Here is a 60,948-nt window from a genome sequence, read left to right as displayed (position 1 = left end):
ACAGTAATAGTGGACGTATAGAAATTGTAATTCAACAAGATTATATCATGTAAATTCAAAGGTTTCTGACTGGCCATCGCCCGCTGCAGGACTCTGTGATAAAATTTATATTTTTTGAAAACAATTGGTGAACCATGCTTTGTTTTCTTAGTGTAAATATAAACTTGTCAGGTCAAAGGTTAAATAATGGCAATGTTATTGTACTCTGTGTCCCCTGATATCAAGATTTACTGTAGGATGAAACTCCATAGGTTACAGGCATAGGTGTGTAATAATTATAAATGTAAAAGTGATTAATCTCAGAGCCATTTTACTCATGCTCTTGTAGGTACATCTTATGCTTTGTTGTTTTCTGCTACAGCTTGTTCATAACGTAGCAGGCATGAGGACCATTTGTTACGACTTGATCTGGTACCACTTTCACCATTACTATGCAAATTTAACTAGAAAAGACATCAAACCAAAAGTCACTGCAAAGGTATTTAAAGTGAAATCACATTTATTTTTTTAACATTTAAAAAATCAGCAAAGAATTCACTTAAAATATTTTATAGCATTTAATAAAATAGTAACTTCATACTATAAAATAATTGTATAGATGACCAGCATTGCCTTAAAGTAGCTTCAAATATTAAAGGGACATTAGCTGTAACTTTTAACTATTTTTTCACTACTCTTTTTCAATGTATCAACTACAGAATTTTACTATAATCCGATCATCATGACCAATGCCCGGTGTCCTGCTTGCCAACACAGCCTGTATATGTGAAATGACCATTGTTATTGTTGATAAATGTATTCTAGTCCGGACCTGAATACAAAAGTTAAACAATAACAATGCAGATTATACTCATATAGGGTATATTTATGAGCTAAATATTAGGAATTTCTCCATGGTTCAGGGATTCAAACCAGAAATGTAGATGATTAAAAATGACTAAAGTTACAGCTAATGGATCTTTAGGTACTTTTGTCTGCTTTGGCAATATAAAAATTCTGAAAATAAATTACTTTATAAAATGAACAAGTTAAAGAGTATATCAAATATTGAAACAACATATTTTCCTCATTCAGTTATAGCATTACATGTGAAATATAATTTGTAAAGAATTTGGAGACAGATACAACCAGCTTTGAATAATGTAGTGTGTAAATAAACTTGATCAACATATTTTCATCTCCCTCAGTGACAAGAGATCTATTGTTGAATAGTGATACTCTACTAAACAGAAGTATTGCACTTTTATTCAAAGCAAAAAAAAGACCATTTCTGCTGTAAATTGTACTTTTAACATGTTTTACATGAAAACTAGACAATATTGAAACTGAGTAAGAACATTGTACAAATATTGACAGCCCATCTTGCCAGTCTGTTTCACATGGTAGTTTGGCAAAGGAAATGGGTTGTGTGTGGCAGCTCACAGGACCAAGGGAAACAATTACTTATGCTGTTCCCTGACGCCTTAAGCAAATTGTCATCAAAAAATCAAAAATGAAATTCTTCTGCTATCACTCTTCTCTGTGGTAGACAACACTACAATCTTCTTTTTCGTGTTTTAAAATATGTCAATGTAATATATGTAGATGGTGCTTTCAAACTTAACCACTCTACAGTTGTCTGTTAATCGGTAATTGGCTCTCAGCATGCAGCAGCGCCAAAATACCGTGTGCTGTAAATTGACAAATCACAAAGATTTTGGATGAGATGTGTTACAAAAAGATTGTTATGCTGCTTACACAATTAAGACATATATTTTCAAAAATACAAGAATTGAGGTTTTATCATCAATTCCTTCTAGTGTTCTTTTATTTATGGTTATCAGTCTCTCTGTCACTTATTTGACCGTGTTCTGTAAACCATAAATTGCTCAACTGTAATTTGGTATTTAACTAAAGCAGCATGGTTTCTCAATTTTGAAAGCCGGATGACATAACTTGAAACATTTCCTACAAATTCTTTTTAAAGCTTAAGATAATTTATTTGAAAAATTGTGATAAGTTTGTTTGATAATATGTAACATTATATGATTATGACTGACAATTATGGAATGTCACTAAATATCAGTACTGATTATCAAAAGTATTGCTTCTGCTACAAAACTTATTTGAGCAACTTCAAACTTAGTTATCTATAAAAACAATCTCTTTAAAACTCAATATGGTACAATTCAACAGAAACTAATAAAAGTGTAAGAGAGAGATATAATTTGTCATTATAAATCACAAATTAGTATGAACAGTCTTGTCAATAATGTTGTTCAACAGAGATGTTAAATTTATTACCCAGATCAAGGGGATCTGTGAAGAAAGTATTGAGTTATTGATTCCACAAAAACAATAGCGCTGATCGTAAATGTCATTTTGCCTTCATTAATATGCATAAATAAATATTTTGTTTGCATTTTCCGCATAAAGGTGATAATAAAGCTGCGAGTGTTACAATGGCTACTAAAAGTCACACTAATTTATGGCTCTGACAAGCTGCAACAACAGCCACACATGCAACAACAAAATTTGTCCAAATTTCAAGCACTAGTGGACAATGTCGTGTGTGTACAGGTATATCTAGTAACAAACCTGAAATTGCGATCAGCGCTATGGTATTTATACAATTTGTATAAATGATAAAGATGTCTACAATTTTGATATTGTGTTGATCACGGCTCTTAGCCCCACGCATTGGCTACTGCAATTAAACTGCCACTGATGTTTTTAAACATTGCTTATGTTCAGAAATTGCTTTTTAAACATTAGCATCTACTTTTATGGCTATGTTAATGAGCATCATTGATCACACACCTGCTTCTATTACCCACAGAGTTTTAATATCAGTGGATACAGAGTCAAATGACAGTGATGTAACATAGGTGCACTCTAAAACACATTCAGAATCTGTTTATTGTTGTAACACAACAATATCTCCCCATGATTAAGTCACACAGTATGGAAAGATCAATGAAAAAGGTGAATTTCCATGAAATAATACTGCTGAGGTATGGCGGGTTTCTTCACTGTGCAAGCTGACTCTCAATTCTGCATTCCTAAACATCAGCACGCAGTCAAATGTATATCCATATATATTTTTGACTCTACAGGTGTATATATATGATTGAACACTATCTACCTTGGGCAACTCAGCATATTACTTGGGCATGTATCCTCTGGTAGTTTGTGAATAACCTTTACATGTAGCAGAAAAATATTTGTAACAAAACTTAATAAGGCTAAAGCACAATGAAATTCACTCTGCACAAGGTTCCAGCCATGTGCTATAATGTCAATTATATTATTACCTCTCATTATCTTGTCATTATCTATGTATTTTCAACTGGTGTCATACTTCTGTTGCTGTCAACATTGTCCAAATTTGGCTGAGACCGGAGATTTGCTGAACTTCCATTCTGAGAAATTGTTCCGTCATCCTGCCCAGACTGTGCAGAAGATCCATCTGGTTGACTTTGGACATTACCACTGATCCTGATGATTGGTTCTGAGTTGCTCCCAAAGTTCCTGATGATTGGTTTGGATCATTACCAGCTGATCCCAAATTTCCTGCGTTATGTTCTTCTGGCGCACTAGTCGTACTATTTGCATCTACCGCTATACCTCCAGTTGTCAGATCGCTTGGTGATCGTTTCAATTCACTCTCTCCTAAAAATATAAGTGATGAAATTTTTTTGCTTTCTTCACTCAGATGTATCAGCACATTTATAACATTCTAATAACCATTGTTTGTACGATGAGTGCACGGCCACTGTTTGAATTTTAACTGTTTCACTAATATTGGAGCTGGTATAAAAATTCATATCTATCATACAAAACCTGTAAAAAATTCTAGTATGATCAGAGAAGTGCTATTGAATCGGCAAATGGAAAAGTGACCAAAATGGCTATATAGTCCTCTTCAGGACACCCATATCAAGTTTCTCATTTGTCATTGAAGATTGACAACGAGCAAACCTGGTATTAAAATTCAATGACTGGCTGCATTGTGCAAGTATTTCTTGAATTGTTGTCCAGTAGGCTTGCTATAATTTTACAACCAATGACAGGGCAGAAATGTATCAGTTTCTTAAATTGTTTAAACAATGAAAATATGAGTGGCTGTAATTTATAGCATGTGGATCAGTCCAATTACCACAGACATTACATGTACATTTGGAATCAGCCCCTTGCAGATGATGCATACATAAGGTCTGAAAAATGATTGAACAATTCCTATCTGAAAATATCACAAGATCCACCATCACTTCAGTCTGAAATAGCAGACTGGCTGATTTGTATCATTTTGCAAAAGAAATACATTTTGCACAAACAATTTCCTATGTCCAAAGCAAGCTTATGTCACTGAATATATGAAAACCTCTGTTCTGAACCTTTTCTAAACATTTATGCTACGTAGATGCCATAAAGAAACTATGCAGAAACGCCAGAAAGTTGTTTTAGTAATTGTTCATTGTGTCAAATTCTGATATTGTCTCTCTCCATGATGTGGTCAGTATATCACATGTGCTGTCAACTTTACATCAGAAATGCAAGAGAAAAATTATAAAGACTAAAGTACAAAACTTAATGATCAAGGTGAAGCCTTACCCTGAATCTCATCGGTATTGTCCTTTTTTTCAGTTAATGGAAACACGTGAGCCTGATTATTTGGGAATCCTCATCGTATATTTCTTTGGTTTCCAGAAACTTCAAACAAAGACAGGAACAATCAGTCAGACTCTGTAAATCTCAAATCTGTCACTTGCTAGATCATCAGATTGTACAGCAACGGACTTGAACAGATTGAAGAAGGCTTTGCCAAACTATCAGAACTAAATTTACATAAAAAAAAGCTTTTATAAATACAGTTGTGATGCTGCTAACTTCCAGTCACATCAGGTTCCAGCTAATCAGTTGTTTTAATATTGTTATTAAAACAGTACAAATAATAGTAATAATAATAATAGTACAAATACATCAATTATCTCATTTAAACTGAGCAGCTAATTTTAGGGTCTTAAAATTCTAATCACAGTAGTAATATTTCAATGTGGGGTGCCTCACCCCTTTGTTGAAACTTAATAAATTATATTGAACCCCCTGACAGGTTATGCTCTTGGTCAAACGAAGATCATTTAGGCGTAAGAGTGACTTCAATGTAAGAAATGAGCACACTGATTTTTTTGTGAAATCAACTTAAATACACTATATAAATAAATTAAGTGTTATATCCAACATTAGGCTTGTGGTATTGTCCACAAACTTTTTCAAATTTCAAAGAAGCTTTTCATAAAATGTTCACTACAGATTTGTGTCACCCAACTCCATATACGGCAAAATGACTCTGAATATTCTTTGAGTTTTGGAAATTTCAATAATTTACATTTGAACCAGACAGTAATGTACCATATTCAACAGGTCTGGGTGTGCCGAGAAAATGGATTTCTTACACGTACCACCCATTACAGGCAGGCATGTTTACATCTAAATTGATAATGACACTCCCTTAGTTAGATCAGATCTCTAGCCGATACACTAACTTGAAACCTGAAATTTTACATGATCATCCCAGATCATCCGGGCATTCTCCGGCATGCTTTGCTTATAGAAGAAGACAATATGGCTGCACACCTTTGGATAGAAAAGGCTCCATATTGCCTGATTTTTTTATATTTATTTTAGTGTATAACATACACTCTGTGCCAAAAGTAATGATAAACACTTTCTGGCATAATAATAAACCTGTTTATAACTGATGAAATTTTGGGGTGATGCATGATTCCTTTCAGTAACCTTTGTTGAGGTTCAACAAGCTCAGTGACAAATTTACAAATATAAAGCTAAAGGCCCGGATAGCTAATTAAGAACTACAAAGTTATGTAAAAGTGGTTTTTTTTGGTTTTTTTTTTTTTTCTCTTCTCTTGTTTAATATAACTCACTGAGCGCTTTTAAATATCTAAATATAAAATGTAAACTTTAGAGATGGGGCCGGACTCGATTAGCTGATAGCTATTTTTCTGGCTCCAAAAATTGTCATTTTGCTACTTGTTATGTCATCTGTAAATTGACTTTGTACGATTGTAAATGACAATAAACTAAAACTAGAAAAAATACTATTACCAGTCACTTCACATTGCATTGTGCTGACCTGAGTATATACAGTATGATGTTTAACAACATAATGACTGAAATTATTTGAGGTACATATAATGAACTGATAGTCTCCCAATAATGGACTTACCCAATTTTTTTCTATGCATATAGTAAAGACCGCCGGCGATACTGCCAGCAATAACAGCTAATGCAAGAAACAGCCCTATTAACCAGTAATAAGTTGTAGCTGTCGGGAAATGAAAATATGTTAGTTTGATTGACATATACATTTAGTTTATTTTTCAACACTACCAGTGATTATCCGATATGCAACTAGTTTATTTACTGACACCTTCCAAACCTCATGCAATTCACGTTTAACCTTGTATTTATGTATCGAAAGACCACCCGGCAATCACACCTGACCAAGACTTAAAGGCGCCCTTCTCAATCCCAGGTTCTCGCATTAGCAAATGTGTCAATAGCTCATTAACAGTTTGTCATTCTTTGTTTTCCATTGAATATTTATCAAGGAAATAATATTTATATTAGATAAATCTGATAATTGAGTGGGGGCTTTAAATAAGACATGAATTTTAATATATGTAAATGTGACTTACACAACACACATGTATATAAACCCTTAGATTTTGTGAATAAAGTAGGACTTCTTAGTTAGTGTTCAACAGCAACATCTCGTATCAGCTTGTCTGTACGTCCTCCCATCACAGCCGTAATTTCCCTTCGCCACATTTTATGGTGCCGAGACCAGGATCCAGAGTGATTTGACCAAACCAAGCGTCAACCAAGCATGGCAGGGAAGAACCAAGACCAACCCGTGATGGATGTCAAGCAAGCTACCAAGAGAAGATCGAGCAACCGAGGCCAGATGACAAAACAGTTGCAGAAAGCTGACGAAATTCTACAGAAAGGTGAGCCTCAACAGAGCGACCTAGACCTGTTAACAGCAACTATATCCAACATAGAAAAAAGAACGAAGATCTAGACGAATTAATCCTACAAGCGACGAAGACGAAGAAACCTATGAACAGTTATTCGAAGAAGCAGATGACTATCACATTCAAATCAACGAACACTTGATCCGATACAAGCTGTTCCTCGAAAGATCGACAACCGCAGCCGAGAGAGCCACACAACCAACCGCCTCAGCAGATACAGTATCCATAGCGTCAATCACCCCATCAACACAAAGACGACAGGTAAATCTACCAAAACTCCAATTGCCAACTTTCAACGGTGACTGTTTGAAGTGGACGACATTCATCGACACTTTTAAGGCAGCCGTTGATGACGACCCAACACTGGAAGACATACAGAAGTTCCAGTACCTGTCAGCACAGCTAGTCGGTGAAGCAGCTCGCACCATAGAAGGGCTCCAGCTGACGAATGCAAACTACACAGAAGCAATGCAGCTACTGAAAAAACAGGTATGGACAAACACATAAAATCATTTCATGTCATATGAAGGCGTTATGGAGTTTACCAATGCCAAGTACCAACACCGAAAGTATCCGTGTTTTTTATGACTCACTGGAAAAACACACCAGGGGTCTGAAAGCACTGGGTAAATCAGAAGATAGTTATGGCGAACTGCTTGTACCAATCGTGTTTGAAAAGTTACCACCAAGTGTAAAGACCCAAATCTCCCATGCTCACGGCGACGCCGCCTGGACGATTCAAGAACTGAAAGATGCCATACACAAAGAGATTCAAGCAAACCAAGCAGCTTCAGATATCGAAAACCTGAGGGAAACCAGTGACATCCCAATATCAACAGCGACATCATTTCATATCGGAACCAAACCAATGCCGAAGAAATCCTGTATTTTTTGTCATGGGCCACATCCGTCAGGCAGGTGCACTACAGTTACCGATCGTAATAAACGCATCGAAGTTCTATCAAGAAATAAATCGTGCTTCAACTGCTTCGGCCCAAGACACAGGAGCACCGACTGCTGGAGCAAATTCTCGTGTCGAAACTGCGGTAAGAAACACCACACATCCATTTGTGATCAAGCCAAACAGCATGAGAAGAGCCACAACAGAAATGGTGAGAAGAACGTGACACATGTCAAATTAACACCTACGCAAGGCCCTGTATTGCTTAAAACAACCAGAGGGACGGTGTCTTCAGAAATCCGATCAATTTCCGTGAATATCTTGCTTGATGAAGGGGCGCAACGTACATTCATAACTGAAGAAACAGCACGAGATGGAGACTGCCAGAACGAACATCTCAACGTGGGTTCATTCGGAAATGAAGAAACAGGTATACGAGCAATCAAAGCTACAGATATCAAACTGAAGACAAAGTCAGGCGACATTACCATGCGAACATTGATAGTACCGAAGATCAGTTCACCAGTACGAAACCATGTACATGCAGCTGTAAATAAACACCTATATTTACAGCAATTGCCACTCGCTCCACAAGTAAAGTCAGGTACGTTTGAAATTGAAATGCTGATCGGGGCAGATTACTACTGGTCCATCGTAGAAGATCACATTGTCAGAGGCGATGGCCCAACAGCAGTAGCATCAAAACTCGGCTATCTACTTTCGGGACCCACCAAACTAAACAACGTGTCCGTCATGAACACCACAATAATGAGAGTACTGGCCGACACCGAACACGAACAAGATCTAACGTCAAAGTACTGGGAACTAGAGACAATTGGGATATCGATTCCCGAAGAGAAAGATGCAAAGAAGATATTTTTTGAAGAGTACCGTGACAGCAAGATAAAACGCGATGGTAACAAGTACGTCGCAAGTCTGCCATGGAAAGAAGATCACGCTACACTTCCGACAAACTTCGCGCTCGCCAAAACCAGAACCAGAGCAATGGTAAGACGATTAACACCTGAATTACGCAACGTGTACGATTCTATCATCAGAGAACAATTGAACCGTGATTTTATCGAGAAAGTTGAGAACGATGACCCATCACACGGACATTACATCCCACACCATCCAGTTGAGAAAAAATCGTCTACAACACCAGTCAGAATCGTCTACAACTGCAGCGCGAAATATCGTGACCAACCAAGCCTGAATGACTGCCTAGAACCGGGACCACCAATCACCAATGATATGGTAGAAATTCTACTTCGTTTCCGTGTCAACCAGATCGCAATCTCCAGTGACATTGAAAAGGCGTTCCTGAATGTCAGCCTAGCCGATGAAGATAGAGAATACACCAAATTCTTCTGGTTGACAAATCCAGATGATCCCGAAAGCGACTTCGCAGTATACCGATTCAAAGTTGTCCTGTTCGGGTCCACCAGCTCACCATTCATGCTAAATGCAGTCATCAAAACCCACCTAGAAAACCAATCCTGTGACATTGCAGATGATATGAAGCAGAATATATACGTAGACAATATGCTCAGTGGAGAAAGAACAACGGCAGATGCTATACATTACTACAGAAAATCGTCGGAAACTATGCACGCCGCTGGATTCAACCTGAGATCATGGACGACGAATGATTCAACACTGCGTAACATTATGGAAGAAGATAATACTGCAGACAGTTCGAAGCAAGTGAACGTACTCGGGTTACGTTGGAACCCACGACAAGATACTATCCGCTAGGCAGATGATGAAGAGAAAAACACAATGACAATCGGGACGAACTGATTACAAAACGCGTAATCGTGCAATATACATCACGCCTGTTTGATCCACTGGGATATTTGTCACCAGTCCATGTCACAGCGAAAGCGTTCATCCAGAAACTGTGGAAATCAAACCTCTCTTGGGACATTCCCCTCCCCGAACAACTAGCAGACGAATGGCAGAAGATTCGTCACGAATTTGAACAAGTCAAGAAAAAAACACTCTAAACCGACAAGACTTCGGAACTTTGGTGGAAGGGTCCCCCGTGGCTTTCTACTGGAAATTGGCAAAATGCGAACTATTCGATGAAACAACCGATCAAACAACCAGCTCTTCTAGAAACAAAACATCAGAACCAGAAGCGGAGAAACGAAACCGAGTTTCCCCCGATGAAAGAAGATCTGCCGACATCGGAAACGTCATCGACATCAACAAATTCCAATCGCTACCTAAACTGTTACGGATAACGACATATGTTACCAGATTCGTATCCAATTTGAAGACTGACCGAAACGCGCGCAGAGTCGGCGACATCACAGCCAAGAACTTGCTCACGCCGAAATTCTATGGATACATCCGTACAACATTAAAGCGTATGGAAAAGAAAAAAGGCGAACTGAAGTCTCAAAACAACTTCGCATTAGCCAGACAACTGAAGCTCTTCGTAGATGACAAAGATGTCATACGCTGCGGCGGTCGAATACACAACGCACCGGTAGAATATGACGCAAAATTTCCGATTTTGCTACCACCGTACCACAAGTTCAGCGAACTCGTTATTGAACGTACGCATGCGCGGACACTTCACTCGGGCGTAGAATCATGCGTAACGTTAATTCGTCAGAAATATTGGATTCCGAAAATCCGACCGAGAGTGAAGTCTGTGCTGTTCCGATGTATCACGTGCAAGAAACTCCACGGGAAATCATACGAAGTACCTGTGACACCACCACTTCCAGCGTGTCGATAAACCAAGCCCCACCATTCTCTGTAACCGGACTTGACTATACAGGAGCGCTGTATATCAAACGGTATCATAACAGCAAGGCTAAAGCATACATTAGTCTTTTCACGTAGAAGATTCGTCACGAATTTGAAAACAAGTCAAGAAAACAACTCTAAACCGACAATACTTCGAAGATGACGATACAGAAGACCGAGCCTACGAGCTGCACGTCTTCGCCGATGCCAGTAAAACCACAGCATATGGAGCCGCAGTCTACTTGAAGAGAGGAAATCAGACCGCATTAGTTATGGCTAAAACCCGTGTTAACCCAATTCAAGAACTGTCACTACCAAGACTGGAACTCATGGCAGCAGTTATAGCTACCCGACTATCAAGATCAGTACAGAAAGCCCTAACAAACATAAACATCACCAAACGTGTACTCTGGTCCGACAGTCAAATAGCGATACACTGGATACGCAGTGTGAAGAAACTACCAGTGTTTGTCGACAACAGAGTTCGCGAAATTCGTGCCGAACAATTTCAAGAAATCAAGTACTGTCCCACAGCCGATAACCCTGCAGATCTCCTAACAAGAGGAATCAGAGCTAATGATCTCAAGACTTCGGAACTTTGGTGGAAGGGTCCCCCGTGGCTATCTACTGGAAATTGGCCGAAATGCGAACTTTTCGATGAAACAACCGATCAAACAACCGCTCTTCTAGAAACCAACACATCAGAACCAGAAGCGGAGAAACGAAACCGAGTTTCCCCCGATGAAAGAAGATCTGCCGACATCGGAAACGTCATCGACATCAACAAATTCCAATCGCTACCTAAACTGTTACGAATAACGACATATGTTACCAGATTCGTATCCAATTTGAAGACTGACCGAAACGCGCGCAGAGTCGGCGACATCACAGCCAAAGAACTTGCTGACGCCGAAATTCTATGGATACACTCCGCACAACATAAAGCGTATGGAAAAGAAAAAGGCGAACTGAAGTCTCAAAACAACTTCGCATTAGCCAGACAACTGAAGCTCTTCGTAGATGACAAAGATGTCATACGCTGCGGCGGTCGAATACACAACGCACCGGTAGAATATGACGCAAAATTTCCGATTTTGCTACCACCGTACCACAAGTTCAGCGAACTCGTTATTGAACGTACGCATGCGCGGACACTTCACTCGGGCGTAGAATCATGCGTAACGTTAATTCGTCAGAAATATTGGATTCCGAAAATCCGACCGAGAGTGAAGTCTGTGCTGTTCCGATGTATCACGTGCAAGAAACTCCACGGGAAATCATACGAAGTACCTGTGACACCACCACTTCCAGCGTGTCGAATAAACCAAGCCCCACCATTCTCTGTAACCGGACTTGACTATACAGGAGCGCTGTATATCAAACGGTATGATAACAGCAAGGCTAAAGCATATATTAGTCTTTTCACGTGCGCTGTAACCCGTGCAATACACCTAGAAGTGGTACCCGACCTAACTCCGACCACGTTCTTACGAGCATTTCGACGATTTGCAGCCAGGCGATCGTACCCTCGAAAAGTAATGTCGGACAATCAAAGCGCCTTTCTCGTTGCAAGTGATGAAATTCGAAAACTCTTCACTGACAGAAACGTAAAGACCTTCATGTCTGGAAAGGGAATCGAATGGGTTTTCAACCCAAAACGCGCTCCTAACTTCGGAGGCTTCTACGAAAGATTAATCGGTATGACAAAAAACTGTCTACGGAAAGTACTGGGTCGCACCTTCGTATCCATGGACGAACTGCAGACTATAGTCAACGAAATAGAGGCAGTGCTAAACGATCGGCCATTGACGTACGTTTCCTCCGATCTCACAGATCCGCAACCACTAACACCTGCGCATTTACTCCATGGACGCATGTTAACACCTCTTCCGCAGCCGACGATCGACACGGATGAAATAACCGATCCGGATTTTGCGCCAATCACACCTAGCGAAGTCAACAAACGCGCTGAGTACCTGGCCAGTCTACACCAAACATTCTGGAGAAGATGGTCATCAGAATACATTACAGCACTCAGAGAACGTCACCACAACAAGAAAAACAACACAACTGCTAATCGAATCAAAATTGGTGACGTAGTACTGGTACACAATGATAACCAGAAACGACTTTACTGGAACCTTGCTGTCGTCGAACAGCTACACATCGGTAATGACGGACTTGTCAGATCAGCCGATATTCGAATGAAATCCGGGAAAACTAGCCGTCCAATCTACAAGCTCTACCCGCTGGAACTGTCAACCGCGGAAGCTGAACAAGAACAGCACAACAACGCCGTTGAAGAAACTGCTACTGCAGCTGAACAGCAAACACAGACGCGCCCCCGGAGAACAGCCGCTGCAATCGCGAGATTGAAAATTCAGGACAGTACAGAGAACTAACTGCTATGAACAATGCATGATCAAAAACGAAAAATAGTACTTTTCAATTTCGTGGACATTTAAAATTAGAGAAAAATCGATACACAAAAGAGAATAATTTTATTGTAGTGTTGTATATCGCGACTCAGTAAAAGTGAACAAAAGGAACTCTCAACATGCAAAACGATCACGCCCGTCCTTATGACTTTTGCGCCGCCCGGAGAATGTCGGGAAATGAAAATATGTTAGTTTGATTGACATATACATTTAGTTTATTTTTCAACACTACCAGTGATTATCCGATATACAACTAGTTTATTTACCGACACCTTCCAAACCTCATGCAATTCACGTTTACACCTTGTAATTGTGTATAGAAAGACCACCCTGACATCACACCTGACCAAGACTTAAATAAGACTTATGAATTTTAATATATGTAAATGTGACTTACACAACACACATGTATATAAACCCTTAGATTTTGTGAATAAAGTAGGACTTCTTAGTTAGTGTTCAAATGCAACACCTCGTATCGGCTTGTCTGTACGTCCTCCCATCACAGCCGTAATTTCCCTTCGAAACACACAAGTTGATCTCTGTGTGTATTTATGTCTTGAGACAGATATATGAATGGAGATATAAATTTTGCAATGTTCATGAATTTTTACTAGTATTCTCCTCATTTTCACCTGCACAATTGTTTTCTGAAAAGCAGAAATGCTGAAAAAAATGGAAAAACATTCACCTAATATTAAGCAATATAACTATCCCTCTATAGGCGAGTGCATGCAAGATTTGGGTAAATTGCACAACATGTATGTAGCACAACCTCGAGGCAAGTGCTATGTGGAGCCATTTGTACCCAAAATGAGTGTATACTTGCCTGCAAAGGGGCAATTGCTGTTATACTAGTATTTTATCAAAATTTGTGTTTCTGATGTTGACATCGTTTTCTCTTGGTTTTAGCACTCAACAAAGAGTAAGAATATCTAAAAAACTGCCAATAAATGGCATTGTGCTTCCACTTGAACAATGTATGAAAATACAAATATTTATGGAGAAATTCTATAAATTTTCACTTTTTTGCAAAACTTAGAAAACTGGGTAATCAGAACATTCCGACAGTGATGGTAGTAAGGCCTTTAATTTATTCATGAGGTCAGTGTTTGACCATCTGTTTTACTCATTTACATATCAGTCATTCTAACTATGTTCAAACCATCTTGTAGATGACAGACATCTTCAGCAAATACTGAAGTCAAAGAGAAAGTACCATCTCGGAGTAGAATTTTGACTATTTTGACTCTTTCCATGATTTGCTTCTCTCACTTGCATATTACTAATCTGACAAATTTGATTGGAATTATCTTAACAGGACTATTTTAACAAAGTTTCAAATTCCTAGGGCCAGTTTCAGTTTGATTTCTAGACCATTTTTTAAATTTATTTTCCTCATTTGAACAATTCATCTCACTTACTTGATATGCACACACTTAAATTTACATCAAAATAGAAATATACCACTTTACATGTATAATGCTCATTTGCATATCAGTCATTCTACTAAAGTTGGTTTGAACAAAATTGTATTGAAATGCTGTTAGAAAAATTTTAAACATAAATTTAAGTCACAGAAAAATTAAAAGCTTAAAATTTTAAGTTTAGAATTTTTACCATTTATAGAATTATTTTTGTTAATTTGCATATTAGTCATATGATCAACTCAGTTTAAACGAGCTAACATCTGCCTCAGAATATAGAGTTTTTCACAAAGTTCATAGTCCCACACCAAGTAGTTTCTAACATCAGTTTTTTTTACTAATATTCACATTTGATTTTGCTTATTTGCACATTGGTCATGTGACTATCATGGCTCATGCAAACTTACATTGGCAATCCACAAGGACTTTTACAAAATTACAAAAGTCTTGGTTTTGAAGTTTTAAATCTTGAATATTTTTATCATTTCTGCATTTATTTAGCTCATTTGCATATGTTTTGAGCCATGAGATTAAGATCTTACAAAATTCCTCCCTTTCAGAGAAAACAATGGACAAACAGGTACATATTTTACAGGACAAATCAAAGACATCGAATCCCTGATTAATCTTGTAAAATAGTTTTGTGTATTGGATTTTTTTCTCTGAATTTTAGTTATTCTGTTATATACTAGCGACTCATACATGTAATATCTGTACCTTTGTACTGTTTGGCTGGTGGCCAGTAATACTGAATAAAGGAACTATCTTAAAATAGCAGCATTCACATGATATTTAAATAAAGGGGTTCACTATTTTACTTAATTGTTCTGCAAATAGAGAAAATTTAAAAACACATGACAGGATTCAGTATATTATTTATAAAAACAGGCCTAGGATATTTTTAATCCTGTAACACATTTAAATGGGCCATACTACCCATGCAAGATATTTTCCAACTCTTGGCACCTGTACGTACTATTATAAAAATGTCAGGGATAGCAACTGTAATGAGTACAGTACATCACTTCCCAAAGTGGTCTGCTCCTCATTGATTATTTCGCCAGTTTGCTCTTGTACGTAAATATGAAATGACAGAAACTTGAAGTACAAACGGCTGCTTATTGTTACTTACAACGAAACTACAAATTATTTTAAACAGTAAATACTGTTGTGAACCAGTGACATGTGTAGATAGAGTTCCGCACATTTCTAAATTGGTAACAAAGGGGGAAAATTGCATCTTTTCTGGATATGAAAGAAAATTATTTGATGCAGGATTGACAAAAGGGCACAAAAATTGCAATCGGTGACGAGAAAAAATTGCGCCATTCACTCTTCCTCTATCCCCCCAGGAATCAAATGGTTCTGCCCTAGGAAAGTATGACGCAATGGTTGAAAACATTTATTCATATTAATATAATGTAATATTTGAATAATAACACGACAGCATGGGCAAAATTCGGTTCTGGCATAATTCAATATTTCTGCCATGACCACCATCCCTTGGACAAGAAACCAATTCGTGATCTTACCCTTGCTATCATGTGTAGTATAATTATGACTAGCTGCAGTACTGTAGCTCGAGGGTTTGCCTGGGTATTTGGGTTGGATGGCATTTTTGTGCAAAACCCAGGCAAAACCTCGAGGTACATACAGCACTGCATATGACTAGCCCTGCATGGTGAGGGCTGCGTGTTTTACCGTTGAGGCGTAGCTGAAACAACACACAGCCCTGTCGAGAAGAGCAAAAGTATGACAAAATAAAGTATAAATCCTCAATTATGGGAAATTTCCTGCAACATTTGCATCCTGACAACGCTACTATTATTGTGATATTAACGTAAAATAAGATAACAGTAACGCTATCACCTGCCGTTCTGGCCCTGCAGTGTTCGGTTTAGGTCGGCCCTAAGGACCCCGGGACCTCTCTTGGGTTACGGTGTACGGGCCGTGTATCGTGTACCGTATTGGACAAGGATAGGTCCTAGACTAGGTTCCTGAGTGAGTAAACATCCTTGGCGATCATTGGCTTGTGAAGTTGAATATTTCACAACAGACAGGCAGTTTATGTAATATATGCACACAAACGAAGGTAATACCTATAATTTCCGGGTCTGGCGACGGGGGCGTCGGTGGTGCCGGTGGTAATGTCTGACATCCGCAACTTGTCAGCAGGTGACGGTCTGTCACGTTGTTGTCGATAGTAACGTAGCAAAACTTCATTTCACCTCTGAAAAGTCAAAACACCAAAACGGTAGGTCACCATCAATTCCACGGGATCGAGGTCAACATTCGACGGTGTACATCGTGCACCACCATATAGGCCTACCACGCGGAAATGTATCATAAATTTAAAGAGACTCTGTAGGCCTAACCACTCGGGATGCTCCATTTAGAATCAGATAAAAATCTGTAGAGGGACGATACAAGGGATTTATGTAATTGCTTTCACTCCGTTCTGCATCTGCAAAATAATTCATTCGAGTTACTGGAAAGTGAATAAAGCCCTGAAGGAGGCAGTCGGTATCGCGCTCTACTCATTCCAAAATTGGGGCACATTTCGTATATCATGTGCAGTGGATCGGAAGAAATGACTTCATCTGCATCTGATCATTTGCCCCCATGATCCAATGGTGCGTACCTATCAAAATAAAACTGATCAAACACATTATCTGATTATTAGTTAAATAATAACACTCCAGGACGGCCGACCTGGATCACAGGCGCTCAGGGGCTGGATAATCTGCTTGATTGATCGATCAGTCTCTCACTCGTTGATCTACCCTCCACCGCGGTGGAGGGCAGAGCAACGAGTACGCGATCGATCGAGCAGACTATCAATCGATCAAACAGACTACCCAGCCCACAGAGGCGCCCTTGCCCTGGGTAGTCTGCAAGATTGATCGGTTTTCTGCTCAATCTATCGACCCCGTACTTGATCTGCCCGCCACCGCTTAGGCCAGAGGTTTGAATAAGAAGCATTTTAATTCTGCTAATCATGTTTTTAATCACTATTTGAGTGCCATGCCATTTTAGAATGAGGATAGAAAAATGGTCGTTTTTTTTCTATTTATACTCTTTTATCAAGTGAAATATTACATAATATCAAAATAACATCAAATTTTTAACTTGAATTAATTTTTATCATTAATACCAAAATAGAGTTTTTTACCCCAAATATACACCACCTTCATCCCTCGAGTAAACTATTGCTACCATACTAAACTTTAGATTCTCTGCTTTTTGAAAATATATAGTATGATGGGGTTTTCCTGTCATCTTAGATGAGAAATATTCCTTTGAAAAAAAAACTGTGTTGGCAACGTGCAGCTCCACCTAATCAAGGAAATGTAGATATTAGGCCTAGGCCTACTCAAGTCAAAATGTCAATAGTCAATGAAATCACGCTAAGAGTGCAAAGGGCGTTCGAAAAGAGGACGGGACACCGACAATCGACTAGTGCTAGACGTTTGTTTTCCGCTTGAGTGCTACCACCTGTTGATCTAAGCGACGAACTGCCACAACCCGGATATAGGTCTGCAACGGCTCCAGTGGTGGTAGCAGGATCCGGCCGTGGCCTTCTGCTACCTCTTGGGGGTGATTGTTTTGGCCATTCAACTGTCATCTTTCAATTTTTTAATTAATTTTAATTAATTTAACTTCCGAAAGTCTGTCATCTGGCGGGAGCTATCAAACAGTCTACAGTGTTTGAGCAGCCACTCCGTGAAATTGTTATGTCAAAGGGACATAAGCTGTAACTAGTGGCAAGTTTTTTTTCAGTATTCTGCTTCTGTATATCAACTGTCATGTCTGACCCTAATCCGTTTGTCATGCTGAAATTTCGAGTATTCTTTTTGTCAACACAGCTTGTATGTGTGTAGTGATCATTGTTTATTCTTTACAAATGAATTCTAGTCCGGTATCACAATTGAGATTATTTTCATATAGGTTGTGTTGATAATATACTATAGCAAAATACTTGGCATTAAATTAGGGGTTCAATGCATAAAGTGTAGGGAAACCACAAAAAAAGTTCTGGAAAAAAGCCAAAAAAATACAGCTTATGGAGCTTTTAAGGGCTGACCCATTTGACATCAGGGGAGGGGCTAGAGCAAACGATTTCCCGGCCAAGGATTTCATTATGTCTTTAAAGGGGGAAATTTTTATCAGCTGTATCTCTGAACTGAGTAATTAAAAACAAGTTTTAAAGGAGAATAAAGGATTAAAATCACATAAACATAAACATAAGTGTCAACAAGCACTGATGCAAGAATCGGGACTTGATAATTTCCGGTTTACAGTAATTACAGGGGATGGGGAATCGGAGGGGATCATTTTTTTTATAAACCAGCCCTTTGGGGAGGGTCACCTTTAGCAAACTTATCCTTGGGAAGGATCACATTTTACATTTGCCAATTTTGTAATTAATACAAATTTCCAATGTGTTGTTCACAGAATTTACAAACTTTTCACAATAATCCTGTAAAGAGAATTGTAGTAGCTGTCCCACAGTACATTGATTACATCGCTTAGGTTTAATACATAAATGTGTTTACTAAAACAGCACAGATGATACTGGCATGGTGTGTGTAAATCTGTTTGTCTATCCATATGATTTATGACATACAGGATGATACGATATATATACTTGCACGCACATACGCTTGAGTTCGGCTCTATGCACACTTATGGTGTCAGCCAACATGCATACTTATTTTCAAATATCAATGCACTCGGCCCAACAAGAGAGGGATGCTTGAAAGTGCACGTGTGCTAGAAAGTTTTATCTAATTTCATCCAAAATGTCAATTTTCGCTGATACGAAACTATCTAAATGAGTGCTGTATACATCTTTGACGATGGATATGAATGTAATTGACTAGATTAGGGTGGTTCGATGTGCATACCCATACAACTACCATTATAATGGAATTTCCCCCAATATGTCAGTTCACGGGGAAGCTAATGAAAAATTCCAACACAAAACATTATATCTGTGCTTCTATGTATTGATGAGCATCGATATGAATGTACTTGACTAAATTAAGGTGTTAAGCAGAGCATATAAGTGCAACAACTTTGATATTGGAATTCCATTCAAAAATGACAGTTCACCACGCATGGTAGTGCAAAGGGCATACAATACACACATTTAAACAGGTGATATATGCTCCATACGGATTAATTATAAAGAGTAGTATCTTTTTTAGTAAGAGTGAGATCTAATTGTGAAATTCCAAAGAATAAGCAAACGATAGAGGCATAAACGAGGGGTGTGAATATTTGGCAAACACTGAAGTCTATGGGGTTAAGGCGGTTATGGTAAGGTCATACTCACATTTCAAGCTTCCAACTTTTGAAAGGAGGAATGGTCATATTTTACAAATTGGAAAAGGGTAGGGTCACACTTTAGACAGGGCTACAGGGGGTCATCCCTGAATTCCCCCTGCCCACCCCCTGTAATTACTGAAGGTTCCCTAAAATTTTGTCAGAGAGGAAGAAGCTCAGCTCAGCTCAGCTCTACTGTCAATGTAGGAGATCCTAGGGATGTGCTCGGGAAAGTGATTGCCTGTCAGTAGTAGTCCTTAGCACCACTTTGTCGCAAATGTTCCAATGCCTTCCTGGTTCAGTGTTGATACGATGAAGCGCATGCGCAAAACGTTGTTTTCACTGCATGGTCCGGCCTTACCTTCGAATTTTACATTAATTACACGACGCATTGTTTGATTTTCAGAGCTGTTTCAAAATTGTATCCAAAGCGTTCTAGCACTTGTAGTTGTGTCGGCTGTAAACGACAATTCTTTTCAGGAATTTTAAACGGTAAAATATCCCAATTAAGCAGAAAAAACAAAATCACGGTAATCTGAAAAATCGTTTAAAACAATACGAATTCACTTTTAAATTACTTTGGCCAATTTGTAACATTTTTGCAATATTTTTATGAAAAAAATAAGTTTCAGAAAAAATGTCGGTTTTAAAATCTACATTTAAAGTCTATGTACATACATACTGAAAATAATCGATGAATCAGATCACGCGATTTCAGTTTTGACGTGCACAAGTTTAACTTATCATCTGCCACTTTTCTGACGTCACCTGAGGACTTTGTAGAAACGCAAGAAGCTAGTGTTGAGAATAATGAATTAAAAATCTAGTGTTAAAATAATAAACTTCAATCGATAAATAAAAAAATGGGATTTTTCTGTGATTAAAGGGTACAAGTCCAATGTTACATCTTATAGCACAATAAGGGAATTCAGTACGTTATTGATAGCCTATTTCAATATTTATATAAATAAACTTTTGGTCACCTGTTTCAGCATATTTAAAAGTTCGTAAAATATTCCTTATATGAAGAGTATAATGATATTTAAAAAAAAACATTTTGTCTGAATCAATAGTGTACTTATGAGTAATAACTTATGCTACCCAAAGTGTGCAAACCACGGCATAAAATCGCACGTCTCGGAAGAACTTTTGGCAAAGTAACTGAGGAAATGCAGTATAAACACATCACGTGGTTTCATCCATCTCAGATGTCTTTATGACATGGCAGTATAATGCTTGAAAAGGTTTTACGCTTGGCAGATTACCACCTCTAGTCTATATCAGAGTTTTCAGACGGATTGCAACACCATTGTCATGTCATTGGAAAGAAGACATTTGAAGAGAAACACGAAACCTTCAATAGATTCAGTAATGCACTGGTATCACCCCTTGTAATTACACTTCTAACAAAGACATCCCTTTCATTTTAGATGCAGATACCTCTGATTTTGCAATTGCTGTAGAACTTATCTAAGTCCGGATGGAAGTTTTGCGATAATATTATACTACCCCTGTACGTAAAGAATTATTGGCTATATATTCTGACGCTGATGCAGTGTTAATAGTACCCGTTTATAATATGTTGAACCAGTAGGTCTGCCGAGTAGTGGAGGCGGAAAAAAATTGCAAACGCGATAACTAGAATCGGGAAAACTTCATCATCAAAGTATTTATGTTAGAAGTGCACGAGAGGGTGGGGGCTATGGCCTTTGGCGTGTCTCGTTGACAGTAGTGCAATCTTGTATTGGTGCAGTGATGGCGGAACTCCGATAGCGAGCGAGGAACCACAGAATTCCGCACACGCGCTGGAGCACGTTGAAATGAGAGAAGGAATGAAACGGTTCATATGAAGAAAAGGTGTACGAAAATGTCCAGTTCCGGGTCTTTATTGAAACGGAGAGATAAATGCCAAGTAAGCAGTGGTTAAGTTTAGAGGCATGGCCAATAACGAACATACCATAATATTCAGCTAGGGATGCTATAAGACAACCTGTTTCTTCTAATGAATTTATTCAACCGGGACAAAGTTCGAAAGGGCTCGCATGGTGCGGGAATGAAAGGACTTCATAATTAAGACTCAGACCATAGAAACCAAATTGTTCTTTATCGTTACTGCGGTACAAGGGCCGCTAAAACGACAACAAAAAACCGGAGAACAGCGCTTTGTATTTTTTTTCAGATTATCCAATGGAAAGGCCGCATGGATTACAATGAAAGAAAACCATAATCATGCAATAATAGACTGTCACTTCTTCATGGTGATGAAGTACCGTTCAAGCTTTACTGTCATTGACAACTGTTTGTGCTAGTGATCGCCAACCCTGAGTGTTTATGTGTATGTGTGGGCATGAGAAATGGAAGCAAAATCTGATTAGCGTTTCCAAGAAATAGTCATAGAACATTCTTCACTAATATGCATTAAAAGGCCATACATCTTAAAGTAATGGATAAGATTTGACAGATCGGAGCCAAACAGTGGGCCTTCAACATATTGTATTTGATGCATAACATAAAAGCCGCGGTTGATTATCATAACGAATACCAATAGGCGCTGTCTGTTCTCAGTAATACATAAGCTTAATACACAATAAATGGGGAACTAGACATTAAAACTCTTCCAGCTTCCCCTCCGAGTCTGATATCAGTGTTTCCTTACCTTACTAAGTAATCGATCACGTTTGTGAAATAACGTACAAACTCTGCACGTCCGAGGCTTCAGCTGACAGCCCGCCAACCAGTCCGACAAAACCGGACAGTGACCCCACACAGTTGCAGACTTGATGAAAAGCTATCTGCCTGAATATTGTAGAGGCTCGACAATTTCGATATAGCTTATCTTCCTGTTACAAGAAATTTCTGCGAATTCTTTAGGCGTACCGCGTATAGTCAAGTTCCCCTTCGTCATGCTCAGGTCGGTGTGATCTTTGTTGTGAAACAACACGTCATGCAGACAAAGGAGGGTTTTGAAAAGTGGTGGCAGCTGATATGATGATAGTTTTCGGAATTGTCGAATAAATCCCGCCTTTTTAAAGTTTACAAATCCTTCCTCTGAACACGAGTCGAAGTCAAAACCATGGCCGAATAGGATGGCATTAGTTTCATTTCGTTGCGCCCTTAAAACTGATCTCTTCAGCAATTATTTTCACCGTCGCCCATTTCTCGGTATCTCGCCATAATAGAAATTACTCGGCACAACATCTCATTTGCGTTCTCCGGCGGCAATAATCAAGCTTTACGCAAGTCTCGACACTACAGTTATTTTGAGTTTGTCGATACAAAATGTCTAAAGAAAAATGAATTATAAATGCGGATGGGTTTTTTGGGGTTTTTTTTGTATTTTATAGCAAGATGTACATGCTTTTTTCATCATTGGTTTCACAATATTATTACATTATTACTAGTAACAAAATTTGACGACGTCTATTTTCCGCAGTGTTGGTGAAAGAAATAGTCTATTGCATATTGTTCTTCTCAGAATCACATTCTAATGTAATTTTTGACACGCCGGCAGTAATACTTTCTAAAGCGATACTTTAGTCTATGCCTTTCCACTGAAATCATGGCGAAAGCGCAATTTAGGTATGTGAATATACAAGAAGTTCGTGTAGGAAACTTGCACGATCGCCATTCTACCAGTGTTAGTAAATCACATCTCATTCAACTTCTTGGCCAAGGGTTTATTCGGGGAGGGTTGGTGAGAGAGACTACACAACGCCGACCTAATCGAGTGAGACGGACGATGATCTTGATTTGAGGTGATCATGATGGGATTTTTTTTTAGCTGATATAAAAGTGCCAGTCCATCTAGCAATTACGGAGAGTGTGCCAGTACAAGATGACCTCCCACTTCCCGTTTTGCAAAAATTAGACCTCGACAGCCGCAAAGGGTGTTTCGGGTCGGGACCTTACAGGCGCACATCTCACTCCTTGTCTATCATGCTTTATATATCCCATTAGATGGTTGGATATATACAGCATGGGAGCCGAGGCGCAAGACATGCGGCTAGCGCCTGTGAGGGACCCCGTTACCATAGCGTGCGTGCTGGACGATGACCCCGAAGCGTCAAAGGCCTGTTTTGGTGCCAGATTGTCTCATCAGAAAATTTACCCACTAGTACAATTTCAATGGAAAACAAAAGGCTATCACACCTCCGTAATGTTCTTACAGATAAGAACAAAGGCGATCCCAGGGATCGCCAAAAGGGCCTTTTAACAGTGCAGTTTATTGCAGAAACTTCACTATAATTTTTAAGTACTTTTACTTCCTTTTCCTGTAATATAAGTTGTGTTCTTGTTTCCACGGTCCTTTGTTCGAAACATGCAAATTTCTCGTCTCCTTGAAACGGAGGATCCATCTTTTAGTGTGCATTTTGAAGAATTCCGTTTTGTCATTTTAGCGTGGTGATTGATTGCGTCATATGCATATATGGTTGTCATGGACGCGTTAGTCTTGTGTTTATTGTTTGACTGTTTCCTGGTCGGTTGTTATACTCCTTGATGAGAGGTTGAAAAGCAGCGTGGCCACAGGGGCGGAAGGCATTATCAGTCAAGCAAGAGTGTAAAAAATCAGTAAATTTATGATTATGAAAACATGATAAACATTAAATATTTCTTTCATTAATGTATACATATGAAACTTCCCAATGGCACTCGAATCCTCAACGATAATCCGTTTTCATTCTAAATTAGCGCAGTTGTAGTAGGGCCTACAGACCCTGTTATTACTAAATTTATGATTGTGAATATTCTTGAAAAAAGATTAATATTTCTGTCATTATTGTATACTTACAAAATTACTCTACAGCACTCGAAGATTATATAATGATCAGTATTTTTGCCAAATTCATGCAGCAGAGACTTTGAGAAACATTTACAGCAGCAACAGCATTGCGCAGTAACTTGATGCGCAGTCACAGTACTGCCTCGGCAGACTCTCTTACTGTCCAGGGAGTCTGCCAAGGCAGTACTGTGACCGCACATCAAGCTACTGCGCAATGCTGTTGCTGCTGTAAATGTTTCTCAGAGTCTGTGCTACAACTGTATGAATTTGACATAGATACTGATCTAAATTTAGGATTTGAGTGCTTTCGGTTCTGTTATAAGTAGAAATTAATGATAGTAATATTATTTTTATCAAGAATATTCATAATCATACATTATTAATAACAGGGTCTCTATGGCAACTGCGCGAATTTGGCATGAAAACTGGTCATCATTCAGGATTCGAGTGCTGTTGGCAAGTTTAGTAAGTATAAAATAATGACAGAAATATTTAATCTTCACAATATTTATTAATTTTTTACACTCTTGCTTGACTGATAATGCCTTGTGCCCCTGTGCATGGCGTTTAAGACCGACTGTTCACTAATAGTAAACCGTATAAGGAACGGCATTTGGCATGCGCATTTGACATGTTCACTGTATTAATAGTGATATCTTGTTTCTTTCCACGACCTATGCAATATCAGATGAGATACGCAGTGCACTTTGTGTACTTTACGGGCGAAGGCGTACCTGCTGACCATATTCCGACAATCGTAAATATTATTTGTATCACATGTCTGCTGTGACCATACGCCAGCCGACATCTTTGAATTCTGTTTGAATGTACGTCGTGTGTTTACAGCAGTACACAGGTTATGTTTCAGTGCATGTACTAATAATAATAACATTTACTGTTTTAATATTCATGAGTTCCGGGCTCCCTAGTGCAAATATAACGTGTTTGTGGCATCAAATTAATGATGAATTAATGATAACAAAGTCAGTCTAATATGAAAGCGTTTGCGACTCCTGTCTTTTCGTCGTGTAAAAGGGAACGCTCATTTTGTAATTATGTAGACACATAGCGGAACTTACCGTGAATAATATAGGATTAACTTCCCTTGTGCTTGTAGAAGGCCTACATCAAAAAAGACAGGATTCCAGTGGCCCTTTTATACCCAAGACTGCTTTCAAAGAATTTACAAGCCCCACCTCCCCAAGCAAATTTGACATCTATGTTGTTCTACATACATTTAGGCCTACACATTCTAAACTTTCGTTCACATGCTCTGAGGCAAGACTGTCTGTCTGAAATATATAAATATGACTCGATATGCTTTGGTGACTAATGTCGGAAATTTTGGAAACAGCAAAAAAAAGTTTAAAAAAGCAGCGGCGTTTTGTCCTAAACTGTCTTGCAAAGAGGCAATTAAAACTGCGTGTATGCATGTTCGTGGATTACAAGTGAAGTGTCACGTGATGTTGAAGGTCAGAATTGCTGTAGGGTTTAGGTGTCATGTTACACTCTGAATAATCTACCTCCTTTAACCCTTTCACCGCCATGGTTTGATCCAAACCGATTGTTATCGATGTCAAGTGTGGACCTGTTCACAGGGCATTGTAGGTGACCGTGTCAGATAACTCCATGAATAGCCTCAAAACCGATAGAAGTCATATGCACGTCATCAGGTTTTTTTCAAATTAATGCTAACAGCACAGGGAACTCTGACTGAATAACAGTAAACAAGTAAATAAAAAATAGAAAAATAAAAAAATAGAAAAAACTGTCAAAAAAGAAAAAAACAGAATAAACAAAAAAAACCATACAGAGCGAAGGACTATGCCCATAGCAAGGTGAATGTAGAGAGGACCATTCCATAGCAAAGTGAATCTAGTCTGTTTCATGGAAGTATTACAATTGATCCGCCAGTCTTTGTTTGTTTGCTTGTTTATTTGTTTTTGTTTACTGTTTGGTTTTTGGTTATTCTGTCTACTTTTACTTTTTGACCGTTTTTTTTTTTCGATTTTTTTTTTATTATTCCATTTTTTTATTTATTTGTTTACCATTATTCAGTCATGGTTCCGTGTACTAACATCTGCGACACGCCCATGCTATGTCGATGACGCATAGTCGTCGCCCCAGGCAAACCCTACATACAAAAGGAACAACATTGCCGATGCCAAAGAAAAAAAATTAATATTCATCCTGGCCATTATGATATCTATTGTTGTCTGCCTCTTTGGTGGCTAAACATGAATAGGGTACACATAAACCTTTGAGCTCGTTCTGTGGTTCGGGTGGACGGAGAGACGATGATTTGGGTCATAAAATACGTTTCAGAGTTCAGTGTTTCACAGATTACCCCACTGTGGTACATGGACTGCTATCGTTGCCATGGTTCGACAACGCCACGTCGCGTCGCGTTCAATCATAAACAGCCGTCCTCTACTGTCTATGGTTCGACGTTCTGTTGTGTGGCATGTCCTTGTTTATATTCGTCGTCTCTGCAGTGTAATTGTAAATTGTCAGTGTGCACGGGGAGAAACAGGTTTCAACACAATTTTCAGAATTTTAAAATGCAATAGCCCCGGCCAGTATTAAAGCGAAGGCTAAATATCCACGAAGACACCTTCTCACTATCCCGAGCGAGTTTGACTATAGAAAAATGATGAATATATTTCTAGGCCAGTAGATAGATAAATAATATGTTTACTGAAGGGAAATCAATAACCTGCATATCTGACGGTACCGGGTTCATACATGTAGTATGGCGCTGTTTGTTGCCTCTTTCCTTGTTGCGCACAGTTCGTTATAATCGTCTCAATTTGAATTGGTGTTATGAATTTTCCCAGACATTATTGATAACGGGTGGTTAAATATACCGTCCCACGGTATTGTTGGTTTGTAATTATTGTTGTCACAGTACTGTATGTTTGTCTACATTCCCCAGTTCATTGACGTATATGCAGCCTTGTATACCAAGCCGCTATGCTCTGATACAACGCGCGCCGCGGCGTATAAGCCCAGCGAGTGTAGTGTTTTTTGTTTATGCTATTCGTACTTCGGAAAAGACTGACCAGCGAGCTCCTGGTGACTAAAACATAGTGTTACAGAAGCAATAAAAGTGCTGTTTTTGAGCAGCGATGTATGTTTTAAGAGGCACGATGGCACTGAAGCCACTCAAACTGCAGATATCGGTATTTTCTTTTGGTTCTTTTCCGTGTCAGATAGCGTATCATGTTGAAATCAATTATTTGCCATACCTGTAATCACTGGTGTGTGTCGTTCCCTAAAAAGACCAGTCAATGCAGTGGCCAGGAACTTATCCCGTTTCAGGAGGTTTTTGATGTTCGGTCAGCGGTCCCAGTAACAGTAAGCGAGCCTTCATGCTGTTCATCGACCGAAACTCGCCATTTCCTGCTTCTCTTTTTTAAAGCGCAGTGGTCGTCGCGCTGCGCGTGCGCGATTTTTTTGTTGATAAACATGAATTTTTGTAAACATAAGTCTTCTCAACTTCAATCTGAGTGAGATGGGAGCGGTCCCCCACTTTGTTAACGCCTTTGTAAGACTCAACATCATACAATAGTAAAATATTAAGATCGGAAACGAACTTCAGTGGTGTATTTCTATTTATAAACTCATGTAAGGCTACGAACATTGAGACACTACACTCGGCACATTATGTCGCTGAGTTTACTGCACGCAGTCACAGTGAACAAATGGGTTTGATCGCGCGCGGTCACGCTGGTTGTACACAATGCTATGTACAGTACAGTAAAAATACATCACTAAAATGATCAACATTGTATATATATATATATATATGTAGACTAGCAACAAGCACAATGCCTAACACAAAAATTACACTCAAGAGCATGATCGGCAAGCCAGAGCAGGGCACGGGAGATGCTGTTGCTTCGATAAGGGAGACGGTCACCGCGTTGACGTACACGGATATAAGAGAATCCGGTCCCACAACCTACCGGCCCCGCGACGACTTGGCCCACGACCCACTGTTGATCACCATTTCTAACTTCTGCTTGTAATACGTGGCAAGAAATAGTCAAATGACAGGAAAAAATAGACAAAACGAGCGAGTTTTCGCGGCATTTGGCAGGAAAATTGCACGCCTACACATAGGGACATATCGAGAGATCCTGTGCACGGTCATGGCAGTGATTCAACGGCTAGCTAGTGTTGGCCTACCGGTGCTACGAAAACTTCGTTGTTGTACCTCCTGATTGCCGGGTAGATCTGAATCCCCTTTAAATGAGATACCTCCTCCTCCCCCCCCCCCCCACATAGCAAGAAGACCTATAAAAGGTCCTTCGCTTGACTTGATACCTGTGCTCGGAATTCTCGTTTGCATCCCCCAACGGGGTAAACCTCGTAGTGGAGTTGGATTCTCCACAGCCGAGTGTAGAGCGCCATATACCTGGTTCTCTTGACACGGACGTTCATGCAGACCACGGAACATATGCTTCTTGCTGCAGCGGGCATTGCTCTGCCAGCTGTAGATTTCTGTAGCTTGCGTTATTGTCAATTGTACTCCTGTTTGGCCTCTTGAAATGAAAGCTCTCGTTCTTGCTAGCGATGTCGTAGACTAGAGCCCGGTCATTGATAGTCTGTTGGCATATACACGCGTACAGGTAATTGTTTAGCTCCATGGCTCGAGCGATAACAGTAGCCGAGCCCCATGCAACTGATTTAAGAAAATCATGATCAAATGTGATCTCAATCCAGCGTGTAATTATTATATTTGGTAAGTTTGTATGCATGTGACAAATCAGCCGCCATTTTAGCAAGCGGCAATATCGCAAACATTATAATCAACCCGTAACGGTATAGTGCGGCATTCTTGGATATGTTGACAACAGGGGGGACCCCCTCAAGAGCGTGCGCAGCGCGACGACCACTGCGCTTTAATATGACAGTTTTTGTTTAATAGCAATGCAAACAAAAGTCGACCTTACACCTACAGCCTAGTCGTTGTGGGTTGTGATTAGGCAGCGTTCCGTTATTATAGCAGGGGGCTGGCCGGCAAATTATTCCAGTGCATCAGTCAAAATAAGTGAACCCCCCACCAATTGCATAAAAAAAATGATGACCCCCTTTTAAGATGACAAAAATTTCATGATATCCCCCTAGAAAAAAAATGCTTGAGTAAAGCTTAACACACAAATACCTCTGGAGGGGTACGATAGAACCAAAAAAAGATTCTAAGATTTTTTCAAATTACAGCTCTAACTAACTAACTCACAATGTGTTAACATTCAAATCTCCCCTTCTGGCTTGCTATATTTTTGAAATACCCCCTGAAAGGGATTGGACAGAAATTACAGGTGGTTCGCAATTTTTTTGCGCAAGCATTTTTCAAGGGTCATGAAATTTCGTGCAGGGCCACCATTTTTTGCGCAACTATTAGAAAGCAAAATGTGGCTGATGTACTTCTTCCTAAAATGTTAAACCACAACACATTTGAATGTATTGGACAAACTATTATAGTAAGATTTTCCCATAAAAAACGATCTATATCTGTACACTTACACATGTTTGATGATTCATGTAAATGTGCTTTGCTTGCAGTGGCAGGTAAAAGTGCATATATGTACAAAAATTTGATATTGAGATTTAATTGATAATGGTGATTCACTATACAAGATAGTCCATAAGAAACCTATATAATACTTTTTCAATACAAAACTAGCAATATTTGTACATGTATAGACGTAATTGACATAAATGCATTTGATTGTAATAGGGCGGTTACAACTCGTATCTGTATACAAAAAAATTGATTTTAGAATTTCACTGAAAATGTACATCCACTATACATGACAGTCTTTGATAAAACTGAATATTTTTTCCAATAAAACTAGCTAAATCTGTGAATTTATAGATATTTAATAATTCATGATCATTTTAAAGTACTTAATTAGACTAGGGTAGTTGCAAGTGGATGTGTGTGCAAGAAATTTGATTTTGGAATTTCACCGAAATGTTGATTCACTATACATGGTAGTCTACGAGGAAACTATGAAGTATTTTTTTTTTCCTATACAAAAACTAGGTAAAGCTGTGAATCCATTTGAGTCTATGAGAAAACTATGAATGTCTTTTTTTACAATGCTAAACTAACTTAATCTGTACTTTTATAGTTCTTTGACAATTGATATAAAAGTACTTGCTTCATATAGGGTGTTTGAGAGTTCCGATGTGGACCAAATTATGATATTGCATTTCACTTATACAGGTAACTGTTAAATATTTTCGCTACATCTCTAATATGCAAGTAAAAGGAATTGTTCATTGCCCTCAGTAAGCTCGTTTTACAAGAGGACAAGCCTCAAGACAAGCTGTTCATGTAACAGATAATTATATTTTTATTCAGATTTACAGTTAAGTGACGTCAGAGAATGAAATCATGCAGCAAATCATTTTTATTTCCCAGCCAGAATATTTTTGAACGCGGAAACTACATTTTGACAGGATGGATATTTATGAAAATTAAGTGACCCATCCCCCTCTGTGATGTTTGAAAATTACATGACTCCCCGCCCCCCTTTGCAGTTTTCAATATTTTAGGTGACTCCCCCTTGGATTTTGCCGGCACGACCCTGGCTGCAATAGCTGAACGCTCCCTAAGTAAACGCAGTCATGTCATGTAGCGAAATTTTACATAGCGGAAATTTCATGCGGCAACGTCTACAGCTGTAATCATTATTCAGTATAACTCGTATCTCGCACAGTCATGGTTAAAATTTAAGTGAGAACATTTGTCTCTCTATATATAGTATATGGCTGGTAAAGTCTTGTGTCGATGCTCTGCTGCGCCCTCAACGGCCAAAAAATACGACGAATAAACCATTACAACTTGAGCGCAACTTTAACATCCTGCTTTCCGCTCTTCAACCGGATGCCATCAAAGTCTGTTGTAACATGCACTGTGTAACAATAGATTTTCCGGTTTCCGTGAGGTTTCTTCAAAATCAGTGGCAATGTCAGTTGCTCAGTAATATGAGAGACAAACATTTACTGAGGAAGTGTCCATATTTTGTTTCCGGGGCGGAGGATTTTCAACCCTTCTGGGAATTTTTATGGTTTAAAAGGAAATTATGGCAAAACTTTATGTCTCTCCCCTAGAATTCTTGCCCCCACCCCCCCCCCCCCCGGTTGCAAACACGTGTACATTATTCGTATACATATAATCTGATAATTTCATCACACTTTGGAGGAACAAGAAATTATAGTTTTTATTGTAATAAAGATACAACAAACATCTGTCACATGCATTGTTCACATCTATCACTGGACTTTTCAACTCTTTCATCTATTTGTCTAATAAATCGGTCAATAAACTGAGGTGGGGAAGAGGCATTGAAGAAAACTATGTAACCAAAGCCCAAAATGGTAATTGCTTACATAATCAATGAACCAAGTTGCGGAGAATTCAGATGTATGTAGTGGAATAACAATTTCCATCGTTGTTCTGTGTGCAGATAAAGATGGCAACTGTCATTTCCCAGCGTAATAGCCGATATCCAAAAACCTGATCCGCCGATATCCAAAAACCTGATCCAGTCCTAAGCATTGTCCAAAACTACATTGGACATTTGCGAAATTTAGAGTGCGAAGAACAAGTCAAGACAGATAGAAGGAGCAGGAAACAAGAAATCAAGAAATATGGGAATTACGACTGATTGAAGTTGCTCATAAGTGGAAATTATGACAAGCTTAAGGTACAACTGAAAACTATAAGGACATCTTAATAAACGCCAACTGTAAGTTAAAGCACTGAGATAAAATCAAAAGAAAAAACTCCAAATTGACAAAAACTGTTAGCTGCACATATTCAAATAATACCAGACTTTCATTCCAGAAAAATAACCTCTCAAGAACTTGTCACAGGTCAGAAACGGACAGTAGTGTCTCCGATGTGAGTGTTTACTGGAATTCCTGGGAACAACGAAAGCAGCCGTGAAACTGACAACTCAGAAAGCAATTTCGATAAGAGTGATATGATAGTGACACTGACACGATTCCTGCACTTTCTCGAGTCGGAGACAGGTTACATTGAGAAGTGACAGGAATACAAATCGTTTTGTGCAGAATAAATAATCTGGGTATTGTATTAAAGTGTTAGGATTAGGCGACAGGATCACACTGACAGTCTCCGGGTCATTACACTGACACCATTTGGACATTAAGCAAATTACATTCCGACCAGTGGTGGCGCTGTGGTTGACACCACAACTTTCCAAATATGGTGACTCACAAAATATTAAAGGGACATTAGCTGTAACTTTTGACTATTTTTTCACTACTCTATTTCAATTTACAACCGCGGCAAAGCCAGTGCATAGGTAACTGATTGTAATACAAACACTAATAGTAATTAATATGTAGTCTAACTGCGCCTTGTTTATCTATACTTTGTCGCTGTCAGTAAGAAATCTCAGCAGGGTGGCGTTAAATGGTACTGTCTTCAGGAAGTCCATGCCAAGTTGATTTCTTATATTTATGTTTGGCAAGGAGACATCTCATATCTAAACCAAGCACCCCGTGGTTTATTAGCTCTTTATCAGTAAAATAAAGGTGCCGCTTCTATACGTTAAGGTTTTCCAGTACTTGTTGCTATTGTAGTTTCTGTTTGTATTACAATCAGTTATCTATGCACTGGCTTTGCCGCGGTTGTATCAACTACAGAATTTTACTATAATCCGATCATCATGACCAATGTCCGGTGTCTTGCTTGCCAACACGGCCTGTATATGTGAAATGACCATTGTTATTGTTGATAAATGTATTCTAGTCCGGACCTGAATACAAAATTTAAACAATAACAATACAGATTATACTCATACAGTGTATATTTGAGCTAAATATCAGGAATTTCTCCATGGTTCGGGGATTCAAACCAGAAACTGCAGATGATACACCGAACAAACACAATTTTAAAAATGACCAAAGTTACAGCTAATGGATCTTTAATATTAAGAAAGTGATGAACAGAGACACCGGTCGATAATTAAGGTGCAGGATAACATACTTGTCCCTGAAATCAAATAAGGATGCAGGATAATGTCGCTGTTTTTCAGCTTGATGTAGCTCATAGGTGAAAAATTGAGGACTAATTTACTAACTGCAGACATAGTTCTGTGACATACATGTAAAGTGGAAATATTCATGCACCTTGTTACAGAGACGTAAGTCATGCACTGAGTGCGGCACCTCTGCCGAGATTGTGTCAACAACTAGCGTAAACAGCGCTAAACCTCAGGTTGACTTTTATATGTTTCAAGATGCCCAAGCACAATTTAGACCAGTCTGCGTACTTCAAAATGAGGTCTGCACAGTTTCGAAAGATCATCTAGATATTCCAAAATTTCAATACTGAACCTCTGTCGGATAGTTGAGTTTGGACAAATAGACGTTTGTGTTCAGTGTCATATTCACCAGACCTCCCCCACCCTGTACTCAGTACGATTACAGTAAAAGAGTGGAAAAAAAACACTTTTACAAACATCTCGTTTCTATCACGCCAAGCTATACGTGTTATGCGGGTGACCATAAAACCAAAACGTTTGGTCAGTTGCCACATTGCCTTCCGCTGTCTAAAAATTTGCCACTATAAACAGCAGAAGGCAATGTTGCTACCCACATTAGCTTTTATTATGCATATACTCAGGAAACATCACAAGGTCCCCAGAGATTTGGTTGTTGTTGTTGTTTGTATTGTTGTTTATGTTTATATTAGTCGTGTTGTTGACCAATAAAATTCAACGAACATAACTGTTGTGCTGTTGTTGTTTCAAACGTAATGTAGATGCCTTAAGAAACGTTATACCAGGACACTATCATTATTTGACCCGAAGCAACTCTCTGCTGATGTATACTCTCTCCGTACGTGAACAGAGAGTTACATCGGGTCAAACTTTAACGTCTTATCTCCAAATGTTTAGAACGTGTTGGTTTAGAATTGCTTATGCCATATATACAGAACCATTTCGATCCTTTGCAATTTGCGTACATATTTGGCCGCTCGACTGACGATGCAATCTGCACACTAGTCCATCGTGCAATTAAGCATTTAGATGCTAAATCGTCAAATACAGTTAGAGTCTTGTTCATTGACTATTCGTCAGCATTCAATACGATTCAACCCCACCTAATGCTAAACAAATTGAATGTTTTCAATGTTCCTAACCGTTTACAACTTTGGATTTTAGATTATCTGACTGGTAGGTCTCAGTATGTTCGCACCAGCTTTGAAACATCAAGTACAATTCCAATTAATACAGGAGCACCTCAGGGCTGTGTGATCTAGCTCGGGACACTGATGGGGCAATGATTGAGAAGTATGCAGATGACACAGGGGTTTTGGGGTTTCGAGCGACGACGATCAGGAATATTTTGTGTGTATCGATTTTGTTAACACCTGGTGTAATGACAACTATTTAGATCTTAATGTGTCAAAGACGAAAGAGCTTGTTCTGGACTTTAGAAGAAAACAAAATGAAATATAGTCAGTTGTGATAAATAATAAGGTAGAAAGAGTGTCAGCATATCCATACTTAGGCTGTATGATCGACTGTAAACTGTCATTCTCACAACATGTAGAAAATCAACTGAGAAAGGTAAACAAACGAATGTATTATGTAAGATCGATGAGAAAGTTAAATGTAAGTTCAAGTGTAATTGCTCTTTTTTTCAACTCAACAATATCATCTATTATTAACTATGCTAGCACCGCTTTCTACGATCTGCTATCAAATCATCTCAAAGAAGACCTCAATCGACCTACAAAAATATGTAAAAAGCTGCTTGATGACAACCGGGATGAGCTTGCGCAGAACTCAGAGGTATAAAAAGATAAAGTTATTAAGATGGCAAAGAAAATATTGAAAGATCCGAACCATCCACTCCATACAGAATACGAATACCTTCCAAGTGGTCGTCGCCTTAGGGTTCCACGTTCTCGTACAAATAGATTTAAGCATAGCTTTGTACCAAGGTCAATCAGTGTATTGAATCAGTTGTAACCTGATGCGTGTCTGTGTACATGTATGTATAGGTATTATTATAAGTACATTTAGTCTTTATGCATTATATTTTTTTTCTTTTTGTCTTCTGCCAATGTACACAAAATTTCGTGTAACTATTACATGACAAATAAAGAATGAATGAATGAATGAATGAATGAATGAATGAATGAATGAATGAATGAATGAATGAATGAATGAATAATGACATGTCCTTGTAGCGTGTCTTAAGTAAGGCATCTACGTTACGTTTGAAACAACAACAACACAACAGTTATGTTCGTTGAATTTTATTGGTCAACAACAACAACAACAATAACAACAACACGACTTATAAACACAAACAACAATACAAACAACAACTACAGCACAAGTTATATTCGTTCAATTTTATTGGTCACCAACACGACTTATATAAACATAAACAACAATACAAACAACAACAACCAGATCTCTGGGGACCCTGTGGTAACATTACGCTTTTACGATAATGAAACGTATCTCAACGGCATTGAACGTGGCAGTCCCTTCGTCCGAGATAGTATACCCCACGAATTGTCCTCACAAAGTGATTAACGAAGAACTGTAAAAGATCTTAAAATCTGTCCCGTGACGCATCCGACCTTAAAATGGCCTCTTTCGACAAGAATAATGATTCGAAAGTCGAGTTTGAAAATCGTAGATAAACTTACTGTGTTCAGCGTACATGAAAAGCGCCACGAAAATTTTTATTTCGTTTTGTAAATATGTAAAATACTTGAAATATCTCTCATCTGCATGCAAAAAAGTCATGATGTACTAATTTTTATCATATTTTTCATTGTATTTGTTCAAAACAATGAGTCCATTTTACGAATTCTTCTCCTAGACCGGAGTTGAAAGAAAAAATATCAACCTTGAAAACGCAATGCATTATGGACTACATGCAGTGTCATTAAATGATTTCTAGTCCGGATTTAAATTGCCAACTATAACACCGGACATTACACGCATACAGGCTGTGTTGACAAGATAAAAAACAGGCCATTTTTCATGATTTTCGTATACGAAAACTAGAGGTAATATTCTACAAACAAGCAAAATTGTGGAAAATACCTCAAACTTACAGTTTAGGGAGCTTTGAACTTGTTTGTCAAAACATGACTTAGAAATAGATTTGGCAAGCATAGCAGTCTAAAATGTGAATGGGGAAAGAGAGAGACGGACTGATTTACAAAATGTACATCATGACGAATGGGCGGCAGGCCTTTTTACAGTCCAAGAACCTGTAGGTATAGTTGACTCAAACCATCTGTGTTCCGAACACTTTAGGCCTACATCATATTACTTCAGGAATGTAGGAAATCATCCGTTAGCTATCTTAGCGTATTGAATGTCTTCAGAAAAAGATCCTTCCAAAAGACTATATAACATTGAAATGTTGTCTAATTCTGGAAAGACTTGAGATGCAATAGAAACGGTCACATTTCTTTTCATCACGATACCAAAGATCAGGGAAGGAAACATTTGGAAAATAATTTTACCGACATCGTAACATGATGGTAAGTTTGTTGCAAAAGCTCATTGACAGAAATGTTTTACTGGTATTATTCATCGTGATATTATTCTGATCGTCTTATTTTATTCGTTTGTATTTTATCTGTGCAAGCCATAGTGAATCAAGTGAAGTTGTCGATAATGCTAGAAATCTTCGAAAAATTAACATAAATACCAAAATTGGCAATTCTGAACTTCTTTAGAATTGCAACTATCGATTATTACCGCGGGGATTATTATCACGAAATCTCATACCGTTTACGCATGAGGACATGCAAGAAAATGTGTGTTTAGCGCCCACGCCTGTAAGCATGTAGACGTGTGAACTGCATGAAGCCCTCAGAAGAAGTTGGCCGGGAATTGTGCAATGCAACACACCCCTCAAAACAGAATGGTGTGTTCCAGTATACGTGCGTGTGTGAGAATATGATTTTCAGCGGTGCGGATTGTCTGCTAAGCTCCGAGTACAGGGTCACAGACGGTCACGGTCATTCATAAATCATCATTTTCGGAAGGATCGCCTCGCGGATGGACCGTTCACTCGGCTAGTTTCCTGATATTTGTATATAATTTTAGAAAATGGACGGTGAAAACCCAGAAAAGCAAAGGCACCCAAGTCGGTTGAAGGCAGTCTTGTCGTTCAAGAAAACGGCCATTTTCATCATCACACCGATATTGCTAGCTCCTTTGCCGTTCCACATACCTGAACAAGTAAGTGTGTGTGTTTCTGTAGGTGCAATTTAAGCTTTTAATTGAAATGCTCAAATACCCGCGAGCTACAATTAATTAATGAGTAATTAATTAGTGAGTAGAAACTCAAAAATAATTATTCTCGCAATAATTGTCTAACAATTATGACAACACGTTTAACTATAAATAACTCTACCACACATGCTTTTGAATCGATATATAATTTCAATACAATGCTATAGTTGGTATATTCAGTTTGGTGTTGCTGATGTAATAGTTATTTCTAAGGGCTTATGCTAACATGACCGCGCCGTCACCTCACATGTGGCAAGGCGGTTCCATATTACCAAATACAAAAGTTATGTGGAGTATTAGCTGTTAAGTCATTTGTACTTTGTATTATATGGTGTACCATAAAACGTTTTGTCAAATGTTCTTTGCGCAATTGTTTACAGCTGTTACGGAATGGTTTTAATTTATTGCGTTCTCCCACCGTTCCTGTCACGTAGATGTCCTACTCATTTTGAACATACCTCTCTGAACGAATCACTCCGCTGGTCAGGTTAATCTATGCCTCTGAAAGATTGTTGTGTTGTGAAACCTCTTAACTTTGTGATTTATCGCTGAACAGTTTAAATTAATTTTGACTCGGTCAGAGATCGAACCAAGCCCTTTGAATCGAAGTCTATATTCTGGCCTGACACGTACGCTGATTGGGGAGTGGAGTTTGAATGTTATAGGATAGGTGTGAATATCACTTCCAATTGTGCCTCGCAATTCTAGTCCATTGTCCAAGTTTGCCCTAGACGGCATGCTTAACAAGCTATCTATGAAAGAGAAACACAGGGCGATTGTGGCACGATACTCACTTCCGCCCACGCCTACATTGTGTATTACACACTGCACTTATAACTTTGACGTATCTTGCTCCAGAATGACAGGTATAAGTTTATGTAAGACTTGGTGGAGAATCCGATTACCTCCTGAGGCAACCATTATGTGTCATCATAAAATATTATTGTGACAAACTGCTTTAAGTTTGTAGACAGTTTTGCTTTCATTGTAAGCTTGAGTAGCACCGCCATTTGAAATAGAAATTTACTAACAAGTCCCATTACTAAATTGATTTATCAAGATAGCAAATGCAGTGGTGCAGTAAAGAGGGGTAACAGGGCATGTCTCTTGATACTTGAAGCATAAACATAATCTCACATTGATTACAAAATCATGTTGCAGAGAACGTGCATTATGTCGGTTGCCTAAAGAGGCATATTATTTCTAAAAGCACAAGGGACTTCGGGAATTCGAAGAAATTAGTGTGTACGATGTACTGCGCGGAGGATTATGCAATTATGGTCCGTTTTAGCCGCATGTACTCAACTCGTACTAAAAAGTCTTTATCGTATGCTCAATTCTTGAGGGCCCTGAGAGAGGCATTAGCTTAAACTAAAGCAGTTTTAAATGGGCAATATAGAAAATTGTCGATAATATCTGATGAGAATAGTGAGCGAAAGAATGGATTCAGAATATATGTTATTGTCAAAATTAGGATGCAGGAACTAGAGACTTCCTTGAATCGTGTTCGCATAGCAACGAAACATCCTCAGCCGGTAACTCAACACTTTGACCTTGAAATCTCAAGGTCAAAACGGTGAAACATTACTGCGTTTTGCAATGCAGGCTATTTTTGGCGAAATTTCACCAGGATATCTATTTTTCTGCAATAAGAATTACATTATGAATTATATTCATAACTTTTTTTATCTAATCCCTTTAATTATTGATTTAAAATACTTATTGACAAAACTCTGCAGTATTTCAGTCAAAAGAAACAATTGCCTATATTAAGATTGATACCTGAGTATTCAGTGCAATGGCAGATACCGTCTCATATTATTCTATAAACTTTAACATCTCAAATATCGACAGGAGGCATTCAGATTTTCAATGCATCACACAGAGGTATGAAGCGTATAAGGATTTTGATATTTACTAGTATTTCGTATGTTAAGCCGCGCGGAATCATAATTTAATTGATATTCAAATAACGCTATTAGGTATAGACCTATTTTAGTGCATTGTTTGGAATTACTTGACTTGTCGCTACCTGATTCAAGTTTTGCATAATTGGTAGTGATTTGGCTTGAAAACTATCATTGACTTGCTCTTTCGATATCTACAGATCCTGCAGTGATACGTTAAATGATAAACATCTTCCCCTTTTATTCCTCGACGATCTACGAGTTTCAAATATTTCGGTTTCTGACAAAAATGTCGAAGTCCTAAAGTAGGAACCTAATATTGAATCATAAGCCATTGCAGGAAGCAGCACTAACGCCTGCCTAGGCCAGTAGCAAATAAAAGCTTGCGTCAGACACGACATCACCTATAAATTAGCAGTCGACTGCTGGGTTGTGTTCTTGACAGATTAACCTTTTAACTGACCGGCACGTCTATGTGCTCTCAACATTACAACTTTCTATAATCATGTGATATCTGAAGAATGGCCTTATGCTAAATACTATACTTGTTTGGCCCTGCAATACCACCCATAATTGTCAAACCGAATTAGGAGAGGATAGAGAAGGACCAAAGTCCACATGAAAGTGTTCAGAATGTTACTGCTAACTACTACTTTGAAAGTGGGTGACTCAAAGGCCAATAAAGTGACAAAGAAACCTTGATACTTATTAATGGTAATAATAGGCTGACTAAGTTTTGAAGGGAAACGTACGTGGTACAGTTCTGGTCATTTCGAAAGCCGATATACAGGAAAGTGTTGTCATTATTATAATACATCATTTCTCCCAAATAAAGAATATTATCTTAACTTTTGTTTGGTCTTTTCTGTACATTATACTATTATCCTTCAATTAAGGTATGAGGCCGTACGCAAAATGAATGTTCATGAAAGTGATGACTGTCGCTGCTACCTAAATATAACAATATGTGCTTATCCTCAGAGAGGTTTAAAATATCCTTCGTTTGGATGGAAGGGGCAAAGGGGCAAAGCAGGGAGTCCACTGGACTGTGATGTTATTTCTCTATGTATATGTCGATCGTAAATTTATACGAAGTCTGCACTTTAAACCATGTAAACAGACAGGGGAACGGAGCACGTATATTATTACTGTAGTCAGACATATCTACGTCATTTTAAAGGCGACTCCGGGTCAGTAAATTGTATGTTGTCATGGAAACGTCGAGATTGACTATATCATGTCAATTAATCGGTGGTGCCCTTCTGAGGTATTTAAAAAACCCGTTTTTGCTGGATTCTCATCGCGATGGTGCATTATTTAAAGGATGGAAAATTCCGTCTTCTCCACGTGAGCCGCATCCGGTGAAATCGATTACCATTGGGCATGGAACATTTGTATGCAAATGTCCAGGATTTCAAATGTCAGTTCAGTATATATTTGCCAGTCTGTCCAGCGGCAAAGCTAACAAATGTCAGTTAAACGTTATTGTCTGCGACGAGGGCTAGCAGTCTTCCTTTCAAGAGCGACATGTGCATACACTCAAATTAAGTTCAGAAAGCACGTATCACGGATATTTTACAAACGACTTGTACCGGCAGTATTCTTCTCCCACGCACACCGACGCAGCTTGACACAAAAGAGGTTAATTTTTCTTTCTACGCAAAATACTGACAACTTCTTCGGGGTAGTATCCATGCATAGTCACGAGATGATATAGCAATGTCGGCATTATTTTTTCTCTCTGTAACAAACTATCGTGGTTCATCTCCCATGATGATAGATCATGTCAGACTGAGCGATGTACTATGGGTGCATTGTCACTCGGGGACAAAATTACAGAACCTTCACTTCTGCAATTTACTTCCAAGCGCAATCAAAAACATGCCAATGTGCTATTTTCGTCCACGGGTATGGAAAACAATCACTAGTAATGTAATAATGTGGTGATTTAAAACATGCATTGCTCGCCGGCCGTATCAAACGATAACTTGCACCCGGGGTCACACGCTATAAATACTAATCATAACAATAAACCGCAAACATCCGCAAACACAAGTACCATTACACCGATATTTCTAAGGTGTGTAACATTTTATGCAAGGGGTGATGCATAAATAAGTGTATTTGATTTTACAGGAGGCGCTTGCTGCGTATGTAGCTCTCATATTGGCCGTCTACTGGATCTTTGAGGTCGTCCCCTTGGCCGTGACCGCTCTGCTTCCCATCATCCTCTTCCCCTTGCTAGGAATTCTCGACTCCAAGACAACCTGCAGCAACTATTTCAAAGACACCAATGTCTTGTTCGTCGGCGGCTTGATCGTGGCTGTTGCAGTGGAGAGATGGAACTTGCACAAACGAATCGCTCTGCGAGTGTTGCTATTGGTTGGATCGAAACCGAAATGGTAATTCTTTAACGTTTATCAGTTAAGGTGGTATGCACCTCGAAAGTGAAAGACTAAAAGGGACAAAGTCAGCCGTATTTCATGAATTTTGTTTGATACGAGATACCATTTATATTGTTTGATATGTTGAAAGATACTGAATGAATGGGTGACCATGCATATATTCTACCCCGATTTTAGACAAATTAAATGAAACCATCGCGAGAATGAATTAATGGTCATGACCATTAGTTCATTCTCGCGTTGGTTTCATGTATCGTGTCTAAAACTGGGGTTGAATATATGCATGGTCACCCATTCATTCAGTATCTTTCAACATATCAAACAATATAAATGGTATCTCGTATCAAACAAAATTTATGAAATATGGCCGACTTTGTCCCTTTAAACTTTTGCTGAAGCTTTCCTCTATGAATATTTTAATCATTCTCATTCAAAATCATGATTAAAAAGCAGGGGTCATCATGCAAATTTTGGCACAAAAGAAACAAATTACCTTGAATTTGCCAATATTTGAATGAAAATCAAAATGACTGCCATCCCTGACTTAACTCTGTGGAAAAAATATATCTTTGATTTTCACAAAAACAAGGCGGTGAAAATTGTATTTTCTCCAAAGCTTCAAAATGAGCCTCAGGATTGGTAGATGAGAAAATTACTCTAAAGGTTGAAGAGCTCGAATGTATGTCTCCGAGGCGCATTCTACCTTTAGTGTGTTATTAGGTCAATACGATAGTGTATCTCAGGGAACGAAGAGTATATACACATAGTGCAGGATTGGCGTAGAGAATAAATGAGGCCTGTATGACAAATTGTGTACCCATGGCACTTTGACGAAGGGGATAATGTATTTTGCATTCAAAGCATATATGCACAGGCAATATCATGCAACACAAATAGGAAAATAGTTCCGCACCAAACCCTCTCCGGTTTTATCCACTCAAGATGGTCTTTGAATCTGTAGAACGCACAATTCTTTTCTGATATACCACTTGTGGGGATTCATTTTATAGCTCTTGTTGTCAGAAAACTTTTCACCGTCTTAGGTCTTAGTTTTTCTAAAATCGAGATATTTTTTCTCCACAGAGTTAACACAGGGATAGCAGCCATTTTGTATTTCTAATATCGGTAAATATTGGGTGATCTGTTTCTCTGGTACCATAATTTGCACGGTGACCCCTTATTTTTATTTTTGACTTTGAAAGAGATTGGTGGAAATATTCCTTTGGGAAAGTTTGAGCAAAAGTTTAAGTCTTTCACTTTCAAGGAGCATACTACCTTAGAGTCGATCTTTCTTGACAACAAGGGAATCCGAAAAGTTTTGCTAATGCAATTGAGGGCTGTGAAAAAATAATGTATTTCCCCCCCCCCCCCCTCCCGACGTTGCTTTTACTCCAATCTTTGAAAAGGCAATGCATTGCCCACTAACCTTACTGGTAGACCAATTACATCATTGCAGATATGTACTGACTCTCCTCACCCCGCGAATCAAACTCTGATAAACTTCATGCCAAATTACAGCTGTCTATAATCCCCAGGTTACAGAGGTTACCTGCTTTATACCAATGTCCATATACTTAAAGTTATCACAAGCAACGCTGCATGCTCAACGATCAAAGGTTAAAATTGTTAAAATGTATTGATGCGACCTGTACTTGCATGGGATAAAGGACATGGCTATATATACAGGTCTGATAATTTTTGTTTATCTGATCTTTTATTACAGGATCATGTTTGGCTTCATGGTAACGACAGCATTTTTATCGATGTGGATCAGCAACACTGCAACGACCGCCATGATGGTACCCGTTGCTAAGGCTGTGGTGACACAACTGTGCGACCACGATGATAAGGTGGGTTGCGCACGCGCACAAATCAGGGTTGTCTAGGACAGGTATTTTAAGTCAGCCCTGTCAGAGGCTCTGTCAGTACATAAAACTTCAATCATAAGAGGACAATGGTATAGCCCAGCCTGTCCTATTCTGAGAATAATGTGTACATGTAGCTACAACCCACAGGCGTTATGTGGACCGGGTAGTTTGTAAAATGTAGTTTACGCACAGTCACCTGTAGTCTATTCCGCTCTGCGTCTATAAATGCGCCCCATAGACGTGTGTACATATGCCTGAGAACGTCTATGGGGCGCATATATAGACGCAGAGTGGAATAGACTACAGGTGACTGTGGTTTACGCTACGTCCCGACGTTCTGATACGTAGCCTTACCACGAGGCTACGTATCAGAACGTCGGAACGTAGCATATTAAACTCACTGCATAAACTACACTGCTACAAACTACCCGGTCCACATAACGCCTGTGCAACAATCATAGCGCGTAGAGAACGATACAATGCACGATTCATCTTGTTCCGCGCGGAATCCTTTCGATTTTGTACCTAGGATTTTGCAACATGCCGTGAACTTTTTGTTCAGAAATATATAACAAGCACATCAAACTCGCTCAACAAATGGTAAATGGAGACATCTCATCGTTTAGGATGCTTAGTTCGCAAAATGTTCGAGAAGATTGCGGTGAAAATGTTCACATAGGTTTGTCATAAATACGATTTCTTTACTTTTTCTGCACTGACTATAAACCCTTTTGCGTTTTCTTGATAGGTTGTATATTAGATAAAAAAGCCCCGTGAATGTAGTGTCGGGTAGGAAAAAATGTCCACTAATTCTTAACCATTTTTTTCATATTCATAACACATTCGCGTTTGCATCCGCCACTCAGACTAATAAATCTGCAAAAGCAACGGCAACTAGGAAGGCATCTTCGGACCCCAAGGCAAGATGGCCGCAAGAAGTGTCAGCTGGTAATATGGAGGAGAGAAACCCTATGATTCAAAATGGTGACGTCGAAATGGAGACAAAGTTCGACGAAGTTGAAATGAATGAAATTCAAGTTATGCCGCCGTAAGTCTGAAACTTGTTGCGTGCATGGATATATTTTCAAAACAAAGTATCGTTATAAGGTGATGACGTCAATATAAGACTGCATTCACAAATACTGGGGGGATTCAAGGGGAATTTGAAAGTTATTAGGGTAATAGACAGTGGAAGGTTTTGCCTTGAGTGTAGACCTGGGGTCTGAAAATAGTATGGTTCTCTCCTTTTTTACATTTTTCAGATTCCACAGTTTGGTAGACCATTCAATAAAAAAATGAATGATGAATAATAATGTTATGCCACCCAATGGCTCTAACGTTAATAATACAATTAAAAGCAAACTCTAGAATCCTTTTATTTCATTTAATGACTGTTATTTTGAAGAAAATCTAAATTAGTATGAATACCCTAGAATTTCATAAGAAAAACTACAATTAGACCTTGTGAGAGGAAACAGAAGCTGCAGCTGTTGATAAAAATTTTTTTTCAATATTTCTATTTATGTATCAATTACAGTTTATTGCTATCTCACTGCAGCATGCTTAAACATTCAACTTGTCAACAAAACTGAAATTCATTCGTAAACTATACAAATGCACAGTACTCATTCACAGACTGTGTTTGCAAGCTGAATACTAAAATATTTCAACATGATACTGTCAATACTACAAATTCCACTGCACAAAAATCGTACTAAAACTTGCCATTTGAAATAATCTGTTAAGACAGTCATCAGAAAGTTTAAAAATTACTTTAAAACTCACAAAAACTTACCGCTGCTAATCCATAACTTAGTTTCAGAAAGTGCACGGAAGATCTCAAAATAGCCTCTAGAACCCATAAAATCTCAAGGGTGGAGATCTCCAGGGCCTCCCTTAGAGCACTTTCGGGGCCACATCACCCATGTCGAGCCCCCCTCCCCGATGACCCGCAGCGACCTTTGGTCTCTGCAACGGCAACCAGTTCTCGTTTCCTTTGATAGCATTTTAATAGAAGCACTGTGATAGGTTGTCTCGATTACCCAGACTGCTCTGCGGGGCTCTCTTCACAAAGTTAGAGCAAAAATACAAAATAAAGATATCAAAATTAGCCATATGATAATAGGGGGAATTAAACAGTTTTGATCATATAGAGGGGGATTGTAAATGTTTTTGAAGGTATTGAGGAGGGTCTAAAAGAAACTAAGATTTCAATAGTGATTCCTCCATCGCCCCTCCCCAAGTATTTGTGAATGCAGCCTAAGCACAGTGACAACGACAGCTATGTGACTTAAACAATAGATCATAACGTTTCGTTAAATTTCCGTGCACGCTTTACTAGAGACAATTGTAAATCGTGAATCTTGTCAAATATCAATTTTCCATTCTCCTATCTGCAAATTTTCAACCTTTGCATTTTCCATTCTCCTATCTGCAAATTTTCAACCTTTGCGTTTGGTGATAAGACTCGAACTTGAAAAAACGTGAAATCCAAAATGGGTAGAAATTTAATTAATATATTCAATTTCACCAAAACTGAGACTTTGACTATCAATACTTTTTTCTGTCGTTTTAGTTACAAGGTTCACAAAGGTAACTACATAAACACATTTATATTATTCATGATCTCGTATTAAATTCACTTAAAACAAAAGTTTACCGAGTCAAGGTTTTTATTCATTTTCTTCTGCGTCAGTCCGGGTGGCGAGGCAGGTGGTCTCGCTGAAGTCACAGAAAACTACACGGGAGAGGACGATGCAAACGATCTTCATAAACAGGAAACGAAGAAACGAGACGAAAATTTACAAAAAGGGATATTTCTGTGCGTGGCATACGCTGCTAACATCGGCGGTACCGGCACACTCACCGGGACAAATCCGAATCTTGTCCTCGCTGGTCAAGTTGAAAGGTATACTTGAATATATGATCAGCAAACACTTGAATATATGTTACAGCGATACTTTAGTTAAACAAAGGAACGGTACAGCGTTGAAGTTTAAACGACAACAAACGTTTTTGTCTCACACATATAGTTCATGAAATGTTGTCATAAAAAATTACAATCATAAACACACATACACATGGCTCTTAAAAATTTGTTGGAGAGAGTTACTCCAGCCTTTTACCATCGCTTGATTAAATATTTCACATCTAACAAAGATTCATGTTTCCTTTGTGAAATTTGATGCTTAACTCCATATGCTCCACTCTGCTCATCGGAAAACATTTTGTGAGTGGTGTATTTCACATTGAACCCAATCAAACAAAATTGTACCATCATCAATGTTATATCAACGTAATTAAAGTGTCTCAAGGTAGAACGCGCCTCGGGGACAGATATTCTGACTCAGTCGAAAACTTTTACAATTCTTTTCTGATGTACCACATGTGGGGGTTCATTTTAAAGCTCTTTGTAAAAGAGAACTTTTTACAGGCTTAGTTTTTCGAAAATCGAAAATTTTATTTTTTCTACATACAGTGAACACAGGGATGGCGGCCATTTTGATTTTCAAATATCAGTTAAATTTTGGGTAATTTTTGTCTCTCTAGTACCAAAGTTCGCACGGTGACCCAAGATTTTTATTCTCGATTTCGAAAGAGATTTATCGAAAGATATCTAAAGGAAAGTTTGGGCAAAAGTCTAAAAATCTTTCACTTTCGAAACGCGACTAACTTAAATACGTGCTCAGTCCGTATGTAACGCGACTGCATTGTCTGTTGTCTTGTTCAAGTTTGTACGGTCGTGAAGCTGGCGTGAATTTCGGAACTTGGTTCGGTTATGCATTCCCCGGCATGGTTATCACCTTGTTCACGTGCTGGTTTCTCCTTGACTTCATGTACTTGGACTTGAAGTAAGTTCTAAGTTCACCAGTTCATCACACAGTTTATTTCTTTTTAGATACAAATAGTCCGGTAGCGTTTAAAAGTCCATCACGAAAAAAAATCGTCAAAAATCAACTAGAGGCCTAGACAAACACATCTATCAAAGAGCTGGCAGGCACCACAGCTGTGAATATGATTTACAAGAAGTGGCAAAAGGACTGAAACGTGATCTAATTGAGTCCCTTTACTAATACTTGCAGCACGACATTGTGTTAAAGACTTCTCATTTTCGCTGCTAGTCGACGATAGAAAAGTTCATGATACAACGATCAATCTGTAAAATATAATGTCAAAACTTTTCATGTTTTTGTTTCGAAGGAATGACATTACTAGTTGCTTCAAAGGTATCTGTGGATCCCGAGAGAGATTAGAAAAAGATGACTGCAAAGATAAGTCGGAGTCTGTGAAACGAATTTTCCGAGAACAGTATGACGAACTTGGACCAACATCGTAAGTTTTGGTGTTTCCGGGAAATCCCAGACTTACAGTAAATGTTTCCATTGCTGAGGCGACTATTTAACGAATTTAGCGATTATCTTATGTTATAGAATCCGAAGGGATAAGTGAAAGCTACAAACCAACGTGTATGTTTGAAGTTGTGAAAAGACATGTATACAGATTTATGTACCTACGTAAGTCATTGACCTGTACGACATCGAACTCCCAGAGGCTGAATGCACCCAGACGGTGTAAATTAAACATGTGAGATACGAAAGACAGCCAGCCTCAGGCTGATAAAATATGTCTCTCCCCTATCTTTTTTCGATTAAATCCATCATCCAACGGGCACGCCTAATTACAGGATATGGTACCCATTATCCAAGGAAGCAATGGGAAGTAAAGTACATTGCTCAAGGGTACTACAGACTCGAACTCACCATCCAGTGAGACCAGTACCTTAACCACCTCTCTCTCTCTCTCTCTCTCTCTCTCTCTCTCATACCTTTCTTCTAGATGGGCGGAAATTGCTGTTTCGTGTCACTTTGGGATTTTAGCTCTACTGTGGCTCACCAGAGATCCCGGATTTGTTCCCGGTTGGGGGCAGTATTTTGAAGAAGGGTGAGTCCGTATTCCGTTTACTCTATGTTAATTGAGAGGTCGCCATTCAGCCATGTTTTCCGTCTAACATGATATGACGGAGGAGAGTGAATCAAAAGTAAACTACATGAAAAGAAATGGTAAAGATGAATTATGCAAATTTTTTATCGATTTTCAAACACATATTGATCAAAATTTTTGTGTGAAAGTGTGTCGCACAATTTTTTCGCGGAAAGAGACTAAAAGTTCACGTCGCTTCAGAGTCCGTGTCTCGTAGCCATGGAGGACACAAAGCCCCTTGTAGTGTCGCTACTCTAGTAAGCGACTACACTTACGATTGCACTCTCAGTGTTTGCAGTGTGTGCCACAAGATAATATGCTTGATATAAGACCACATACGGTAATATACCTGAACGTACATTAAGTATTTTGTCTTGTGGTACACGTTCAAGTTTATTTACGTATATTGACGTATATGGAACACCACATTATTGGTATAAGCTTACGTATATCTATGTGTATGGAACATATCAATATGTTGATGGACGTATGTCTATGCGGACCAAGAGTATACGCAACGCAGATCTTTGCGGACCGAGTGTGTACTGTACTTGAATGTATCTTTTATTTTGTATACATACGTGTACCCTTAACGTATTTGAGAAATGTACAGAATCAGTATAATATGTGTGTATATTGTCGTATATCAAGCATTTTGCCTAGTGTATACATTGTTTCAATAGACAACCTGATGATTTCTTTAGTTCTTCATTGACCTTATGAACTTAATAGAAAACAATTGAGAGTGTGTTGGCATATGCAAATTTTTGCATCATCAACAGCATCAACGAGTACTGGTACTTTCGCTTATGTCAATTTATATTTACAGCACAGAAAGAAGAAAGACTTCCCTTTCATAAAAATTTCGATAAGTTTACCATTTGAAAAACTTGTCTTTACTTCTATTAATACAGGTATGTGACAGACGCTACCGCTGCGATGATGGTGGCTGTATCTTTGTTCGTGTTTCCCAGTAGGAAGCCAAACATTTTCTGTTGTAGAGGTAATATCAATTTTATGAATTAATTTTGATTCCTGTGTTCCTGAGAGTTTTTATTCATCAACAAGGCACGAAGCTTCGAACAGATGACGATTTTTGCGTATGTTAATCTGTTTAATCTTTATGAATTGCTGACATGCTTTGTTAAAGTTGACACATTCAAACTATACGGAACGTCACTTTTTTCAGATGGCGCAGGCTCAGTACCGGCCATTCTCGACTGGAAGTCTGTCAACGATACTCTACCGTGGAGCGTTGTCATATTACTTGGTGGCAGTTTTGCCCTAGCTGATGGAATCAAGGTGATGACGCATAAATCGTATGTCGACCATTTGACCACTGGCACAAACCTTTGGTAGTGTACATGCTTGTTAAATAACTGGCTCCCGCTTCGAGCTTTTTCAAGCTCAAGACTACGACCAGACTCCTAGTTTTTGAATTTTGAACAAGAGATACCAGACAAGATATTGAAATTGGATCTCTGTAAAGGAAAATTGGTATGCTAATACAGTTCAATGATTGTTGGTTTCCATAAACAATTTTGAAAACAAACAAAAATATCGATGTTTATTGCTCTTCGAAACCGATTAACATAAACGTTTGAGCCACCCCGCCCCTGTGTGCACGGTAGACTTCATATCTGCATATCGTGTTTCCTGGCATGATACATCTGTTCGTCACGAGAACGTCAATACGAAGATACACGAATGGAACTGAAATGTCGTCAGACAGTCATGTGGTGTTTCTTGTTATATATGACACAGTTGGATTGAAAAATGGAAAATAAAAATTTCTCGACAAGAAACAAGAAGTGCTATAAAAGAAGCAACACTACAGAAAATTCTGAAGATCGACTTTCTAATGATTCATATTTTTACTTCTTCTTCCTAAGACATCTGGTTTGACTGATTGGATAGGTGAGCAGATGACCAGCCTGGCCTCTATACCGCCGATAGCCGTTGCTATGGCTGGTGTACTGGTGGTGGCAATATTTACAGAAATTACCAGCAATACAGCCACGGCGACTATATTCCTGCCGGTTCTTGGAAAACTAGTAAGAATCCGAAATATTTCCATCGCATCGGGCATTTACAAACCGACATATACATTTCTGGGGAAGTTATCATCGACAATTCTATCGGCAGCAGTCGGTGGGAATAACGCAGGGGCTTTAGTAACCCCTATTAGAAAAGCCGTGGTAATATTCATTCTATGTGAGCGTTTTTTGTGGTGTACCTTACATGACTGAGATCAAACGTAAAACATCGTCTCTCACAACTTCTTCATTGTCCCACTTAGGTTAAATTAGGTTAAATAATTGATTACAATCAAAGGTTCGGCGATGTGCTGAAATTTGGTCGAATTTCAATATTATGGCATGTGCATTTTATTATGTAGGCAGGAATAATTGTGATCGCACATACATCTACTGACAAAGGATACTCAGTCATACAAAATATTCAAACAGCCTAATTATCTTTGTTGCTGGCTAATGTATTCTTGAACAGAATAATAAATCTCTAAATTAATGGACTTAAATTACTTTTAACGTCCGTGTTCACATACGGTAATTCCTTCGTTTATTTTAGTTTTTTTCTTTCTGTTTCAGGGCGAAGCCGTTCGCGTAAATCCACTGTATCTTATGCTTCCGGCGTGCCTAACTTGCTCTTTCGCTTTCATGTTACCAATAGCAACGCCGCCGAATGCTATCGCATTTTCGTATGGCGTCCTGTCTGTGATGGATATGGTAAGATTTGCTTCTACATCAAAGGAGTTGGTATCTTGCCTACTTTCGGTTTCATAAATACTTCTGGACGCGTCTGTTTTTAAAATATTAACTGCTTTTACAGATTTTTCAAAGAAACGCATGACCGGCGTAAAATCGAAAGTAATTGAACTTCGTTGTCATTTCAGGTGAAAGCCGGCACACCGATGACAATTATCGCCATCTTTTTGGCTCTGCTGAACACCAATATCATGGGTGTTGCATTATTCGATGTCACCACTTATCCAGACTGGGCGGACTCGTCTGTTGCTGCAACTGCGCCCTCTAACGTCACTGGTGTACCATGTGTGACCAATATGCTGCCGACAGTACTGGTTTCAAACGTGTAGGAACTGGCTACACGTAGGGTGCATACTGCAGCTGTGCGCGTCAAATTTATGGCTACGTAATACCTTCACTTCCAAGGCCGCCTCGCAACTGAGTCAATCCAATACGACAAAGACAACTCTTGGTTGGGCGAGTCAGGGACAGCTAAACCAGCCGACTTGATGAAATTGTAACCAGGGGTGTTTTTCTATTGAAATATGCTGCATTTTATCCTGGCGCAAAAAAATGAGTTTCGAAGGCCAAAGTGACAGCTGTTTGCAACAGCCCTCCCGATACGATTAATTTACAAAATATTCCTTTGCACCAGAACGTTTTCCCCTCTTCTGACTCTAGGGGAAAGACCCTCCGCTCTCCCTCTTTCCTTACAGTCTCAAAACTGTCTTCTTCCAATCCAATGAGACGAACGAACATTTGTCGTATTGCTCAGTGAGCACAAAGATGAAATTTCCCCGTCACCTGAAGACAAAAAACGCTCACCTACATTTTTGTCCGTCCGCTTACTCGAGAATAAAATGTCCGTTCGCCAAAGAACCGCTTGCGAAACATAATTTTTGCGAACAGCTTTTGATGTCTACCCCTGGAGGAGGGAAAGATGATGGCTTGCATATCGCAGATCTGTAATTGTGACATATGCTTCAATTGGATCATCCCAAAAGACGTGTGTAAATATTCTAGAAGGGATGTTACGGAAAGTTATGTGTTCTTTTTTATTTGTTTTTTAAAGAATACTTGTGGTTATTTTATTGAAGTACTTTTGAAAACGCTTTAGTAACTTTGTCAATTTTCGAATGAGTCGATTGAGTATGAAAATTTACAAATTTTGCCAATATTTCATCGAAAACAGGTATTCTAGTTGCTCAATCGTACTTTAAGTAATAACGGCACACTGAACGGTGAATACAATTTTTAGTGTATTATTAATATATTATCCTTTTATAATTTTACGGAAATACCATTGAAGACGGTGTGGTTTAATTTCTGTATTTTATCTCCAAGATTTCCTATCGAAGAGAATTTGAAAATGAGCTGCAGAGTTCTTGCCAAAACAATGAAATGCCAAATGAAAATCAGTATTGTGATGATCTTTAAGATTTCGTATATTCGCTAGTGGAGTCCAGTTCAAAGTTTGCTGACAGACACAGTAATACATTTACAAATATTGCAATAGTTTACGTCAATTACTACAACGGTGCTTTCATAGTAACGCATGAGGAAATTGTAAACTCCCATCCCTTTGGATCTCACATTGTAAAAGGATAATTTCGAAAACTTCTAAGAGATACCTAAACACGTCAGTGACACAGCTAAAAACATACGTGGAAACGATTCGGAAAAAGCTTTCGAAGGTTCTTAATGTTCAGTGTTTTAGATATTCAAAGATGTTGGACTTTCGCTGAAATCGAGATTATAATCTCTGCGAATTTGTATCGTTTTTAAAGATCCAATGGGACAAGCGAACGCATCAAACGGTAATTCACATTACAGATAAATTTATCAGAAGACCAATGGAATAGTCTTCTCTTAGAGTGGAATAGGTGAGGGTGCAAAGCCTAAGAACGCTAGTCCTCTCAAAGATAAATGATCTATTTTATCATAGACAGTAGAAGCGAGATCTACTATCTGTGATTTTATGTATGAGAAGACATAACGAGTGTCATTTGAAGTGCACAAGGCTAGTGTGTGGATCCTGAGAAAGCTAGCGCCCCCAAGTGGCATGCCCTATATCATGATGTTGTGCGGAGTTCATTTCGAGATATTAACAGTAAGAGAGTGCATGATCAATGTTAATGTGTATTGCTGAGAGTTGACGTGAAAACAAATGCACTTGCGTCAATATTGTTTGGTTAATACATATGAGCTTGAAAGATTTCATGCGTGTCAAACATAGAGTGGAAGAGGCTGATGTTAAATATTAGGACATTCATTGGTTACCACGAACCCAAAATATTGCACTACTAACGTTTTGCTTTTAAAGTTTCAGCAGGTTGCCAACTCTATTTATTCCCCATTTTCGTGAACATTGTCAAAATACATGAGAAATTTGACATGTAATTATTCATAGATGTCTATCAATCAATAATAACAATGGAGTCAAATCAGTCTTTAACGTGAGAATATCTTGTATCTTATATCTTATTTTGGTACAAAATGCCAATTGTTGAAAAGCTTTGTATTTACTGAATGTTAGACTACAGATGACCGTTTTGTGTGATTTTTGACAGTTTGTAAGACATTGTGGGAAAATAATTTTGACTGAAGGGTACTGAGAATTTATATTGGGAAAAGCCATGATATCTCAACCATATTGAGCGACTGTCTCAAGCCTAGTTGAAATTTAGGAATATGTATAGCAATATTCCGTCATATCGTTGTAAAAATCTGTATAATCATAACTTTTGGTGGCGAGTTATGTCTGTTTCCCACATCACGTGGGAACACAACCAAAAAGAAGTGTCTCGTCGAAACATCTTCTGAAATGTAATCTACTGTATTTGTATTGTGTTTGCAAAGTGTTCATCTGTCACATGTACAAACTTAAACGACACGTATTTGTGAGTAAAACTCTCTCTGTTTGAGCAATTTTAAGGGAGGGCGCAAGCCGACATCATGAAGGCCATTCAATTGGCCTATTTATTTTACAGCACAAAACATGGCAGTGTATTATTGGCAAATGGCAAGAGATATCAAAATTCAAAGCAATACTGTCAAATTTGACAGGGTTTCGAATAGGGCTAAGATAATCGTTGAAGGTCAGCGTAACATGAGGAGCGAGTCATTTGGATGACGTCACTTTTCCGGAAAGTTTACATTGTCATACTGTATTTTTAGTGAACATCATATTAGTTCATAGGAAATATGACATTTACGGTGTTTATTTTACATAGCTTTCCATTATCAGTAAATTGATTTACTTGAGCGAATGAAATAAATATTTGACTGTTGCAGAGCTTAATTGGTAATAACTCGTGCGCTTGCGTAAATCGATCGCTTTCGCGGCATTTAATTTCCAATCTGCAAATTTGTCCTTGGTCAATCATTGAGTGACCGGACGTAATTCATAAACGGACAAGAAGAAAGCCGCAATTATATATTCGCTTAAGAATTGAATAACGGAATCGGGTATTGATTCGATAACACGCATAAATTATTCACTGGGATATCGCTGACGGGTAAAATCCCAGTGAAAAAATACACAACAATAGAGATTATATTGTTTTACAGATGAATCAGTGAATTTATGTCTAAAACACCAAAATGTAATATAACGTTAAGTTCCACATCATAAACTAAGTATTCATCTCGGTTTTCGGGTACCATAAATCTTTTACCGCCTTTTTTGGAAAGTGGTGAAATTTGAAAAAATGAAATGACACTTTCGTTGTATGATGATAAAAACCCGGGCGACCTAACTTTTTCAGGAGACATGCTCTCCGACCACAAAATATTTTAACAGGTCCTGTAATTTTAATTTATTTATCTTTCCCTTTTAACTGATTATCAACCACACTGTAGAATTTAACGAAACACCTCGATCATGTGATCGTGAAACGTGGTCCATGCATAAAACCGAAGTTATGACGCATACCCATCGGTTCAAGCTATACAGGAACTGATGTTTATCAATCGACGGGAAAATGTGATCCTCTAAGCTGTCCCATGATATTGCACTGTCCTCGTTTTGACAAGTTGTGTCTTGTGTCACGGTAATGAATCTAGAGGTACGGGAATTTAAGATAGCTAGCCCGCGGAAAAGTCATATTATTATAGTGGTATAGCGACGAGCAACTTACGCATAAATCAAACTTCGAAGGACGACAGATCGTTTTTACTTGTACATATTCCCAAGAAAGAAAATATTAAACAGTCGTCGCCATTTTCGCCAAATTCCATTCAAATGTTAAAACGCCTTTAGAGTATTGGACATGCCCCGCTCGTCGACGCCGTCTCCATGGCGACCGCGTTGCTAAGTAAACATTGCAGGCACAGAAGCGGCTTGAGTGGTCGGTAGCTGTAGCTATCTACCGTGTATACACACAGTGTGACCAAACTAAGCAATACTTCTGCTGCTGATTAACTTGTTATCTTCTGTATTCTTAACTTACGCAATCAGAGTTGACTTAAGCTTCCAAATACGACCGTCCCATTGTTGCCGATATTAAAGTGTTGTAGTCGGTTTTCACATGCGTACTCGTCGAAACTGACCCGGCGTTTGGGTTATGACATGGCACACACCGAACGAATAGTGCCAGTCTGTTTTCGCTCAATTTTGACAGCGTTGACAAAGTATGCACCACAAACCAAACGGTGTCAGAGTGGGAAAAAACATGCAACAATATTGGCTTTTACCACTGAACACATATTTACTCTTACGTAACATTTACTTGAAATCTATCTATCGTGCATTTTTTTCTAGCACATAAGCCGTCCAAATCGGATTGTGAAGACAGTTAAATTTAAAGTTAAAAATCTCGATCGAAACTCTATAATCCCCAACTGTTATTCATTCAGGGAATTTTTCTGCGATGTGATCCGCTTTGTCACGGCCACTTTCAGGAGCTGAGAGACACTGGGAATTCCTTTTCACCATTTGTCCTGTCCTTTCTCTGTAATTATCCCGCTTCTCTCTTTTAGATCATCTCCAACGCAGCGTTAGGGGGGATCACAATAGAGTGACGACCAATCGGGCGAGAAAGTTCGCAAATGCCTATTGAATACGCTTCCTACCATGGTCCCGTCGAGCTGGCCATACAAGTATGCGCTTTGTTTACAGCAGTTGTGTTTACTTGTATGTAGAGGGCGTTCAATAGATCATCTCGCCAAGGCTGCTTATATGTAAAGACATCAGGGCAAAGAGCATAGCTACGTCGGCTCGGAGGGTGTAACTTTTAGATCTAGACCAGCAAGTATGAAAACTATGTAATTTTAAGGTTTGTTTTGGCTATCGCACGGTCGTCACCATTATCATAGCCCGGCCGAAAGAGCTCGGAGCGGTACGGGAGGTGGTTTTGTAAGAAACTCTCATTTGAGGCCTGTGATTTAAAGGGCTGATTTGTGGAAACCATGGTTAGTGTTCCGAGGGATTTCACTGACGGCCTTCTGGTGGACGACCGCTTTCGCAGTGAGCGCCAGGCAGCAGCTCGTCGGGGAGCGGCCAACTACAAGAACTTGGAAGCCCTGGCTCAGAAGTTCTGGAAATCTCAAGAGCCGAGAATGCCAGAAGTTGGCCGGAAAAGGCCCGTGCTCCAACCGATCTCAACGCGTACCACAGCAAACCATACTTCACGGGACGTCGAAAGCAGTGAAAATATCAGCACCAGCCGCCAAATATTGGCAAGTATACCTTTCAAAAATAGGGTGCGTTTCGCAAGCGACGGAACGCCCTTGACGGTTGCCTCTAAGGATCAAAAACTCCGTGACCATGTGAGTGTATCGCACGAGCAGCTGCATGAAGAATACGCGCAGGAGCGGCTTGATGAACCCATGAATGTGTCTACCAAGAGTTTGATCAGTGAATCTACAGGAACCAATACCGAAGAAGTGTCCAGTAACAACATGAGTTCTGGTCCAATGGCCACGATAACACAGACGAGCTCATTTAGCCTGCAGCGTCAAGACGCGTCTACTCTGAAAAAGTCATTACAAAATGACGGTGATATTTTTCTTGGTTTTGAGAGAAAGCGTATGCGAACCTATCAAAAGAAGATCCCGTTTTACTACAATCAACCCAATAGTGATGACATGGAAACTTCAAGATCGTCAATCTCAGAATCGTCCGATCTCTCGCCACGAACTGTTTACAATCAGAGGCGACGGAAAATCAACATGCAGTTCACAAGTAACAACGGCCAGGTGACGGTGATCGAACCTTACGACACGGAACGACAGATCCCCGCTGTGTTCAAGAGGAAATGCAAAGAGGAAGCCCCGCCGACGAGGAAGGGGACGATCAAGTTCTTGTCGATGCAGAAATAGAGCGAGATTCTGTCAAACTGAAAAGGGAGAACACTGTTGCGGTTTTGAAGCGAATTGATGTCATTCTCCACGGTCCTGACAAACCGCCGGTCGCCAGCGAGCTCGGTTCCAGCGTGAGAGAGGCAGACTGTACGGAGAGTTTTGACTTTTCTGATCCGGATGTGGAACTATTTCTACCGGAGACCGGAGAGGATGACCAGACACCATTAACGTACTCCGATGGTAAGTGTACTCATGCATCACGGAAATAATGAAAAGAAACGTATTGTGATCGAGTAGAGTTTAACGAATGGGCCGCTGACTGAGAAAATTGATCATTTGAAGGTTGAAAAGTCACAATTGCAGAAAGACAATAAATCTGAGCGTCTATGCCACGTCAAAGACCAAATAATGACCAATGTGACTTCGCTGTGCAATTCTTGTCTTCCTTTATCGCTGCGCTGATATTGTTTTTTCTCGTAGCTCTCATACTTGATATTTGCTTTACGAGTTATCGCTAACCTTACTCGACCCTGGCATTCTGCTGTGACGCACCCCGTGACGCACCCTCTTGTCGTTGCCTGGAAACCTGTTTTATGTCCTGACAGCCATTTTGTGCAGGGGGTTGTCATGCTACGAGATAAGAACCAGACATTAATGAAAATGAAAGAGTGCGATGGTGTGAAAAAATTGGGGTAGCCATGAAGAACAAGAATTATTGGCATTTTCACTTTTTGAATTGGTCAATCTGAGTACTCCACATGTGTCACATCTCAAAATAGTGTTCGTATTTTTCTGTACTTGAACCATTCTACATCAGTAATCAGAACAGAGTGTTTTGAAAATATTGTCGTGGAAGAGCAGTATTATTTACCTAATTCAGTTAATAGCCAGAAAATCTTTGGATTCAAATCTATTAGAATATGATCGAAGGACAACCAACAAAGCTTCAAATGAACTGTCATACTGCAGCGTTTTGAGGAGCGCATTTGAAAATATCATGACTTTTGTAAAAGTCGGCAAAACGTAAACTTCAAAAACAAAACGCGTAAATGATTTTCCCATTTTTTATGTTGCATAAACTTAATATTGTGTCCTAAATTGGAATCAGGAAAAGGCGATGAATAACTTTGTGTCTGAAAAATATAAATGGACGTACAGGAACTATTACTGTTTGTCAGCATTAATTAAATCATCATTCATTTAATCTACAAACCGATTGCATACCAATCGCAAAATATGACTTGAGCCGGCTCTTCTGCCAACCTGCACGAACACGAGCGTTTCTACAGAAACAGTGTAATAGAGTATTGTTGAGACGCCAAAAAACTAAAAAATAACGAAAATGACAAACTAAGAAGAAACTGAGAAATATATGAGTAGATAACAAGCAGTTTCCAAAGTTGTTAAAGTACAGTCTTCGGCAAGATGACCCACACAAAGTACGATAAACCTCCCGATACACGGTAGTATTTTACTCGCTATCAGCTCATCGTTGGATCTGGTAAAACCGACTCGACTTGACGTGCTTTTTGCGACGTAGATCTCATCAAAAGCCACATTACTAATCGGCAGATTTAGTTCAACGATTCAAATACTACTTTTTAATTTCGTGTAGCTTTAACTTTCAATACCAAAGCAAACAAAAAAATGTATCGACAGGTCTATACGAAAGCCGTGTTCAAACATTCCTGGTTACAAAACCTACCAAGAAACCAAATTTGATATCTGGTATTTTATTACGACACCAGCTAGGTTCATACGCTGACGGAGTTGTCTCCAGGTTCTTCAGAACGGGGTCGCCGTGGGTCAGCTTTAAAAAGGGACATAGAGTTATTTAGGTCGGGTGAACTGTGGGGCCAGTACACAACACAAGGGCTTTTTGTTCTTCTGTGGAAACAGTGCTCCAAAGCAAGTATCGGCGTTGTTGGTATTTTGCCCGATGAAAATACATGTACTGATTTCTACTGTCTGTTTTACACAAGTCAAACCTCACAATAATTTACGATCTCGAAGCCATCCCCGTTGCCTGTAGCCCGAATGACACCCTCCACTGTATTTTACTCACACAAACTGACAACATAAAGATTGCCTGAGGAAAATTATAGGAAAACCGACTGCGTGATATCTCATTCACTTAATAACAAGTAACAGGATGGTAAAAATGTTGTTTAAAAGAATAAGTCGCCATCGAGCGACGCTGTTTGAATAGCGTGAGAAATAATTTTAATACGGCTCACAACCTTCGCACGGGAACATACCAGGGCATCGACATTGAGATTTCACACTGTCCCATCGAACGAAGGCTGTTCTGGCGTATACACTGTAATAACATATCAGGCTCGTGTATTTCCATGGTGGAATCAGCAGTGTATGTGTAACGGGATACATATAGTACGTCATCGATGTGATAACATGTCCGGGAGCTGGTTTGGTGTCAAAATTTGCATAAATGGTATTGTCAATAAAGCAAAGTAACATACCTTCTCGCACGATGTGCTGGCTTTGACACTTGGCGCGCTTTTTGAGTATTTGACAGCTGATTTGGGGTACTAGTAGTCTGTAACTGTTCATATGCCTCCGTAAAAGGTTGCAGTGTATTTTCACGTTCAGTTTCTGACTTTTCCTAAACAAGGAATAAACTACTATGTGGAATGTGATGATGAAATAATATTTACTGACAGAAGAATTAGCACCACTATCTGAGCTGATTAAGCCAAA

The 60,948-nt window shown here is 38.9% G+C and overlaps 2 protein-coding genes and 1 long non-coding RNA gene across 3 annotated transcripts in view; 2 read left to right on the top strand and 1 right to left on the bottom strand.

The window, feature by feature from the left end:
* Positions 1-484: 484 nt before the first annotated feature.
* Positions 485-28,108, bottom strand: LOC139138579 (uncharacterized). Its single transcript, XR_011553639.1, has 6 exons — positions 27,923-28,108; positions 16,666-16,796; positions 6,227-6,325; positions 4,594-4,692; positions 969-3,651; positions 485-652 (listed from the first exon to the last, which is right to left on the bottom strand). It is a non-coding gene; the product is annotated as an uncharacterized lncRNA (long non-coding RNA).
* Positions 28,109-37,647: 9,539 nt separating this feature from the next.
* LOC139138578 (Na(+)/citrate cotransporter-like) lies at positions 37,648-55,222 on the top strand. Its single transcript, XM_070707008.1, has 13 exons — positions 37,648-37,948; positions 42,046-42,311; positions 44,038-44,164; positions 45,049-45,227; positions 46,878-47,090; positions 47,914-48,033; positions 48,383-48,514; positions 49,019-49,123; positions 50,077-50,165; positions 50,352-50,464; positions 51,055-51,216; positions 51,772-51,909; positions 52,077-55,222. The coding sequence occupies exons 1-13, from the start codon at positions 37,817-37,819 to the stop codon at positions 52,275-52,277; spliced, it is 1,977 nt and encodes a 658-aa protein (XP_070563109.1). The 5' UTR covers positions 37,648-37,816; the 3' UTR covers positions 52,278-55,222.
* Positions 55,223-57,053: 1,831 nt separating this feature from the next.
* The window catches only part of LOC139138577 (uncharacterized), an 8,263-nt gene continuing 4,368 nt past the window's right edge, over positions 57,054-60,948 (top strand). The window contains exon 1 of the mRNA XM_070707007.1: positions 57,054-58,470. Coding sequence (XP_070563108.1) covers positions 57,337-58,248 — 912 coding nt within the window. The 5' untranslated portion in view covers positions 57,054-57,336 and the 3' untranslated portion in view covers positions 58,249-58,470. The remainder of the gene's footprint in view (positions 58,471-60,948) is intronic.

Source organism: Ptychodera flava, chromosome 8, assembly GCF_041260155.1.
Source record: "Ptychodera flava strain L36383 chromosome 8, AS_Pfla_20210202, whole genome shotgun sequence".
Taxonomy (NCBI): Eukaryota; Metazoa; Hemichordata; class Enteropneusta; family Ptychoderidae; genus Ptychodera; species Ptychodera flava.
This window is presented reverse-complemented; position numbering and strand designations above follow the sequence as displayed.

Bases quoted from the DNA above. Each gene is read 5' to 3' on its own strand.
- LOC139138578 (XM_070707008.1), top strand. From the start codon at position 37,817: ATGGACGGTGAAAACCCAGAAAAGCAAAGGCACCCAAGTCGGTTGAAG. The intron at 42,312-44,037 runs GTAATTCTTTAA...CTTTTATTACAG, and splicing joins GTTGGATCGAAACCGAAATG to GATCATGTTTGGCTTCATGG. The intron at 51,910-52,076 runs GTAAGATTTGCT...TTGTCATTTCAG, and splicing joins TCCTGTCTGTGATGGATATG to GTGAAAGCCGGCACACCGAT.